Source organism: Homarus americanus, unplaced genomic scaffold (assembly GCF_018991925.1).
Source record: "Homarus americanus isolate GMGI-L3 unplaced genomic scaffold, GMGI_Hamer_2.0 scaffold37032, whole genome shotgun sequence".
Lineage (NCBI taxonomy): Eukaryota > Metazoa > Arthropoda > Malacostraca > Decapoda > Nephropidae > Homarus > Homarus americanus.
The window spans coordinates 3,998,517-4,059,464 of NW_024731852.1; the positions used below are offsets into that span (position 1 = coordinate 3,998,517).

Genomic DNA, 60,948 nt, shown 5'->3' on the forward strand with positions numbered 1-60,948 from the left:
ACATTCATACTGAGCTTGAGCTGTTTAGGCCTACCTAAATACACATACATTCATCCTGACCTACTCTAAATACACACATACATTCATCCTGAGCTTGAGTGTTAGGCCTACTCTAAATACACATACATTCATCCTGAGCTTGAGTGTTAGGCCTACTCTAAATACACATACATTCATCCTGAGCTTGAGTGTTAGGCCTACTCTAAATACACATACATTCATCCTGAGCTTGAGTGTTAGGCCTACTCTAAATACACATACATTCATCCTGAGCTTGAGTGTTAGGCCTACTCTAAATACACATACATTCATCCTGAGCTTGAGTGTTAGGCCTACTCTAAATACACATACATTCATACTGAGCTTGAGTGTTAGGCCTACTCTAAATACACATACATTCATCCTGAGCTTGAGTGTTAGGCCTACTCTAAATACACATACATTCATACTGAGCTTGAGTGTTAGGCCTACTCTAAATATACATACATTCATACTGAGCTTGACAGTTAGGCCTACTCTTGTAGACCGGATGATCAGCAACCAAAATATACTGTGTTGATCAAATGGTCTCAGTGAGGAAACTGAATCTAACCTAACCCAACCTTATCTAATCTGACCTTACTTTAACCACCTAAGCTGCCCTGACCTAACCTAACCCATCCTAACCTGAACCTAACTAACTTAACCTAACCTAAACTGACCTGAAATTGCCTATTCTAACCTATCCTAACCTATAAACCTAATCTAACCATCTCAAATCTAAACCTGAACTTAACTAATCTAATCTTACATGATATAACAAAAACAACCCAAATATAACAACATAACCCAACCCACAACCAAGGTTTCAATTTTACAGGTCGGATTCAGTCTCAATTCCGACTCCGACTCCGACTCCGACACCGGCTCCGACTCCGGCTCCGACTACGGCTCCCAAAAATCATCTCCGACCCCTAAAATAAGGCGAGTTACGAATACCTAAAAACCTACATCACCGCCGTGTAATGTGTCACCAGTCTGGGACAGTAAATGTAACCCAGCCAGACACCCATTAAGAGAGAGAGAGAGAGAGAGAGAGAGAGAGAGAGAGAGAGAGTAGAGAGAGAGAGAGAGAGAGAGAGAGAGAGAGAGAGAGAGAGAGAGAGAGAGAGAGAGAGTAAATGCACACGACAAATCGACTTTTATTTTTTATTTTCTATCTTTTTTGGCATAGTAATTATAAGAGCAGTATGTGTGTGTGTGTGTGTGTGTGTGTGTGTGTGTGTGTGTGTGTGTGTGTGTGTGTACTGACTGCTTCATCAATAGTAATACACATGTGACGTATTATACTGTATATATTTAGAAGCATATGTATATGATCCTCTGACACACACACACACACACACACACACACACACACACACATTATTCTCTTAATATCCATATTATCTCTCACATTCTCTCCACCTCTCTCTCTCTCTCCACCTCTCTCTCTCTCTCTCTTCCTCTCTCTCTCTCTCTCGCTCCCCTTCCGCTAGACGGCACACCCACACACACCTCTCGCACTGTTTAGGAGCACAATGGACCCGTCATACAGGTGTTAGTTAATCCGGAACTGAAGGTATAATCGCCTTACTGCACACTGTATTTAGCAAGGCCCTACCAGCCGCCACACACACACGTACCTGGGGCTACTGTACTGGTGTAGCCTCTCTCTCTCTCTCTCTCTCTCTCTCTCTCTCTACGAAGACAACAACTTAAGCTACAGTCTCCACGTTATAACTTAAGGGAGACTCTTAAATACGGTCTCACATCTCCAGAAGGGAAGAAGAAAAAATATAAGGTATGAATTTATAATAAGCCATCATCCTTGAGTTGTATATTAGGGGACATATATTGGTTGAGAGCATTTTGATAACTAAGCGGAGGGAATATTTGAGAATCTATCCTTAAGTACGAGCCTTTGAGAATCCATATTTATGTACGAGCCTTTGAGAATCCATGCTTATGTACGAGCCTTTGAGAATCCATGCTTATGTACGAGCCTTTAAGAATCCATGCTTATGTACGAGCCTTTAAGAATCCATGCTTATGTACGAGCCTTTAAGAATCCATGCTTATGTACGAGCCTTTGAGAATCCATGCTTATGTACGAGCCTTTAAGAATCCATGCTTATGTACGAGCCTTTGAGAATCCATATTTATGAACGAGCCTTTGAGAATCCATGCTTATGTACGAGCCTTTAAGAATCCATGCTTATGTACGAGCCTTTAAGAATCCATGCTTATGTACGAGCCTTTTGAGAATCCATGCTTATGTACGAGCCTTAAGAATCCATGCTTATGTACGAGCCTTTGAGAATCCATATTTATGAACGAGCCTTTGAGAATCCATGCTTATGTACGAGCCTTTAAGAATCCATGCTTATGTACGAAGAATCCTGCTATACGAGCCTTTGAGAATCCATGCTTATGTACGAGCCTTTATGAATCCATGCTTATGTACGAGCCTTTGAGAATCCATATTTATGAACGAGCCTTTGAGAATCCATGCTTATGTACGAGCCTTTAAGAATCCATGCTTATGTACGAGCCTTTAAGAATCCATGCTTATGTACGAGCCTTTGAGAATCCATATTTATGAACGAGCCTTTGAGAATCCATGCTTATGTACGAGCCTTTAAGAATCCATGCTTATGTACGAGCCTTTAAGAATCCATGCTTATGTACGAGCCTTTGAGAATCCATATTTATGAACGAGCCTTTGAGAATCCATGCTTATGTACGAGCCTTTAAGAATCCATACAAGTGTCGAAGCTTAAAGAACTCAGTTAATTGCACTCTCACATATTCAATAAGGAAGAAAAATACAACATAGGAACCATTTTAAGAATCCATCCCTATGTCATAGAATAGTGGGAGCTAATTAGTTACATTTCCATAAGTCAAATTCAATGAAAATTCGACACTATGAGAATCCATGTTTATATCATACATTAACTAAGTCAGTTCACTAACCTGTCACTATGAAAAAAAAAATCTCTGAAAACTTTGAGTCCAGGTCCTAAACATTAAATTTTTTCCCAAATTTATTTTAAAATTCACAAATCCCCCTAATTAATGTATTTTTTATGCCACGTCTCTAATTGAAGATCTTTTTTTTCTTTCTTTTTTTTTTTTTTTTTTGCCCAGGCTGAAAAAGTCAAGTCGTGGGTGGGTAATTAAGCGTTTAAGGACGATGGTTTATACTGAAACCCTTTTAATGCGATGGTTTAAAGGGCTATAGCGTTAGGGTGTTTAATGATCAGGTGAGATAAGCTGGATACCCGTTCCAAGGTGTCCATTCCAGGGTAACCATTCCGAGATTCCCATTCCAGGGCCCAGGTCGTGTATTAAACAAGCACACTGACCACTGATCCACGAGTCCATGAAGATCTATGAGGCGTAACTCAGATGAACTGTATACATGTATGTTTGCTCTGTAAACGCATAGCACCATCATGCACAGAAAAGTTTGCTCTGTAAAATCAAAGCACCATTAAATTCACGTAAGTTTGGTCTGAAAATTTCCCAGCACCATCATACACATACGCTTATTCTGTTAACACGTAGCACCATCATAGATATATAAGCATGCATAGCGCCACTAAATACATTAACCAATATCAAAATCAAAACCATATCCACAATTCTCGACGCAGTTAATCGTCTTCAAAGTCTCAGCAGCCAAGATAATTTAGTGCCAAGAGAACTTATACAATATTCAGAATAACCAGACGATATATTACTTGATGTAAGATTAATTATGATTTTTATGGCGATCATTTCTGGAGTGGGGACTTGAAACACCATCAAAGTTGTCATCGATGATTCAGATTCAGATTTTTTTTTTTGTATTACAGATTTCAGGTAAAGACACAGAGAAGAATAGTCAACAGACGTGAACTAAAAGGTCTTACCCTCCTGATATAAAATTCTTTCCCTTTCTGCAGCGATAGTTTGTCTGCACATCTTCACTCGACTCGTCTCACACGACTTCAGCGAGCAAAATCTCTACCAAAAGCTACACGATTAAACAACACACAATAGTAATCTAACACGGATAATCACAGTCACAGCTCCAGTTCTAACATGATTATCGTGATTACAACAAGCCGACAACATAAAATCCTGAGCTGTATACACGCGGCCAGATTCACACACACTCAGCTAACCTATAGAGGGGCGGCGGGTGGTAAAGAAACTAATGGACTAAACTTGTACCTGGAGTTTGGAAAGTAAAACGCTACATGTTGAAAAAGTCATACATGGCTGTGGTGGTGGTGGTGGGTGGGGGGGGCATATTGGAGGGCGTGCGTGGTGGGGATACAGGGTGGTGGTGGGTGGGGGGAATATTGAGGGCGGTGGTGGGGGGTAGAGGCTGCTGCGCGTGTATGGCTGGAGGTTGGTGGTGGGGAGGGATATTGAGTGCTGTGTGGATATGAGAGTGGATATTGAGGGTGGTGGTGGGGGGATATTGAGGGTGGTGGGATATTGAGGGTGGTGGTGGAGGGATATTGAGGGTGGTGGTGGAGGGGCTATTGAGGGTGGTGGTGGAGGGGGATATTGAGGGTGGTGGTGGGGGATATTGAGGGTAAAAGGCTGATGGAGGTGGTGGGGATATTGGAGGATGGTGGTGGGGGATATTGAGGGCGGTGTTGTGATAGCTGAGGTTGGTGGTGGGGGGGGATATTAAGGGTGGGGGATATGATGGTGGTGGTGGGGGATATTGATGGTGGTGGTGGGGATATTGAGGGTGGTGGTGGGGAGATATTGAGGGTGGTGGTGGGGGGATATTGAGGTTGGTGGTGTGGTGGATTATTGAGGGTGGGGGATATTGATGGTGGTGGTGGGGGGGGATATTGAGGGTGGTGGTGGGGGGATATTGAGGGTGGTGGGGGGATATTGAGGGTGGTGGTGGGGGGATATTGAGTGGTGGTGGTGGGGGGATATTGAGGTTGGTGGTGGGGGGGATATTGGAGGTGGGGGGGATATTGATGGTGGTGGTGGGGGAGATATTATGGCGGTGGTGGGGGATATTGGAGGCTGGTGGTGGGGGGGACAGTGAGGGGTGGTGGTGGGGGATATTTGAGGTTGGTGGTGGGGGCATTGAGGTGTGTGGGGGGATATTGGAGGTTGGTGGTGGGGGGATATTGATGGTGGTATACACAGGTGGTGGGGGGATATTGAGGTGGTGGAGGGGATATTGAGGGTGGTGGTGGGGGGGGATATTGAGGTTGTATCTAGAATGCCAATATTTGTGAACTGCAATCTAAACACTGATATTTACCTCATACTCGACCAATAAGGAATTAAACCATTTTTTCCCCCGGATTATTACTGTAAACGAAAAATTTAAAATCCATGAAAAAAAAGGTCTTCTAAATTTCTAAAAAAACGTAAGAATTTGTAAAGTTTAATTATATATTCTCAAACTTACTATGATTATATCTGATTAATTGCACAAGGTAAGTAGACACAATTGCTGGAAAGAGGATAGAATAACGAAGAATTGACCAAAGTTACTTTTAAAGACCAAGCAGCACCATCCTACTGTAAGTGTAAGAAGCAGAAGGAAAAAAAATCTCTCAGTGGGTCAATCAGTCGGTCACTCACTCAAGACCATCCGAAGACCTGATAGATTTTTTTCTTTCTTTTTTAACAAGACAACTAATTTTAAGTCAATATATCAGAAATATTAATAAACTCTTTTTTTTTTATCAATCATTCGTTCATTATCTTCACCAAAACAACCTCACTATCACCCAAATAATCAGGGATCCTTCATTATCTTCACCAACACTTCACCAAAACGACCTCACTATCACCAAATAATCAAAGTTCATTATCTTCACCAGCACAACCTCACACTCACCCAAATAATCAGGGTTCTTCATTATCTTCACCAACACCACCTCACACTCACCCAAATAATCAGGGTTCATCATTATCTTCACCAACACAACCTCACTATCACCCAAATAAACAGGGTTCCTTCATTATCTTCACCAACACTTTACCAACACAACCTCACTATCAGCCAAATAATCAGGGTTCTTCATTATCTTCACCAACACAACCTCACTATCACCCAAATAATCAGGGTTCTTCATTATCTTCACCAACACAACCTCACTATCACCCAAATAATCAGGGTTCTTCATTATCTTCACCAACACCACCTCACACTCACCTAATAATGTATCAAGTGAGAGATACGTAAAAACCTCGAGAGATAGAAGGAGAATTAAAATACCTTCATAAATGTGATTTGGAAACACTCAGCCACGTGTGTTTTTGGCAAGTTCTAATTTGGTCGTCTGATTTGAATCCCAGATGAGCTCCGGCATCTTTTAATATTCAGCTCTGAGTAAATTTGATTTTAACAGGTGCGAGGTGATATTGGTCATCTCTCTGTGACAGCCATAATATTATGATGAAATGTAGACAGAGGGTGATGAAGAGGGGAAGTGAGACAAAGAGAGAGAGAGAGAGAGAGAGAGAGAGAGAGAGAGAGAGAGAGAGAGAGAGAGAGAGAGAGAGAGAGAGAGAGAGAGAGAGAGAGAGAGAGAGAGAGAGAGAGAGAGAGAGAGAGAGAGAGAGAGACTACTTGTGTTGTACTGAAATAAATACATGACCCTTACCTTCACCTGGAAAAAATTATATAACTTTGGCTGTGTATCTATGAAAACTACACCCTACATAATATCCTACATCTCTGAAACTGTAACAATGTGTGTGTACTTTACCGTGTAGGCGTTTACTGTATTGATGTCTGCATGTCTCAACCTGTAAAAAAACATAAACCAGTGTTAGACATAAGGTTTTATTAACCATATTAAATCAACTCTTCTAAATATGTTCTTTTCTTCTACCATGATATAAAACACATTAAGGTTTAAAGTTAATTATTCCCTTGAACATATTTCAGGTAACCACTGACTTTAATACTGAGAAATTTAAGGTAATTCCCCAAATCCACTTATGATGAATGTTTTTTTTGATGACCAGTCTTCAGGTACCAAAGGCCTTCATACCTGAGAATTTAACTAGGTACGTACTCCACCTGCTGCCCTCCATCCTCTAGATCCACTATTATTCTACACAAACACACACACACACACACACACACACACACACACACACACACACACACACACACATCCTCATTTGAAGAGGATACATGTTGCCTCCTACCTCGGTGTGTGGGATTCTATTTACAGCCTGTGGTATTTTTTCAATTTAGGTGGTTAAAGGGAGATTCAGATTGATATCGGCGGTGAAAGTGTTAAGAGATAAAGGGAGATGCAGGAAGAGTGAGTTATTGTGTATGATGTGGGGTGTTATGACAGAGTGGACATAATAGTGTGGTAGTATGTAGTGTTGTGGTAAAGAGTGTAGTGTTGTGGTAAATAGTGTAGTGTGGTAGTATGTAGTGGCGTAGTAAAGAGTGTAGTGTTGTGGTAAATAGTGTAGTGTTGTGGTAAATAGTGTAGTGTTGTGGTAAATAGTGTAGTGTTATGGTAAATAGTGTAGTGTTATGGTAAATAGTGTAGTGTTGTGGTAAATAGTGTAGTGTTATGGTAAATAGTGTAGTGTTGTAGTAAATAGTGTAGTGTTGTGGTAAATAGTGTAGTGTTGTGGTAAATAGTGTAGTGTTGTGGTAAATAGTGTAGTGTTGTGGTAAATAGTGTAGTGTTGTGGTAAATAGTGTAGTGTTGTGGTAAATAGTGTAGTGTTGGTGGTAAATAGTAGTAGTGTTGTAAATAGTGTAGTGTGGTAAATAGTGTAGTGTTGTGGTAAATAGTGTAGTGTTGTGGTAAATAGTGTAGTGTTGTGGTAAATAGTGTAGTGTTGTGGTAAATAGTGTAGTGTTGTGGTAAATAGTGTAGTGTTGTGGTAAATAGTGTAGTGTTGTGGTAAATAGTGTAGTGTTGTGGTAAATAGTGTAGTGTTGTGGTAAATAGTGTAGTGTTGTGGTAAATAGTGTAGTGTTGTGGTAAATAGTGTAGTGTTGTGGTAAATAGTGTAGTGTTGTGGTAAATAGTGTAGTGTTGTGGTAAATAGTGTAGTGTTGTGGTAAATAGTGTAGTGTTGTGGCAAATAGTGTAGTGTTGTGGTAAATAGTGTAGTGTTGTGGTAAATAGTGTAGTGTTGTGGTAAATAGTGTAAAAGTGTAGTGTTGTGGTAATAGTAGGTTGTGGTAAATAGTGTAGTGTTGTGGTAATAGTGTAGTGTTGTGGTAAATAGTGTAGTGTTGTGGTAAATAGTATATGTTGTGGTAAATAGTGTTGTGGGTAAATAGTGTAGTGTTGTGGTAAATAGCAGAAAGTTGTGGGTAAATAGTGTTGTAGTAAATAGTGTAGTGTTGTATAAATAGTGTAGTGTTGTGGTAAATAGTGTTGTGGTGTTGTGGTAAATAGTGTGTAGTGTTGTGGTAAATAATAGTGTGTGTTGGGTAAATAGTGCAGCGTTGAAAGAATATGTAGTAAAATAGTGTAGTGTTAAATAGTGGTGTTGTGGTAAATAGCAGCGTTGTAGTGTAGTGTTGTGGTAAATAGTGTAGTGTTGTGGTAAATAGTGTAGTGTTGTGGTAAATAGTGTAGTGTTGTGGTAAATAGTGCAGCGTTGTAGTAAATAGTGTAGTGTTGTGGTAAATAGTGTAGTGTTGTGGTAAATAGTGTAGTGTTGTGGTAAATAGTGTAGTGTTGTGGTAAATAGTGTTATAGTCAATAGTGCAGCGTTGTAGTAAATAGTGTAGTGTTGTGGTAAATAGTGTAGTGTTGTGGTAAATAGTGTAGTGTTGTGGTAAATAGTGTTATAGTCAATAGTGCAGCGTTGTAGTAAATAGTGTAGTGTTGTGGTAAATGGTGTAGTGTTGATGGTAGATGGTGTAGTGTTGTAGTAAATAGTGTAGTGTTGTGGTAAATGGTGTGTACTGGGGAAAAATACACAGGTTAGTCTGTGGCAGAGAACTCGGTGCTGTAGAAGGTAATTGCTGTGTCATAGAGTTCAGTGCTGACATGTGGCTCTCAATGCTGTGGCTGAGGAAAGGGGGGGGGAGCTAGGGTAAACACTTCGGCGTTAATCACCAACCACCGTCATTTTCACCAGGACACTGCAATCAAAACATACCAAGAGCCAGCGTCATTTTCACCAACACTGTTGATGAGTAACCAAAACAAAACAGCATCGGGTCATTTTCACTGGGACTTACTATCTTCAGCTGGATAAGATCACCAAAACATATCAGTTGTTATATTCAACGGGACTGGGTAACAAGTATATAAAGACACAACGACGCTGATTGGCTGATTCAGTTAAACCTCGCCATATAAAGTGTTTTATCCTTACTAAACAAAATGATGTGTTTAAAGAATTTAAACGATTAGATAAAGTTAAAATATTTTATAATACACGCGAAGAGGGGTGCTGGTGGTAGAGTGGTACCGCTCTTGCCTTCGCAAGCCAGATGTCACGGGTTCGATTCCCGGGCCGTTGGAAGTTGTTTGGACATACTTCCTAGCCCCCATTAGTCCCTGTTCACCTAGCAGTAATGTAGGTACCTGCTGTAAATCGAAAGTTACGAATTCGTATCCAGGGACAAGTTGTTGGAGCTTCCAATAACTTGATGACATAAACCATTAACTCTTCAGGCTTCTACGCCCTTGACTCTTCAGGCTTCTACGCCCTTAACTCATGAGACATAAAGGCAAGCATGAACTTAGCATGCTTCCCTGTTGGGCACTGTAAACGCTTCTGCGCTTCACCTTACACAAAGATGTAGGGGAGTGCCCAATAAAAAAATAAAAAAATACACGCGAAGAAAGTGTAGACTATATTCCATGAAATATTTCTATAATGGCGCAACTTGCTGCCGTCTATTGGTCGATGGTTCGTGTTGGCTGACATACAAGCAATTCATTATCCCGCTGTAAATGAATAATTACGTAATCAACTTCAGCATTAGGTGCAATTAATTAACTACAGAACCTCTATTAATTAGAATATAATCTTGATTTAATTTCCTAGTGACAGAAATAAAAAAGAAATGACCTTCCTGCATGATATTTGTCCCGCCTCTCTCTCTCTCTCTCTGGTTAAACGACTCAGCCAACCACATGCCGTTATTTCACAGTATTATACCTGTTGCCGTTAGTGTAGCAAAGTTTTAACATGGGAGCCGTTCGTGTTATCTTCAGAGGGACTGGCTTACCAAAACATAGTGGCAGCCCTTGTTATCTTTACCGCCACCAAGCTACCAAAACCTGCCGGCCAGAAAAGGAAACAGTTTTAAAGGTCACATCACGACCAGAGGAACTTTGTGTGTGTGAGTGAGAAAAAAGAAAGAAAGAAAGAAAGAAAGAAAGAAAGAAAGAAAATAATAAAATGGAAAGAAGTCAAAACATAAAAAAGGCGGCAGAAAGGGGGAGGAAAATAGAGGAAAAAAATAAGACGAAAGAGAAAATACCGAGAGAGACATACTGAAGAGATAATAGAGAGATAAAGGAGAAGAATATGAGACAACTTTTCCTGTTACTACACTCGTCTTACATCCCTCCCATCCTCCCTCCCCCTATTATTCTCTTCCTTCTTTTGAGGTCCCTGCGCCCCGAGAGAGAGAGAGAGAGAGAGAGAGAGAGAGAGAGAGAGAGAGAGAGAGAGAGAGAGAGAGAGAGAGAGAGAGAGAGAGAGAGAGATCAATTTAAATTATACTCTAAGTGGTATTATTGGTATAAGATTCTCAATAAATATTCAATCAACCTCGATGAGATTTTCCATTAAGTTATATTTAGACACTACTCACCAGGGTGCGGCGGTCGAGTGGTTACAGCCCTTATTTCCTGCTCTGAGGGTCGCTGGTTCGCACCCCAAGTCGTCCCAGCTGTAGATGATACCAATGTTAAGTGAAGAAGGTCGAGTAGAGTTATGACTACCCTGACTCTTTATGCCCCAAGTCCTAGTATTCACAGCCCTGCCCCTAATACGTCGCCAGGCCTTTGGAAATAATAATACTGTAATAATAATAATAATAATAATAATAATAATAATCATAGTAATATATAGGTGAGGTTAGGTTAGGTTATCACTATATCAACAGCACCACAAGGCGACTTTACATTCGTGGGCTTGACATGAGAGTGAGTCATGTTATGCTATGGTTTTCGTACACAGGTTAACGCTCTGCAATGTAATAATGGTGAAATACTTATGGGGTTTTCGTCCATATTAATCGTCCAAACACCGTGCCGGGAGGACATACAGGAATCCATAGTTATCGTCCGAGCAAGTGTCAGCTGTAAACACAGATTCTACTGAAATTAATTATATGTATGAGTATTAAAATAAATTATCAGACGAATTTAATTATCAGTTTTTTTTTTGTATCAAGAGTTATACAAGAATATCAATAATTAGAGTTTTATAGTATTACGGTTTAGAAGTCATGGACCTTTTGTACTTAGGTATGGCGAGGGAGGATACATACCTGATTGAATCTATATATTGATATTGGCCATGTGTCGTCTTATTCCGCCTCCTCTCTCCCCCCCTCTCTCTAATTTTCTCTTCTTTGTCACCATCTGTTTTTACTTTTCTCTTCCACCAGTCATTGGTCGCAGTCTACCCTTACTTCCCCCTTTCCCTGTACCTTATCCTTCTCCTTTCTCTTTTTTTTTCTCATTCACTCGTTTCTTTTTCCTCCTCGTTCACTCGTCTTCTCTTCTTCCACCTTCCTAGACTCCTTCCCTCCCTCCCTTCCTTCCTCCCTCTCAAATGATTCTCTTGTTCTTCCTCCTCAACTATCTATTCCCCTCTCTCTATCTCCCTCTATTTCCTCCCTCCTTCTCCCACCCTTCCTTAATTTCCTTCATCCCTTCTCTTTCCTCTCCTCCGTTTCTTCCCCCCTAACATCTATCCTTCCTCTTCCCTACCCTTCGGCCTCCTTCCCTTCTTCACCTTTCTTTCATCACCTTATCTCCATCTCCCTTCCCTTCTTCCTAGTACCCTCCTCCTACCCTTTTCCCCTCCTTTCCTCACTTAGTTACCCTCACCTACTGCCTCCTCCTTCCTCCCTACCTTTCTTCCTCTTCTCCTTCCTTGTTTGTCTTTCTCTACTCCTATACCTCTCTCTGTCTACCCCTCTCTTCTTAGGTCCCCAATCTCCTCATCTCACTCCCCCTCACCTCTTTCTTCCTCCTTCCCCTCATTCCCCCACTTCACCCCCTCACTCCCCATCCATCCTGCCTCCTGACATCCCCCTCACTCCCACAAACACCAATCCTCCTTCCAACCCTCACCGTTCCGGTGTACAGTAAAGGCCAGAGAGTTTTGGAGAAAATATGAACCAAATAGCTTACAATTTTGACCAACCTGATATACGCTGCCGGGGGTAAGATTCTGGGGCCTCTGAAGCGTGACTGGGGAAGGTTTATTGAATCCGCGGCCACCCCCTGGGGGAGGTGGGGGTTCATGGGAGTGAGGATGGAAGGGTGAGGAAGGAGGATGTTCTGTCGACGAGCGGCAAAATGGCTTTATGGTGTGCAGGGAAGATCTGTGGTGCCTGCTGTGTGTGGAGGAGTCATAGTGTGTGTGTTAGTGGATCAAAGTGTGTGTGTGTGTGTGTGTGTGTGTGTGTGTGTGTGTGTGTGTGTGTGTGTGTGTGTGTTGGAACATTATATACCAATATTGTATTTTTTTTTTCATTTCACAATCAATAACAAAACCTTGCATACTTAGGGTAGGGTAGGGTAGGGTAGGGTATCGTTGACCTACTGAGCTGCCGCCACGTATGACGTCCTCTGACTTCCTATTACGTCGACTGACCTAGTATGACCTTCCCTGAACTAGTATGACCTCCTGTGACCAAGCACGACCTCGGGAGCCCTTTCTAAAGTCAGGTTTGAAATAAATTCTTTACTTCCGCCCCATAAAACAAGGTCTCAATACCTCCACCAACTATCACCAATTCATCACTCACAGTTGTCGATAAAAAGCGATCGACGATTTAAATGGTAGGTTGAAAGTTGATGGCTTCTGAAATACAGCGAACTTTACTCCCCTCCCGCTGCTACGCTTGTGCGGGGTAGATCAAGGGGCACAGAAACCTCAAATAAAAGGGGGAACTAACAGGGGAAAAGAGAGGTGGAGGAACAAGGCGAAAGAGCAAGGGGAGAACAACAGGTAGAAATACTCTGTAAATACTTGCCCATGTCCTCGTCTTGTAGGTGCTGAATACAACGTGAGTATTTAACATCCACAATGATTCAATCTTTTGACTGGAAGATAATATCCACAATACTTGGTTTACAATTACTCGTATCAACTAATAAAAAGTCTAAGTTTAAAAATGTCTAAAGCAAGGAAGGGGGAAGGTGGGAGGTCTCTTCGTCCCAGAAAGAACAAAACATACAATTCAAGTAACAAGTCATGAAAAGGTTTTGCTACACTGATCCATAAATATGTCACACATGGGTTAATAAACTAGTTCTTTACTTGTTACAAAGCTCTGTCCACTGATGAAGGTCATTGCTCTGGGTCAACACAATAACTCTCTCAATCACAACTTGTTAAAAAAAATGTTGGTACGATGATGGTAAAATAATGCCTTTATGATTAAATTGTTGTCAGTGATGTCAGTGTTCAGGGCTGTCAGTGTTCAGGGCTGTCAGTGTTCAGGGTTGTCAGTGTTCAGGGTTGTTAGTGATGTCAGTGTTCAGGGTTGTCAGTGTTCAGGGTTGTCAGTGTTCAGGGTTGTTAGTGATGTCAGTGCTCAGGGTTGTCAGTGTTCAGGCTTGTTAGTGTTCAGGGTTGTTAGTGATGTCAGTGTTCAGGGTTGTCAGTGTTCAGGGTTGTTAGTGATGTCAGTGCTCAGGGTTGTCAGTGTTCAGGGTTGTCAGTGTTCAGGGTTGTTAGTGATGTCAGTGCTCAGGGTTGTCAGTGTTCAGGGTTGTTAGTGATGTCAGTGCTCAGGGTTGTCAGTGTTCAGGGTTGTCAGTGTTCAGGGTTGTCAGTGTTGTTAGTGATGTCAGTGCTCAGGGTTGTCAGTGTTCAGGGTTGTTAGTGTTCAGGGTTGTTAGTGATGTCAGTGTTCAGGGTTGTCAGTGTTCAGGGTTGTCAGTGTTCAGGGCTGTCAGTGTTCAGGGTTGTCAGTGTTCAGGGTTGTCAGTGTTCAAGGTGGACATGACTCCAAGTTAGGTCCTGGAGTCTCAAACATTTCCCATGACTTTGTTTTCCCTTAAAAGGAGACGTGAGACCTTATCCCTGGCTCACATACCCTGGTACACTGTGACTACTAAGGGCGAATCTTTGAGAATCCGGATCCAGATTAAATTCTAAATCAAGTAGAAAACTGATACTCGTATATTCATAAATAAATAAGTAAATAATAAACAAACTTCGAACAAAAAAGTCCGTAATTAACCTGATACGTTCTTATATATAGGCCATGAAATTAGTCTATGAAGTTTGTCTTTGACGTAAGTGAAAGAAATAGCGTCTAATATTAACTCACGTAACATCTACTACGAGAGAAATAAAAGACTTGAGTATGACCACCAGGCAGAGAGAGAGAGAGAGAGATGACTGTCTCTCCGTCCCTCAAGGCTTGGACGATTCTCAAGACCAACCCTTCATTTTCCCCCCGAGTAGCGAGAAGACACCCGGAAATACTATCCGTCCGTGTGTCAGGATTGTGAACGCGACAACTCGAAGCCATAAAAACAGATTCAATGAAGCTTGGTACGAGGGTGTAACACAATAATATCAGGGAGGAGTTCCATCATCAGTGTTGTCCCTGGTCATACTCGGGTCTCTAGTGGTACTTGTTGCACGGAGTCTGGGATGGACCTCCTCCTTCGTCCTGCTTTATTGCTTATGGTTATTTCTTTCTGTTTTATTGTTTATTGTTTTGTGGGTATTATCTGATTATAAGGTTGAAAGTATATCGTATTATGTTTCAGTATATTAGTATGGAAATTTATTGGTGTCTATATTAGATTAAGGTTATTTCCTGTGGCTCTCCTTGTCTACAGATGATTACGCACGCTGGGTTTAGTATATCAATAGTCCCAAACATTCCCAAGTTGCCACAATTTATGCAAAGTCAAATGATGCCTTGAGAAATGTAAATAATAGTGCAGATTTAAGTGTGCAGTGCAGGGGAGTGATCCTGTGGCAGCGAAAATTAGAATTGGTGTTTCGTCCTAAATATCAAGAGGAATGCTTAAGAAAAACTACTAACCTTGACGCTCTCAAACACGAGCCAGGAAACAAATGATTATACCCATGCACTAAAATTTCTAAAATGACAAATTACTAAAAAAGTATTTCTGTATTATTTTTTACGTAACTCATAAGCTTTTTCCCCATCGATGCAGGGTGACCGAGATGAAGGTCAAACACACACACACTACCATCATTCATCGTCAATCGCTATCTCTACCTACTTTAACAGACGTGTTCTACCACAACACGACCATGAGATATCCATTCCGTTCACCTCTCGCTTCACGCCATCCAGTATCATCCAACAGCCTCACGCCCATCCTAATAAACCACAACTTAACTCAAACACCGCTTTGAGTATTTTGATAAAATTGTGTAGGTTCTAATTTCATCTAGAGAAAAAGTACACTTCTTTCAGGAGTTAATCTAGGTCAACAGTTCCAAATTCTAAATGCTTGTATTTACCCTAAAACAAGGACGTTTTCTGTAATATAAGAGACAGATTGGGGCGGTAACTAGGATAAAAAGTACAAAACCTGTCCTCTGATGCTCTTCAGAATTTCAAACTTGTAATAAATAATAATTATCGATAAATTATAGTCATCGTACACATTATTCATCCATAAAGACGGAACAGAAGACGCTCAGGCGTACGAATACAATGATAATCAAATCCCATGATTTGTCAATACATGAGCAGTTAATATTGAAGTCATTTCCTGTCAAAAGTGTTGAACCAATATAGTCCGGTTCTCAACGGTTACTGAACTATTGGTGTTTGAAGATAAAGAGTGATTTGCACAGCGACATAATTAAAATAGTTTACCAAATAAGTGCTACAAATGTATAGTTTAGTCTACAACAATGGACAAGAGCTGGTGTATGAGTAAAACACGAGTAGGAGAGATGAACCGCGTCGTCGGTAGGGAACACATAGAGAACGACCCTGACGTTCTTGGTAGGGTAACTCATTCACTGTTACAACGAGCTGGAATGCCTAGGACAAGACTATCAAGAACAATGGAGGGATCCTACACAGGCCACTGACCCCTCCCCTCGGTATGGCCTCCTCCAGTGGGTGGCCATTCCTATCCCATTAGGTAAATAAGGTAGGTGAAGGTGTATCCAAGCTGATGGCGGTGTATCTCGAACACCGCGTGGCCATCTCGTGAGTGTGGCCCACGTGAGGACTGACGTAATAGACAGACAGATAGATAGTCGGGGCGCTTAACTCATTTCCTGGTAGTGATTCACCACTACCAGCTGATCCCCCTCCCCCACTCATATTACTCACTGTACACGACGACCAACAAGTGCACGGAAAGATCTTTTTATTTCACCACCTGTTTAACTATTAACACTTCACCTACATAGACATGCCCACAAAGTAAAGTTGTCTGTAGAAATAGATAGATTAACAAATAGATATAAATTCATCAGTAAAATCGTCATAAGTACAGAACATTGACAATACTGGTGCATAAACATTGTAGTGTACATAATGCAGATATACATACAATGACAAACAGTAAGACGACTCGGTTATCGGTAGACCAACAAATTGAACATACAGATGGCATGTGTACCCCAGCTGATGGATCTTCACGATAAAACAAGAGTGCGGGTAGTGTGGAAGAGGCGAGGAAGGGGGGCGTAAAGGGGGCTCGTCGGGCAGGGTCACTGTCCTCAGACTTACTTTACTTTACTTTATTCTTTTCGCCACTGATCTAGCACTTAGGCGGTTGGTCACGTCTCTGTTACGCACTGTTGGTAAGTACTGGGCTTGTACTGGCTCCAGAATGTATCTGTACCTTGCGCCAGTGTTGGTCAAATCTAGTGTTGAATGAGCTCACACTCAGTGCCGTCACAACGCTTTCTGGCAGATTGTTCCAAGAGTTTATAAACCTCACTCCAAAAAAGTTTGCCCTGGCAGTTTTCTGAACTTATGGCTTCTTTAATCTTAAGCTGTGACCCCTAGTGAAATAATTAAAAAAATGAAACGACAAGTTCGATCGATTAAAAAAAACGGAAAGGTGCATGATGGATCAATCAGGTCAGAAACAAATTTGGAACAACCTACACGATGACAAAATCCAATTCAAATACTTCTTTCTTTCACACATATTACAGGTATATGAACTCCCACAATGTAGTAGTTAAGTTTTGTGTTTTAAGACTTAATTTAGTTCTGAACAAAAAATACTGCTACCTTACACAGACAGTGTATGTTAAAGCAAATTATTTCTCCTCCCTACACTACTCTTTGCCTTTGAGTTATTTCCTGCTATGAGGAAAACTATAGTCCTGTCATGACAATACGTGGGTCCCCATTAATCAAATGAGGTATAGTTCCGCTATGAAAGTTTTCCGAGGGAGCTAATCTGTTCCCCATGGCAGGACAATAGCTTTCCTTGTTCGAGTCAATTTATTTTAACATGTATTAGCTTTAGGCTGAGTTGTGACTTCCTAAACTTCCTCATACAAATATTCTATTTCAGAAATAAGTGACAGCTCATACGAGCATTCTTAATAGGCACCAGTACTAATTACGGTCTAGTCCTAATCCACGACTAATCACGATTATTATTTTTTTTTTACAATTTCTTCCTTTATTTTTCTTTATGCTTCTGGTTCTAATCCTTGTTTTACCATCTTTTTTTTAGTGTCAATAAATTCTTAATATCATGTAATTCGAAAAGTTCACGACAAACGCTTCTTTTCGTTCCTTCCTTCCTTCCTTTCAAGTTCCTCTTTCTTCTTTTTCTCCCTTCTTCATCTGCAGGTTTAATCTTCTTGTCGTAGCCTCTGAACCAGTTTACCAGCCTGTGCCCTAAATGACAAAATACCGGACAATTTCTGACATTTTCAGGCCCTGGGAGTAATGACCAATTTAAAAACAGAACCGTTCAAGAGTTCCGAGCTCCGCCGTCCTCGTTTGGTGTGTCTCAATATGTTGAGTTGGATCACCGAAATGTTTGGTTATAATTCTGGGCTTGTGGTACACTTAGTCACTGAATGTTGAAAAATAATCCCAAATTTATATATATATATATATATATATATATATATATATATATATATATATATATATATATATATATATATATATATATATATATATATATATATATATATACAGGTATATATATTGAGAGATTAAAGACAACAAAGCCATGAATTGGAAATTTGATATCACGAAAGAATTGACATTACAAAGAGATGGTCTGGCAGCCAACGGATCTCCTTTCGCAGATGTGAACTTGGCTTTGTTTATTGTGTGTGTGTGTGTGAGGTGAATTCACTGCACAATGATTGTATTTTGAATTTACATAAGACATGTTTATTTCTGTATATAGTCATATAAAGGTAATGACCCAACCATTATTTTTATTAATGAATTAATGAAAATAAATCTGCTAGTACTATTGTTTCATATTTTTCTCACTTACGTCAGATTTGACTTAAGGCATTATCAAAGAACAAAACAGAGTTATTGTTGAGTAATAAAGTGAACCGCAATGTTAATGGCTCCCGTCCTAAAGGTCCTCACTGCCATCAGTTCCAGTCCATATTGGCACCAATTCTAATGGGCCCTAATCTTAATGAACCTCAACCCTAATGGCTGAGATAAGATAGGGTGGAACCTCTTGAGACTGGGGCCCACTTGACCCTCAAACTGAGTCAACGATTACTTCTGAAAGCATTAAATCAAACGTTTCCTGTGAGGCGCTGACCATGGCACGGGTGGTGGCGCGGGGTGAAGGGAGGGTCGTGGGAGAGTGGTGTGGTCTGGCGGGAAGCTAGGGTGCATCTCGTTGCTAGCTAGTTGTGCCGCCCGCATTATGACATCCTCTACAGTCTACATCGTCCACCACCCATACACGCCCTCCCCCCATCCCCTCCCTGGGTAATTTTACTATTGAACCTTGTTCCTTTGTGGGCCACCACGAGGGTCACCCATCTACCAACACGCTCGTTTTTTCCTTCTTGGATAACTGTTGTTGTTGTCATCATTTGTTTTGTCTTTTTCGTCACAGATGTTTCTACTGTCCGGGTTATTAAGTAACAAGTTAACTACCAGGTTTCAAGTTCCTAACAGTAGCCGTTCACTCGGTCTTCGTTTCTCCCAACAGACAATCTAAATGTAGTAGTAAGTGATTCTCCCTGTAGTGGGTCTCTGACAGCTGGACAATCGAGGCAATTAGGCTGAAAGGCAAGTGTAAAGCGATTGTCACAGGTCTTGCAGGAAGAAAGGCACGGGACGTCCTCCACCTCAGATCCTTGCCAGATAAGGTTTTTCTGTATCCTAACCTAATGCGAGTATAGATATTATGTCTGTGAACCAAAAGTCTGCGTCGACGATCATTGTCCGAGAAAGGAAAAAAAAACTGATCATAGTGTTGGACGGAAATACTACTGTATTAGTCCTCCCTTTACCCCCACGATGGACTGCAGGAAGATGAGCAGCTAAATGTATTCTCTTTCTGGAGCTGACGAGGGATGATGTTGTCCCACTATTAGGAAGACCCAGGCCAAAGGCTATTTCAGCGAGAATGTTATCAGTATTATTGTGTATTAAACCAACGATGGAATCCACATTAAATGTAAAACAATAGAATTCTAAAGAGCTAAAGTTAAGAGGCTCGCCATATGTTGGAGGAAAGAACCTGAAGGACACAATGAGAACCGTATGTAATGTAATCACAGGATTACGGTTCTATAGAACTGAGCTACTAGAACTTGATCCCATTATAAGTGGTCGACAAAACGAGGGTTCTATTAAATCTGGGATCGATTAGCATTAGGACCCATTAGGACAAGAGCCCTTTAAGAATGTAACTTACTTCACCAGTAACAAGACGGAACACTTAGTTTATAATTGTCTCTGGGAGGAACATCACCCCCCCCCCCTTCTGGTGTCACTTAGTAACACTATGGCAGGATGTCCCCTTGTGCCCCCCCACTACTGCTCTTCCTCTACTTGTCTCCTCCACTTCCCTCTTCACGTGTCACATATCACCCACCTGTCATACACACCTTTCCTTTTCCCTGCTCAATACTCGTCCTACCTTACCCCTGTGTGTATATTGTCTCTCTCCCCTCTCAGTCATACATTCATACATACCTCCTCTCCGCCCCCACAGAGTCATGTCAATATGCAACATTTTGTGACCAGCTTTGGACTGTGCTTATATTTATTTCCTGTTAAATATTTATACACGAAGTTGGTCGCGTAAACCTGAAGATTAAATGGGCCTCTTTTATTCTGCCACACCTCTCTCACCTCTCTCACCCTTCTGTCACACCTCTCACCCTTCATCACACCTCTCTCACCCTTCTATCACACCTCTCTCGCCCTCTCTATCACACCTCTCTCACCCTTCTGTCACACCTCTCTCACCCTTCTGTCACACCTCTCTCGCCCTTCTATCACACCTCTCTCACCCTTCTATCACACCTCTCTCGCCCTTCTATCATCACACCTCTCTCACCCTTCTGTCACACCTCTCTCACCCTTCTGTCACACCTCTCTCGCCCTTCTATCACACCTCTCTCACCCTTCTATCACACCTGACAGGTACATCATACATCACCTAACACACAAGGGGGTCTTCTGTTTACCTGTTCACCGTATGTTCATCAATCATTGTGTTATTCTCCCCCTTTGTCTAAGAATCCATAATTTTCCTTCCTGGACCCTGAAACACAACATAACTTAACCTAATCTAACCTAATTTTACTTAACCTAACCTAACCTACCCTAACCTAACCTAACTTAACGTAACCTAATATAACTTACTCTATGTGTCATGGGAAATACAGTACGTTGCTGTTAAGGGATGCTTCCAGACACACACACACACACACAAGAACAAACTCATATATAATCATATTTACCCAGTTAGCGGCACAAGTGATCCAATTCTCACTGACGGGTCAAGCAACAGGTGACGGCGGTAACAGTACAAGTGACATATCTAAATAAGAGTCACTTTAAAATAGTTGTTATTTATAGAGCAAGTATTCCGGATGTAAACAGATGCATCTTCCTTCCCATCCCTTGAGTGAAACAGAATCAACCAATCAGAACACTTGTAACCACCACACACCCGTTCATTGGTTCAATCTCCCTGCAAACTTCAATATAGAACAGGAAAATGATTGCCTGTCAAGATAATTCAAAAAGACATTTTCTGTAAGATTTTGTTTATTGGTGTAGCTAAAAGGCAAACTCCAGGGTGCGTGTTGTGAATTTCTAACCACTTATCCTGTTGGCCAAGTTGTCGAGGGTGTTTGTGCTGGTCGACTGATAGTGATGAATATGTGTCCGGGGTAAGTGAACGTGCCTGTGTGTGTGTGTGTGTGTGTGTGTGTGTGTGTGTGTGTGTGTGTGTGTGATGGTAGTAGTGATAGTGGTTCTGATAGTAATAGTGGTGGTGATAGTGATAGTGGTGGTGGTGATAGTGGTGGTGGTGGTGATAATAGTAGTAATAGTGGTAGTGATAGTGGTGGTGATAATAATAATTAGTGAGTGATACTGTCAATAGTGGTAGTAATGATAAATTGATGGTGGTGGTGATGAGTAAATAATTAATAACCGCAGATGTTACAACAATCACCAGTCGGGCTTAATGGTGAAATCATCCTTCATGGCACCGCCACAACCTCTTCCTCCTCCTTACATCCTGCCCCCTCCCCCGCCCCGCCATCCTTCCCTCCTCCCTCCCTCCCCCCCCATCCTTTCCTCACTCCCCACCCATCCTTCCCTCCTCCTCCCCCCATCCTTCCCTCACTCTCCCTCCCCCATCCTTCCCCTCACTCCCTCACCCCCCCATCTTCCCTCCTCCCTCCTCCCTATCCTTCCCTCACTCCCTCCTCCCCCCATCCTTCCCTCCCTCCCCCCACCCTTCCCTCCTCCCTCCCTCCCCCCATCATTCCTCACTCCCCTCACTCCCCATCCTTCCTCACTCCCTCCCCCCCATCCTTCCTCCTCCCCTCCCATCCCCTCCTCCCCTCCCTCCCCCCATCTTCCCTCCTCCCCTCCTCCCCCCATCCTTCCCTCCTCCCCTCCTCCCCCATCCTTCCCTCTCCCTCCTCCCTCCCATGTCTTCCTCCCTCCCCTCCCTACCCCATCCTTCCCTCCTCCCTCCCTCCCCCATCCTTCCCTCACCCCTCCTCCCCCATCGCCCCTCACTCCCCTCCTCCCTCCATCCTTCCCTCACTCCCCTTCCTCCCCCATCCTTCCCTCCTCCCTCCCTCCCCCCCATCCTTCCCTCACTCCTCCCTCCCCCATCCTTCCCTCCTCCCTCCACTCTCAAAGACTCTTACGCTAAATTATTCCTCTAACCCACCAAATAATATATATATATTTTTTTACTCAGACGTGGGTTAGCAATTACGGGTCCACATTCTCAAAAGTTACCATGTTAATTTTTTTCCATAACTGAATATATTAACTATTTAACTTACGCTGGCTGTTAAAACTTGGAATCCTAAAAATCCATATATCACATGTCCAATTTTCTACTAACTATATAATATGCGAGCTTTATGAACCTAACCTAACCTAACCTAACCTGACCTGACCTAAGACACTTCTAGCGTAGTCAAGTGTGTGTGTGTGTGTGTGTGTGTGTGTGTGTGTGTGTGTGTGTGTGTGTGTGTGATTCTGAAAAGCGCATTGAGTTGGTATCCGATAGAGCGTCGTCAAATTTGCACTTAACCGTAAAGGAAAATGAGATGAGACCACCACCAGTTTGGGAAGAAAATCATTATGTAGTACTGTGGGGGGAATGCGGACCCAGAGCAGGATGTCTCGCCATTACGCCTTGGGTGGTTAATATACAAGTGCTCAATAAAGGAAGATGAATATAAAAAAAAGCTGAACTGAACCATTCCAAAACAGAATAACACGAAAGCATTTTTACGCTTCCGTCACCGAATAATGGGGGGGGAGGTGGTGGGGGGAAGAGGTGGTGGGGGTGGATGGTCGGGGGAACGGGAAGGAGGGGGGCAGAGGAAGGGGAGGGGCGGGGTAAAGGGGAGAAGGGACGGGTGAAGAGGGAAGGGGAGGTGGAGGTGCAGATAGTGTTCTGTCAAGTATCTCAGTATTGTTAATATTGGACAGACTATACTGACGGGACTCACTAAATTACTAGACGGTAATTCTGTGCTCCGGAAACTGAGTCAAAAACCCTGCCAAGAGTGTTCACTAACGAGAGCTTCATATCTGATTATTTAAAAAAAACGCTCACATAAATATAAATGAAATTGCGTATAATTTATCACAATTAGGTTTTTTTATGTAATATAATGGGCGAATTTCAGAGCAGATGAAATATCAAGGACACACGTACACAATCACACACACACACACACACACACACACACACACACACACACACACACACACACACACACACACACCTTTACACATAAATACACATTAAAAACGTCTGTGCTCTATTTTCACTACAAATAAAACAATTAACTAAAGGGGGACAAGTTGGTGGTAACATCAACATGAAGAACAAATTATCCACCAACAAACAGTTAAGTAAACAAGAAGATGATTTGGTATATTTGTTGAGGATATCGACTCCTGTTCGATCGGAGAAATTGACCTGTAATTTAATTTTCTATTGTCATTAAAAGAAAATTATTTGAATATTTGGCCATTTTTTTTCTTTATTAAAACTTAAGAAATAATACATAAAGTGATTGATCCATTGCTCTAAGTTTCACCAATATAAAAAATACTTAAACAAAAAAAACACTAGACAATACGATACATGAACCGGATAAGAAAAATATATCCAGTTTATAATCAAGTAAGGTAAATATTATCTCCTGACGCTAACTGTATGTTCTAAATTATCCATCAAGTCTCAGTAAAATTATGATTTCATATTGAGTGTTATTTTACCGTGTGTGTGTGTGTGTGTGTGTGTGTGTGTGTGTGTGTGTGTGTGTGTGTGTGTGTGTGTGTGTGTGTGTGTGTGTGTGTTTTAAGCTGTTGTTAGACCGTTAAATACTTATATATTACGAGGAAAATTTCTGTAGTTACGATCCTTTAAAACCCCATCATTGTGCCCTAAACATCACCAATTTAGAGGAAAATTCAATGTACGATTTTTTTACACGTCCATCTAAGTGACGGAGCCTAACCGAGCAAGACAGATACGAAAATAGTCACCTGAGTTTTTATATATAAATTGTTAATGAATAGTGTATTTACTAACCAAGAATCCATGCATAATTAAGATCGTTAAGGAATGTAGTTATTGAAGCGCATGAATACATTATAACGAGAGAAGTGTTCTGAAATCTTGGCGGTTAAGGACGAAAATTCAACCTTAGGAACAATAGAGAATCAGCAGCCCGGGGGGGAAGAGGTTTGTACGAAGCGTTATGACACACTGGTGGTGGTGTGGAGTGTCTGACCCCACTTCCTATGGTTGTTTAAGTGTGTCTCCGCCAGCAGCCTCCAGCTCAGTCCTGCCCCGACCACCATGGCTGCTCCACCTGTTATCCTGTCTGCTGTGTGGCTCCTGTTCCTCCTGCTGTGTGGCTCCTTTGCTGGTGAGTACCTGCTTACTGAACTGCTTCTGCTGTTTAGATGTGTACCCGGTTCTGTGTGCTTCTGCTGCCGTGATGAGTACCGTGTAGTGTGTAGTAATGCTGCCGTGTTCATGTGTACATGATCCTACGTACTACTGCTGCTGCGTTGATGTGCACCTGCCGTGTGTACTAATACTGTCGTGTTCATGTGTACCTTGCTGTGCTGGCGCTAAGAATATTCGGTCCTGAAAATGTGGTCCCGAAGATTGGTCCCCTTGAAAATTGTGACCCTAGGGAAGTGTTAAGGAGAGCGCTATCACCTGGAGATTTGTTTTGTTTGTCTAGAATGTTTTCAATTATGGTGGGGGAAATGTGATAAAGGAGTAACTAAACTAACCTAACCTAACCTAACTTAACCTAACCTAACCTAACTTAACCTAACCTAACCTAACTTAACCTCACCTAATTTCCTGCGACCCCCCATATCTATATATATTTACTTATCGTATGTGTATTATAGCATGTGTATATATATTTTTTTTATTAATAGGTCATCTCAAACACTCTACCTTTCACACACACACACACACACACACACACACACACACACACACACACACACACACACACACACACACCTCTCTCTCTGCACTTCAACATATTGTCCCTCCCCAAACGCACTTCTCTCGGCCAGACACCTCACTCTTTCCTCATCCACCTCCCACCACATCACTCTCACCATCACCTCTCACCATCACTCTCCTCAATTCATCACTCTCCTCACCATCACTCTCTCACCACCACCCTCTCACCATCACCCTCCTCACCATCACTCTCTCTCACCACTACCTCACCATCACCTCTCACCATCACTCTCTTGACATCACCCTCCCCCATCACCTCCCCACCACTCACCTCCCACCCCACCACCCCCCCACCCACCCTCACCCACCTCCCCACCATCACCCCCCCACCACCTCCACCCATCACCTCTCAACCATCACCCCCATCACCTCCTCTCACCATCACCTCCCCCACCCACCTCCTCACCACCACCTCCACCACCACCTCCCCACCATCACCTCTCCTCACCATCACCCTCCTCCGCACCACCTCCCCACCACTGCACCTCCTCACCCCACCTCTCCTCACCACTCCTCACCTCATCACCTCCTCACCACTACCTCCCACCTCACTACCTCCCACCACCACCACTCTCACCTCACCTCCTCACACCATCACCTCCTCACCACCTCCTCCTCAACCCATCACCCCCACCATCACCCTCTCACCAATACTCTCACCATCACTCTGTCACCATCACTCTGTCACCATCACTCTCTCGTTCATCACTCGTCACCATCACCTGTCACCCATCACTCTCACCATTACTCTCACCATCACTCTCTCACCATCACTCTCCTCACCATCACTCCTCCTCACCATCACTCTCTCACCATCACTCTCTCACCATCACTCTCTCTCACCATCACCCTCTCACCATCATTCTCTCTCACCATCACCCTCTCACCATCACTCTCTCACCATTACTCTCTCTCTCACCATCACTCTCTCTCACCATCACCCTCTCACCATCATTCTCTCTCACCATCACCCTCTCACCATCACTCTCTCACCATTACTCTCTAACCATCACTCTCTCTCACCATCACTCTCTCTCACCATCACTCTCTCTCACCATCACTCTCTCTCACCATCACTCTGTCACCCCAACAGCTGGTCTGGACTGCACGGTGCGAGAGGACGAGATCGCGTGTTCGTCTGAGGCCAAGTGCGTCAAGATGCGTTACGTGTGCGACGGCGACAACGATTGTGCTGACGGCGAGGATGAGGACCCGGAACTATGCTACGTGGGTCTTCTTTTTACGTGTTGTTAGGTTAGGGTTAGGTTAAGGTTAGGTTTAGGTTAAGGTTAGGTTAGGTTAGGTTTAGGTTAGGTTAGGTTAGGGTTAGGTTAGGGTTAGGTTAAGGTTAGGTTAAGGTTAGGTTTAGGTTAGGTTAGTTTAGGTTAAGGTTAGGTTTAGGTTAAGGTTAGGTTATGTTAGGTTAGGTTAGGTTAGGGTTAGGGTTAGGTTAAGGTTAGGTTAGGTTAAGGTCTGACTGGGCTGAGGTGAGAGGAGGGGAGACAGTAGTACCCCACAATGATACACTTCCTCTCTGCCCTCTCTGGTATTGTTCACCCCCACCCCCCCCTCTCCAAACCACTCTCACACACTCATTCCTGATCCCCATACACACTCACCCCCACTCACACACACTCTCTCTCCTCCCAGCCCCCTCTCACACACACTCTTACATCATCATTCACAGAAATTTGAACGTTCATTGTTTCCTTGAACTATGACTGAGGGAATGTATCTTGTTAAGTGTCGTATTGTAATATTTTAGACGCCAATTTGAGTTTGGTTTGTGTTTGGTAATGTTAGGTTGTTGGTAGTGCATTTATAGTCGATGCTGGGTTGAAGAAAACAATAGTGAAATTAATCCTTTGAAATTTTGAATATATTTTACTCTCTCTCTCTCTCTCTCTCTCTCTCTCTCTCTCTCTCTCTCTCTCTCTCTCTCTCTCTCTCTCTCTCTCTCTCTCTCTCTCTCTCTCTCTCATTTAGTTAATATCAGATGTACTACAAAGACTTTTAATTTACTTACAAAGCAACAAGTTAACAGGTCGTTACTTCTGCATTTCTGGGGATTTTGACGAATGGAAAATAACATGACACACTGAATTACTGATCTACGAGCATTGTGTTGTGGTAGAGACCCAAACACTGTCAGTTACATATTATTATTATTATTATTATTATTATTATTATTATTATTATTATTATTATTATTATTATTATTATTATTATTATTATTATTAAATCCTCTGTTAAACTAAGTCTCAGTTCCAGCTACTTACATTATCAAGAATATTAGAAGCTATTAATTAACTCTTCAAATACAAATAGTCACATATAGTCAAACAACAATAACTGACAAAGCGTGTTATGAGTTGAGGTACAAATTATTGGAAAAGCTTAGGCTAATGACTATATCTGTGATGTTAAGATGGAGTTGTGTTTCAGGTCTTCAAGTCGCACTTCGGGTGTGATAAAGGGGAGGTGAACTGTAAGAGAGACGGCGTGATGGAGTGCATGAAGGTGTTGAACTACTGCCAGCAGATTGACCCAGTCTGTGAGGGCGACGTAGACCCTAAGATGTGTAAGGTGAGTCGCCTACCCTCACACACACACACACACACACACACACACACGTTAACATTCTAAAGTTAACTCCTCATCAGTATACTGTAGATGAGAGAACACATTTACTGTCAGTCTCTCTCACTACCTCTCTCACTCTCTCACTGTCTCAATCTCTCTCACTCATTTTTTCCTCCCTCACACAGGTCCTCCTCGACAACACTGTGCAGACCTTCAACTCCATTTCCCTCCCCGCTGAAGGTCCCTCGGGTAAGTCCTCCCTCGGGTAAGTCCCCCCTCGGGTAAGTCCTCCCTCGGGTAAGTCCCCCCTCGGGTAAATACGCGCTGAGGTCTTCGGGTGATTCAAGCCTATATACATCAAATGGGGGTAATATATTCTGGTATATAAAAGGGTGTATTCGCCTAACAGCGTCTTTATTCTGGTATATATATTCGTCTGTTTACAAGCTTAATGTTCGGTATGCATCTACAGAAAGAAAAAGGAGCTAAATTTGGTATATTCATATGTTTAAAGAATTCAATTTTAGGGATATTCGTCTAGATAACTTTAATTAGGTATAGTCTGGTATATCCACCAATGAGTATAGTCTGGTATATCCACCAATGAGTATAGTCTGGTATATCCACCAATGAGTATAGTCTGGTATATCCACCAATGAGTATAGTCTGGTATATCCACCAATGAGTATAGTCTGGTATATCCACCAATGAGTATAATCTGGTATATGCACCAATGAGTATAGTGCGATATATCCGCAATGGAGTATAGTCTGGTATATCCACCAATGAGTATAATCTGGTATATACCAATGAGTATAGTCCTAATTTATATTATCCGCACCAATAGGTATAGTCTGGTATATCCACCAATGAGTATAGTCTGGTATATCCACCAATGAGTATAGTCTGGTATATCCACCAATGAGTATAGTCTGGTATATCCACCAATGAGTATAGTCTGGTATATCCACCAATGAGTATAGTCTGGTATATCCACCAATGAGTATAATCTGGTCTACTCATGTGCCCACTGCCCCTACAGAGCCCAGCTGGCGGAAGAGCGAGGTACTGGGTGACGACCTGGTGGCCATCCTCAACAACACCATCAGCCATCCCGACTGTCCCGACATGTTCACCGTCGTCGGCGACCAGTGTCTCTCCATCTTCTCCGTCGGCAAGGTCCTCCTCCACCACCCCTATACCACCCTCACCCTCCAGCTCCACTCACACACACCCTCCACCTACCGCCTCCACTCACACACCCTCCACCTACCGCCTCCACCCACATACACCCTCCACTTACCGCCTCCACTCACACACCCTCCACCTACCGCCTCCCACTCCACACCCACCTCCACCTACCGCCTCCACTCACACCCTCCACCTACCGCCTCCTCCTTACACCCTCCACCTACCGCCTCCACTCATACACCCTCCACCTACCGCCTCCACTCAGCCACCCTCCACCTACCGCCTCCACTCCACCCTCCACCTACCGCCTCCACTCCACACCCTCCACCTACTGCCTCCACTCCACACACCCTCCACCTACCGCCTCCCACTCCCATACCTCCACCTACCGCCTCCACTCTTCACCCTCCACCTACCGCCTCCTCCTTACACCCTCCACCTACCGCCTCCACTCCCACACACCTCCACCTACCGCCTCACTCCACACACCCTCCACCTACCGCCTCCACTCCTTACACCCTCCACCTACCGCCTCCACTCACACTTCACACCTCCCACTTACCGCCTCCACTCATACACCCCCTCCACCTACCGCCTCCACTCCCGCATACACCCTCCGCCTACCGTCTCCCTCCCTTCACCCTCCACCTACCACTTCCTCCACTCACACACCCTCCACCTACACCAGCAAAGATACACACATTCCATACATACACTCACAAGCATATGCATATTTATACAAAAATACGAGTACACACACACACACACATAAATATTTAGGATCGGCTCGAGATAAACGTAATTCTGAATGTCTATAGTTGTCGGCGTCCTGCTGTAATGACCCTAGAATTGTGTGTGTGTGTGTGTGTGTGTGTGTGTGTGTGTGTGTGTGTGTGTGTGTGTGTGTGTGTGTGAACAGTATCAAGACAGTGTTTGTTTTGATCAGGTAAGCTGGGGAGAAGCACGGGCGTTCTGCAAGGTGATCAACGGGGACCTCCTCACCTTCAAGAGCGTCAGTCACTTCTCTACCGTCATTCAGCACCTCCAGCAACACCGTCAGTAGCCCCCTCAAAAGTTCTAAAAAGTTTTAATATTGTTCTTTGTCGAAAGTTTAAAAAGTTATTAGTTTTCGTTATCAGAAGTTGAAAAAGTTTTATTACTTCTCTTTTTCAAAAGTTTTAAAAGTTTTAATAGTTTTTTCTCAGACGTTCTAAGTCTAACTTCAACGGTTACTTCCTGATATGTTTAAAAATTACTACCTCCCCTAACCAAAAGTTCCATATTTTCACACTTTTTCATCTTTAAAAGTTCTGCAAGTTTTAAAGTGTTTACAGCAGGACAAATACATAACCTAAACATTTCACTTTATAACTTCGATTCTAATTTGAGATTATTAATAGTTTGTGTTTTATTTTGTGCCACAGAGTTGACGACAGACTTCTGGCTGGGCGGCCGTCAGATGGAGAAGGGACAAGGGTGGACGTGGATAGATGATTCCGCCATGGTGCTGGGCTCCCCTTACTGGGCTGTCAGGTATGTGTTATAAGGCTCCTATGGGCTAGGCTCCTCTTACTGGGCTGTCACTCTTAAAGGTTCATAACTTCAAACGTTGTTATCGCCAACAAGTAACGTAAAAGACATTGTCCCAAAAGTTTTCAAAAATATAGAAACCGCTGGATTAACACCACATGACCTTAACTACAGTCCGTCCCAAATTGTAACCACCACTCGCCCCTTCCCAGTGTGCCTTCGACAAACTTCTCCATAAACACCCAAATACAGTACAGTACAGTACAGTACAGTACTCAGCACTATTGCCTCGACTGTCCCGCAGTGAGGGTCGTCCTGCTACAGAGAGAGTCGATCATCACAGTATCATGTCACCACTTCCTGGTACTCCATAACGTGAATGATCTGAACGCCACTAACACTTTGGTGGTGCTGATTGAAAGTGACTTGTGCTCCCCTTGAGTGTGTACCTTTACTCAGTTCACCCCCTCCTCACCACCTCCCCTTTATGTTATAAGCTACACAAAATGTAAGAGCTAATGACACGCGGTCCCCTTTGTTCCCTCCGTCAATATAATACAATTGGAATATACTTAAAACTTAAATTCATTCACATTTCAGAACAATAAATATCTATCAATATTATAATGTAACACTTACCAAGGGACGGCCACATCTAGGTGTTGGTGACGAGCTTTCCTCACTCCCTCCTCTCTCTTGTTACTGAGGAAGGAAAATTGGGCTGTTAATTACATCACTTTTAAACAGAAAGAGAATCATTGGAATGAGTGGGAGTTTGTGTGTGTGTGTGTGATGTTAACGTTGAAATGCATATATATATATATATATATATATATATATATATATATATATATATATATATATATATATATATATATATATATATATATATATATATATATATATATATATATATATATATATATATATATATATGTGTGTGTGTGTGTGTGTGTGTGTGTGTGTGCGTGATGTCCTTAAGCGCAGAAAACCTCTCACAAACAGATGTATAAGTCAGATATAAATATAAAGGAAGATAATGTCCAACTATCGACACTCACTGACCACCAACAATAACTTCCTCCCCCAGACAATACGACGAGTGTCAGTCGAGGAACGTGACCACTGCCAAACACTCGACCCGCAAAGCCAACAGCGCCACCTGTTACAACTACCGCCAGGCACCTGAGCCCATCCTGCGAGGATACTGCGCCTCTCTCTCCTACCAACACTACTTCTATATGACCGACGAGGACTGTCTGGACCTGAAGAGTCCTCTCTGTGTCACCACCTAGCTGTTTTGTACACCACTACCAGAGCTACTCCCTCGTGCCCTTGTTGCTCTCTACATCTTCATCTCTACTAGGACTATATACTTTAATTCTCCCGTGTGGTATTGTAGCAGTGACTCTCTACATCTAAGGATAATATTGTCTACAGGTCACCCGTGTGTTCATGTAGCTTTCTTCGTCTTTACCAGGACGTGTGCTTCACAACAGTCCTTTCAGAGTCTTCACCTTATCCTCTGTAGCTCACGTCCTTTATATGGTTACAGGTCTGGCCGGCTAGCTCTCTCTGTACTGACAAAGGATCACAGTTGACATTTTTAGTTGGCGGTGGTAGCTTTAGTACAATAGTTTACACGTTAAACGAAGAGTATCTTTTTTTTTTTAAGTTTGGAAATAAACATCTGCATATTTTAGGATTTTGCGGAAAACACATTTCGCTTTATGACTCGAAATTAACAAAATGTTAACTTTACCTTTATTGCATTTTTTACAAACAAGTATCACACTTGTCTTCTAGAACAATCCTTTACGCCTCGCTTATCATTATCATGACTAGGAGAACTACTTGCCCTGTCCACCACCACCACCACCACTGCCCAAATACTGTACTCAAGGCTAAATCTTAGATCTTTACAACGGTTGAAGAATATTTGTTTCGTGCACTTTATCTCTTAATGGTTGGTGTTCCCTTTTCTTTCCCTTACGTATAATATCGAGAGAAATCTGGTAACGTCAAATCACCTTTGTCATTATTGTGTCATAAGCGACCCAGTCAGGTACGAAACGGAGTAAACATCACACTGTTGTAAAGTTTCAACACAAACCGGGCATCGGTGTTTTGTACTTCGTAGCAGCATCAACCAATAATAAGATAACTACACTGCCACTTCCACCAATTATAAGAGAACAATGCTGCCACCTCAGTCTCTCAGGTACAGGACAGCTGTATTGATCGTAATACTACTCTATAAATTCAGTCCGTTACAAAACTGTCCTCATCTGCCGCATCCATGTAAAGTTGTTGATGGCCTGTTGATGGCCCGGCCCACCATTACCTAATAGATCAGCGTATCTGTCGCGCGAGAATTTTGTTTACCTGGCAGCCTGACTCAGACAAATCAACACCTGGCGACGTCTCTTCACGCTATCGATAAACATGCTTTGTGAGTAATTAACAACGACAACAAAATCACAGCTTGTAACGAGAATTCCACAAATAAGTATAAGAAATGTGTAATTTCATTTCATAGACAAGTTTGATAATGGCCATCATCATTATACGGTGATGTTATGGTGCATTATTACCCTAGCAACCAATCCATGTGTCTGAGCTGTCGGGGTTGCTAGGGTCAAGACGAAAGTGAACGGAGCATATTCTACAGGTCAATTCTTATTCGTTGTAAACACTTATTTACTTTTTACCGTCAGGTGACAAAAGTGACTATCTCCGTTGAAGGTAACTCGCTGAAACCTATTTCGTAAAGAATTATTATGAGTTTCCTGTAAACAACTTTGTTAACGCCTGTAGTAATACTGATCAATAAATACCAACTTAACACTGCATCCTTTTAATATCCTTCCCTCATAGGATTAAACTGGCATCTCATTTTGAGGCTGCAAATGTTTTGGCTCTTGAGAAAAGACGTGGACAAGCATTAGGCAGACCAAGATGAGATGTTCAATGACAGAATTTTGATTATACTGTAATATTGTAGAGCCAACAGCCCGCGCTCTGCCTTAAGTTTCGTAGGTGGTACTGCTTCTAACTTGCAGCAGTATTACGTATTTTAAGATAAAAATACCAAGTACGGTGCCCCGCAAAACCGTTTATTTTGTAAGTCAGGCGACACTATCAACTGAACCCGTATATCCTAACGTAACAAAAACTTAGGCGGGTTAAGTTTAGCTGGGTTAGGTTAAGCAAGGTTATGTTAGAGTCGTATAGGTTAGATTACTAAAAAAGAAAAACAATGGCTTTATTATCGGTTCTGTTCGCAGTATCCTTCTAACATTGGCACTCTCGAATGACGTACAGCTTTCACACGGTTGCATTATCACCACCTCCTGCCGAACGAGTCATTACACATTTCCTGTAAGATGTCGTACACGAGGGAGTTGTGACTACTGCATTTCAAGTTCTTATCTTATCGAAGATAGTGCAATACTTCCGTCTCTTTCTAGATATCCATATTTAGGCTATTTTATAAAAGTTTTCTCTTAAATCAAACTTTACGCTGTGAATCAATATTATCATTGTCATGATTATCATTCTTACATACGGTGATCTATGACGTCATAGACATTCCAAACAATTATAGGTGAATGTAGCTATTCAATAATATTATTAATTTAGTGTATTTAGAAGAATCTCCGAATACGCGGATTCTTGTATCAGTCGTGGGTGTATCCTGACGTCACAAACCGTGCCAGGGTCAGGAGATAACAATCACGTGTACGAATGATAAATGGCGATAATTACTATAAGCAGCACCGGGATGATAGGGTGAATCGAACATCTGAACAAGACGGGAGTCCAGTGCCCTAACCAACATCTTGTCTTTAAACAAAATTATTACCAAGTTATATAATAAAACCTGACGATGACAGCGTGACACGGAGTACTGACTCACACTGGTAATAAAAGAACTACAGTATATTGTAGGTCCACCCCCTGCCACGGCCTCACCATATCCGCTGGAATCTATAATTTGCCTTAAACTTCACCAAATTATTAATGCTACTCTTATAACGTTCATATAATAATCTATGTCATATTAGATTTATAAAATTATAGTTTTTTTAGTTGAGAAATCACTTGCCTCTTGCCACTGTGACCCTGATTCGTCTCCCACTTGGGTGTGACGTAACTACTCGTAACTATTGAGCACTGCAAATATTCCTCGGGTACAAGTTGACAATTGGTTTGGTATGTATACAGACAATGCAGAGGTATACATTTCAGTACGTGTATAAAGCCAACTGCCCCACCAGATTCGATAGTGAGTAATGTCTCGCAAGTGGATGGTGATCTGGACACAGCCTTGACTCCTTCATCCGGATGTGAGAAGTGCTAGCCAGATGCCAAAGTGTCTTATCACTATAAAATATGGCAGATTTTATCTGATAATCCTGTTTCCTATTGCACTGAACAAGACATTAAGGGATAAACTCACCGGGAACAATGGGAGCATTAAACAACAAACCACTGGATTCTTCTCCCTATCATAAAGGTAAATCATAAAAAATAACGGTACTGCCCCACATGATACTACTTTGCTTCCTAATCCGTAAATATTAAAGAAATATGTTATCGAATGTTTTGATAAATCATCATAAATACTTATCAAAACATCCTAATACTGAATTAGGATGATACATCCTTAGTACTATGAGGTGGGCCATGTTGCACCACGGTAATCCCACCACTGTTTGTAACCTTTGTGGCCAACCCGACTCTCACACCCTCTCTCACTACAGTACATCCTCACTTGCCCTATAACCTCCTCCTATAGGTCCCCAGCCGTTACCAACACCTCTTCCCTCCCAGACCACATATCCCTCCTCCTAGTCACAGGCCTGGCATTTGGCATTATTAGGGACCTGCCACTCTTTGCCATAAACAGATGAAATGTACCGGGAACTTTCCCCTAACACACTCATCATTCTCTCACTTTATGTAACTTGACAAAACCTATGACCCTTCAGGCTTTTACGCCCTTAATGTACGAGTCATAAAGGCAAGTATGAACTTTTCATACTTCCCTGTTGGGCGCTGTAAACGCTTCTGCGCTTCACCTTGCACAGGATGTAAGGGGGTGCCCAATAAACTAGCCCCCTGGGGGCAAATCTGAAATCTGAATCTGGCAATCCCACCACCAGTCACCGAATCGTCAGTAGTTGCCACATGTCGCCAACTGTTGAGATGATGGCGTCATCGGAATGCACTATCTGGGCGATCAATAATGTCAGAAATGTACCACGGATGTAGCCTCAAAGCCATTTATTTATGTATTTATTAATCGGAAGCGAACGACAAGACCGTAATTTAATAATCCTAAGGTGTTCTGTTTGATTAGATTTGCTTGGTCCGAGTCTTCTGAAAAATAAAGCATGACTGTTCTCTTCGTGGTACATCTTTAACATTGACCATGAAGCTGCTGCTGCTGTTGATGTCGGGGCAACGGTGAAAAACATGCCAGCTTTCACTTCACTTCCTGCACTCTCAGTGTCAACACGTAACGCTACCCACCCAAACAAAACTCAGTGCAGTGTAACCAACAATAGTGAATAACTGTTGTTAGAAGAACCATTGCTTGCATGTGAAGTGTCATTCAAGCTAATTCCTTCAGAAATTTGTAAGTTAAAATTTAATGTATTAGTGATTTATACGCAAGAAAGAACATTAGGCGTGTGTAGGAGTTCGTGGTATAATGTTGTCTAGCACTCAGGATGGATGGAAACTCTAATGTGGTTTTCTTGTATAATATAAGTTATATGATAGACAGTCTGGTGCTGGAGGTGCCGTGTGGTGAGGAGCTGCTCAGTAGAGACGTTCGGTGAGTAGCGTGTTGAAGGAGGTAGATGTGCAGGAGCTTCGTTAGAGAAGATGTTGCCTGTTGCTGGCCTCCTGGTTGAATGAAAGCTGGACAGCGTGGAGCTTGCTGGAGGAGGTGTTGCGTGTTCAAGTAGAATGGCCAGAATGAGAGTTGGTTGGTGAGGAAGCTCAGAGAAGGACAGCTGGTGGGTCGCCATGCTCGCTGGCTGGAGCGAGGACCGCCAGGCAGGCGGAGAGAAGCGAGGGCCGCCAGGCAGCGGCGGAGGAGGAGGTGTTGCTTGTTCAAGAAGAGAGACCAGAATGAATCTCAATGGAGAGACAGAGCTTATATACCCAGCAGCCGTGAGTCCTCTATGAGTCATGTTGGGAAAACCCGAGAAAGTCGCCGGTCTTTTGGTTCCGTTGCTAGGTTACAGTAACATCTGGTGTCGCCGCTCGTTTGGTTGCTAAGGAAGGCGTCGCAGGTGGGATGCAGCTACGCAGTTTGTAGGGGAGACGTCCACTACACGTGCATTATACTGTCCTATGTGGAAAGGAGAAAAAACGATTGATCTCGCCCTGTGTTCGTGTTCGCCATTAGGAAATATAAACACAAGGGCTCTCCTCCTGGTATTTTTTTATCGATGTGGTAAAATTCATGTACCAAGACTGCAGATGTTACTAGAATTCAACAGATCGATGATATTTAATATATTCAATGCAATTTATTGGTAATCTCTATATTATATTACGACAAATGGGGATTAAAATACCGTGTGTGTGTGTGTGTGTTTGTGTGTGATATGTCAGTACAGTGTATGTATATATGTATGCCTGTGTAATGTGAGTGTGTAGTTTAGTGCTACAAATGGTTAAACTTCCCTGTAAAATTCCTCATTATTTCCAAGCTGTGTATTTGTAAACTTTCAACTGATCTTAATTTTCACATATCTCTCCAGTTCTTCTCGTGACCTGTATTGACTCTGGAGCCAGTGGTGCCCCCAGCTCTACGGGCATCACTCGTCACTGTCCCTCCATCGACACTCATCATGGCAAAAGGTAAATAAAGACCTGCCCGCAGCGATCCTCTCGAGGTGTTGCTGAAGCTTCGAGGTTCACCACGCTTGATTTTCTTTCGCAAAGCTTGAATTTTTTTCCCACCACGCTTGATTTTCTTCCGCCACGTTTGAAATGTCTCTCCGCGACGCTTGATTTTCTTCCGCCACGCTTAATTTTCTCCCCACCACGTTTAATTTTCTTCCACCACGCTTAAATTCTATCTCGCCATACTTAACTTTTATCCCAAGTACTTAATTTCCCTCCATTATTCTTGATTTTATAAGCAATTGTAAAATACTTGTCTGCTCTAAAATTCACAAAAATCAGATAAACTTCATGTGTTTAATACATTTTAAGATAAATTTTAAGACAAAGTTTTTCTCCAAATAGATACATTGAGCCCCAGGAACACCAATTTCCTGTCTAAGTTGTGTTGGTGGACACAACACGAAGACGAAGACTGGAGCTCCAATCCCAATGATGCTTGGGCAAAAATCAGCAGTGACCAGATAGTAGACACAGTTGTCCCCATCTCACCACACACTCCTCCTGCACCTAATATGGTCAGTACACCAGACTACTCCCAAGACAAAATATTGTATTTGAGCGTAAACTGGAACTGCCTACTGTAATTTATTTTATTCTTATGTTGGAACACGTGAAAAATAGCCTCACCGAAGCTTATATCACCGGAGTTTTAAACACCCTAACGCTACATGGAGGGGTTAGGTCTGACTAGCTTAGGTTATGTTAGTTGGGGCGTATTAGTACTGGGGTCCACTTAAGTTCTTAACCTCTGTGTTTGATTTGATCTACAAGTTAAATTGTATCACCTTTAGATTTATCACTCCGTCCTATTTCACCTGAAGATTAACCACCCTAACGTTATCTGAGGGTTTAGGTCAGGTTAGGTTAACAATAGGGTGGTTAACCTTAAGATGATTCGTTAAGTTAATGAGTTTATTGGCTTCATTTGGCCAGTAACCAAGCTTAATTACTGTTTTGCTTATTGTGGGATGCAGGTAAGATTCGTGTGTATGAGTGACACACACAACACAACGGATTCCCTGTATCATCCAGTGCCTGACGGGGACGTGTTGCTACATGCTGGGGATTTCACCTTCCATGGCTCCCTGAACGAGGCCAACAAGTTCAACAAATGGCTAGGTAGGTGTTAATAATAATAATAATAATAATAATAATAATAAGAAGAAGAAGAAGAAGAAGAAGAAGAAGAAGAAGAAGAAGAAGAAGAAGAAGAAGAAGAAGAAGAAGAAGAAGAAGAAGAAGAAGAAGAAGAAGAAGAAGAAGAAGAAGAAGAAGAAGAAGAAGAAGAAGAAGAAGAAGAAGAAGAAGAAGAAGAAGAAGAAGAAGAAGAAGAAGAAGAAGAAGAAGAAGAAGAAGAAGAAGAAGAAGAAGAAGAAGAAGAAGAAGAAGAAGAAGAAGAAGAAGAAGAAGAAGAAGAAGAAGAAGAAGAAGAAGAAAGAAGAAGAAGAAGAAGAAGAAGAAGAAGAAGAAGAAGAAGAAGAAGAAGAAGAAGAAGAAGAAGAAGAAGAAGAAGAAGAAGAAGAAGAAGAAGAAGAAGAAGAAGAAGAAGAAGAAGAAGAAGAAGAAGAAGAAGAAGAAGAAGAAGAAGAAGAAGAAGAAGAAGAAGAAGAAGAAGAAGAAGAAGAAGAAGAAGAAGAAGAAGAAGAAGAAGAAGAAGAAGAAGAAGAAGAAGAAGAAGAAGAAGGCTGAAGAAGAAGAAGAAGAAGAAGAAGAAGAAGAAGAAGAAGAAGAAGAAGAAGAAGAAGAAGAAGAAGAAGAAGAAGAAGAAGAAGAAGAAGAAGAAGAAGAAGAAGAAGAAGAAGAAGAAGAAGAAGAAGAAGAAGAAGAAGAAGAAGAAGAAGAAGAAGAAGAAGAAGAAGAAGAAGAAGAAGAAGAAGAAGAAGAAGAAGAAGAAGAAGAAGAAGAAGAAGAAGAAGAAGAAGAAGAAGAAGAAGAAGAAGAAGAAGAAGAAGAAGAAGAAGAAGAAGAAGAAGAAGAAGAATTTCCTATAACAAAGACTTCCATAATGGTAGACCCTGCTGCCATATGGCACCACAAAAATTGTGACCAAGTCCCAGGTTGCTGATCTGACTTTCTGCCTCATTTACACACAATTGCAGGGTCTCAATTGTTTCTCTTACTATTGATAACACAACATACATATATCGTTTCTCACTATTGATTTTTTCATTTTTATATTTCTTTATTATTATTATTATTATTATTATTATTATTATTATTGCTATCATTATTATTTCATTGTTTTATTTTTAATTTTGTATTTTATTATAAATTTTATTTACTATGAATTATTATTATTAATTATTATTATTATTATTATTATTATTGTTATTATTATTATTTTTTTTTTTTTTTTATTGGGCACTCCCCTACATCCTGTGTAAGGTGAAGCGCAGAAGCGTTTACAGCGCCCAACAGGGAAGCATGCTAAGTTCATGCTTGCCTTTATGTCTCATGAGTTAAGGGGGTAGAAGCCTGAAGAGTCAATGGTTTTTGTCATCAAGTTATTGGAAGCTCCAACAACTTTCCCTGAATACGAATTCGCAACTTTCGATTTACAACAGGTACCTACATTACTGCTAGGTGAACAGGGACCAAGAGGGGCTAGGAAGTATGTCCCAACGACTTTTCCACTGGCCCGGGGAATCGAACCCAAGACATCTCGCTTGCGAGGCAAGAGCGGTACCGTTCTACCACCAGCGCCCCATTTTATTATTATTATTATCGCCCCCCGGGACCCGATGTGGATCAGTGACCTGTGCCCGGGTGGTCTAAAAAAAATCCACATTAAGGCAGGTAAACAAAAACAAACAAGCAACAAAACAACAAATGCCCTTTGAGCACAACCCGCTTCACACAAGGTTATGACAGCCATCTACACTAGACTGTCCGTCCGTGTTATGGTAGAGGGACCTGGAAGGGAGAGAGAAAGAGAGAGAAAGAGATAAATAGAGAGAAAGTGGAGGGAAACACAGAGAAAAGGAGATGAGGTTATAGACAGACAGTTTCATGGACAAATAAACAGACAGAAAGGCAGGAACTCTTAGACACAAATATAAAGGCAGACAGACTGACGCACATAAAAAGGAAGAGATAAAGGAATTGGAGAAAGACAGACAGATAAATAGGACAAGCACGTACAATTGTTAACGAGGAACAAACAGACACAAAGAGTTCAGCAGAAAAAAGGATGTAGGGAGAGGTGGTAGGAGGGGGTTAAGATCAGTCGTTCACACAACAGAGCCGAAGCTGACTCATTTATAATAGACTCTCTCTCTCTCTCATCCAGGTGTGTGACACAAATTGGTAGGTATAAGGTTGAGGCACCATCACCGCCACGGTGATGGTGGTGATATCAGGTGTCATACCAGATATTGTTATGTCTATAATGATGTGTTGATTGGTGTGTGTGTGTGTGTGTGTTCGGGCGAATCGCAGCCTGTTAATTCCTGTTTACAGAGCAAATAGGCATAAGTCCTCATTGGCCTCAGCCTAACCTAACTAATAAGAGAATGGACCCTTAAGACTGGGCCTCAATCCTATCGGTTAGGTTACGTTAGGATAAGATAAATTAAAACCTATTAGGAGTAGGACCAATGAGACCTGGGGTCTTAGGATTGGGACCTATTGGGATTTGGGTCTATTAGAATTGGAGTCCATTAAAACTTTGACCGAGTAGAGCTGGGGTTGTTTAGGACTAGAACCCCTATAATCACCCACCTTAACACACATACCTATCCTCCAGGAACGCTACCGCACCCCCACAAGGTAGTGATCGCGGGGAACCACGAGGTGTTGTTGGATCAGGAAGCCTGCCTCTTTGTCAAGGCTGCCGACCCTCTCCAAGTCCTCACCAATGCCACCTACCTGAACGAGGACTCAGTTACCCTCTACGGCATCAAGATCTATGGCGCCCCCTGGTGAGCACTACTTTATTTACTTTGACCCTGTGATCTTAACCCCTCGTCAGTCTTGGCTAAAACAGTAACTTGGAGGCTTAACAAGCAAAAAGCTTTTAAAGGTCAAAGCAGTAACTCAAATCTTTTTGAGGTAGATGGGAGATTGTGGATAAATGAGACTAACCATCTAAATGGCTACTGTCCGTGTGAAGGTGATGTGATGGCGAGAGGAAACGGGCGAGGGTTAGTAAAACGTTTATCAGAATATTATTCAGGGAGAACAGTTAGAGCACTGGCTATGCATCTGTTACAGCCTTGGTGATGGTGAGTGGCTCAGATCCATCAATTTTATTAATACAGAAACATCAGTGAGTCATTACTGTTATCTCAGTAGTTATAAGAACATAAGAAAATAAGGAGTCTGCAATAGGCCGGTTGGCCTGTGCATGGCAGCTCCTGTCGAGAGTTACTACAACTCTCTATCATCCATGAATCTATCTAGCCTCCCTTTGAAACTTTCCAGAGTTCCAGCACTTACTACAAAGTTGCTAAGCTTGTTCCACTCGTCTACCACACTTATTTGTGAACCAGTTCCTTCCTATCTCCCTCCTAAACCTAAACTTATCCAACTTATATCCGTTGCTCCGAGTCTTATCCTGCTCGGATATTATAAGAACTTTATCTATATCCCCTTTATTGATTCCTTGATTATCATCCTAATATATACCATTCTCGATCATCCTCAGTGTTTGTATGTGTACGTGGTTGAATTTATGAAATGACGTTATTATTATTATTACCTAGGACGCCTGAGTATCACAAAATGGCCTTCAACATACAGCGCGGGAAGGAACTTCGGAAAAAGTGGTCGAAGATTCCCAAAGACACAGATATCCTGATGACCCACGGTCCTCCCCTGGGTCACGGTGACCTGACCTGGCGAAAGGAACGGGTAGGCTGTGTTGATCTCCTCTCTGCCACAAAAAACAAAGTCAAGCCCGCCTACCATGTCTTCGGCCACATACATGAAGGTTAGCTGGGTTGTGTGTAGCAAGTGCACGGGCGTTTGGATGCAATAAATAAATTTATATACATATAAATGAAATTAATATAGAGTGCGCATCATTTATTCGTTAACTTCTCTTCAAGCTCTCAAATGCCCTACGCATTAACATACTGGAGTTTGGTTCAGCCATGTCAATAATGTTGTTATTGTCCACTCTGTATTCTGCATTTTTCTGGCTAAAAAAATAAACTGTTTCAATATTTATGTCTCAGGGTACGGGATGACGACGGACGGCCAGACAGTGTTCGTGAATGCTGCCACTTGCAACCTCGACTATAATCCCGTCAACCCCGCCATCGTGTTCGACATGCCTCTACCTGATGGTTTCACCAAACCCACACCATAACACAGCTACTCGCACCACAGACGTAAACACAACAACTCTCATAAGAAACAAAGAGGGACAAGAAGACAAGTCGGGGAGAAGTTGTGGAGTCTTCTAGCGACACACAACCTCGCGACCTGACTAGCGTCTGTAGTATCTACAAACCTGTCTGTCCTTTATGGATCCCTATAGAAAGTCAGGTGTTTAGGTGTGCCAGCACACTGCACAAATGATAGCACTATGCGGATTTTAGTTAACAGAACTGGTTGCAATTTTTTACCCTAAAATAACGGCGATAAGATCGGTAAGGTGTGTTTCACGTCTCTACTCTCACGTCAACAATTCATCTAACATTACTTAGTCTTAACCTTATGTGTAAATAATATGTGCTTAATAATTACTTTTTAAAGTGTTTTTTCTGCAAACCTTATTGGCGAACTATGTTATATGAAAACTGCTAAATACATACGCACTGAATAGAACGCTATATATATATATATATATACATATATATATATATATATATATATATATATATATATATATATATATATATATATATATATATATATATATATATATATACATGTAACCACAATGAAAACGTGGATAAGATAAATCTTGATAAAATCACACGGGAAAAAAAAAATATATATATATATATATATATATATATATATATATATATATATATATATATATATATATATATATATATAAATATATATATATATATATATATATATATATATATATATATATATATATATATATATATATATATATATATATATATATATATATATATATATATATATATATATATATATATATATATATATATATATATATATATATATATATATATACTTGATCGATGTCTTGTCCTTGCAGAATCAGTGGTGTCTGACGCCGGAAGCGTGAGATGAACTTGGTTTTAGTGTGTGAGATGACTAGCCCGAGTGTTTGACAGGTCCGGGCGAACGTGGAGAGTATAGGTTGTTCATGTTGCACTGTAGTAATTTGGAGGAGGATATCATCAGCGTAGCTTATGATGTGACCGTCGAGGGCGCGCTCAGCAAAGATGACGTTGAGACGGCAGATGGAGTTCATGAGAACATTGAAGAGTGTAGGGCTGAGTACACCTTCCTGAGGCGTACCAAGATCAAGGCCCCTGATCTTAGAGTAGTGGCCCTGAAAACGGACACGGGCCTGTCGATGGGAGAGGTAGTCAGCAATCCACGTGAGGAGTTTGCCCTTCACATCCATGTGAGTGAGGCCCTCAAGGATCACTTCACTGTTGGCTTTATCAAAAGCACCCTTGAAGTCGACGAAGAGGGAGGTTTTGGCAGAGGTGTTTGCCATGTAGTGAGCGATGCAGTGAGCAGTACTCTTTCCGGGGCGAAAACCATAGAGGTCAGGATGCAGGTGGGCTTCAATTTTCCAGTGGAGGCGGTGGCGTATCATGCGCTCCATCATCTTTGAGAAGCAGGAGATGAGGGATATTGGACGATATTCATCTTGTCTGCCTGGTTTAGGGACTGGGATGGTGGTGGCAGTCTTCCATGAGTGAGGCAGCTGACCAGTATCAAAAGAGAGGTTAAATAGACAGAGGAGGGGGTTACCAGGGGTAGCAATAAGGGCATTTAACACATCATATGTGACGCCGTCATCGCCTGGGGCGGTGGGCCGACCACGCTTAACAGCATTTAGTAGTTCATACTGTGTGAAAGGCACGTCAGTGTCTGCAAATAGGTCTTGGTACTCAAAGATGCGCTGTCGGCGTTGTGGTTGCAGTGCGAGGGTGAGGTCTCGTACAGCGGGTGGTAGCGCATCAATGGAGGCGGCCTCCTGCCACGTCTGGGAGAGCGCCTCAGCTTGGACAGCTGGTCTGGGGTGGAGCGCGGGTCTAGCGTTGGTGCCCCGGGCATGGTTAATGGTGCGCCATATATCACCTATAGATGTTGACTGGTCAATAGAAGAAGCAAAATCAAACCACTGCTTTTCTCGTGCGAGAGTGATGGCAGATTGGAGCTCTTTATTTGTGCGCATCAGGAAGCGTAGAGAGTCAGGGAGCTGGGAGATTTCTTCCACTGGTCGACTGCTATTCGGTGCCATACTCGGATAGACTTAACATGAGGGTCACGGTTAACGTTCCACTGACTCCTGGGCTGGCGGTTAGGGCGGCGGTGTTTTGGGACAGGGCGGAGGAGGTCAGTGCATTGTTTGGAAAGATCAAGGTAGAGTTGGTCTGCGGTGGTGACAGTGTAACCCTGAAACCATTCAGCAATGGTAGTGATGAAGGCAGGTATGTTGGCAGGGGGTAGGCTGAGCCTAGGGCCCTTGGGTGGAACGGGTATTCTTACATACTGGAGGGTAGTGTGGATAGGGAAATGGTCACTGTGGGGGGAGTGGAGGATGCGGGTGGAGTGTGGGCGGTGAGGGTCAGAGTAGAGAGCTATGTAGTCAAGTTTCCCTCCCCCGATGTGGGTGGGTGATGGAGGGCAGAGAAGACGTACAGGGTCATCAGTGGTTTGTAGGTAGGAGAGCCAGGAGTTACCCCGGGAGTTTGAGTGGGGCCCCTGGGAGCCGAGACTAGGGTGACGGGCATTGAGGTCCCCCACAAGGAGGGTGGGGGTGGAGGTGATATGGTGTGGTAGAACAGGTACAGTAGGGGTGGAGGGAGGCACATAGACATTGACAAGATTGAGGGACATACCTTTTAGTGTGATTGTGATGGCATGTGCGTCGGTGGTGTCGTCATCAAGGGGGACGTCGAGAGGTTGGTAGGGGACATCCTTCTTGACGTAGATCCGTAGTCCACGTGCATGGCTTCGTGGTAGTCCGTCGATGCGGAGAACAGGAGTGGATGGGCTCTCAACACATGTGTAGCCACTGAACACATAGGTACCAGCAGCACACCGCGTTTCTTGGAGGCACAGCACGTCGACGTCTTCAGTGTAGACGTAGGTTTTGAGGGCACCAAACTTGCTTTGCAAGCCGTTTATGTTCCAGGTGAGTACCTGCAGTCCTGTAGCGTTGCTATCCATTGTGGTGTATTAGACTGATTACCCCTGACGTGGACGGATGGGCCTTAGGTGCCGGCATGTCGGTGGAGTATGGGTAGCCGGGGGTGGAGTCCTCAGGTCCAATAGGTAGCCCTGGTGGAGACAGCACAGACACAGGAGCAGGCGAGGCTTGAGGTGGGTAGACAGGTTGAGGCACCACGTGACGTAAAGATGAGGCAGGGCTTGGCTCGGGGGCCCCAGTACACACAACCTGTGAGCAGGGGGGATCACAGGGGGACTACCAGCTTGTGTCAAACCAAAAGAGGGGAGTGACTGGGTGGCAGCAAAGGGCAGGAGTTGGCGGTGTAGGTCGGAGATGGCGGTACAGAGTGTAACCAAGAGTTTCTCAACATGACTGGTAAATTCTTGGAAGAGGGACATGATCTGTGTCATGTCACTGGAGACGGGTTGTGGGGGGCACTGGTGGCGGCACAAGGCTTGACAGCGTCAGGGTAGAGACGGGGTTGTGGGGGGGCACTGGTGGCGGCACAAGGCTTGACAGCGTCAGGGTAGAGACGGGGTTGTGGGGGGGCACTGGTGGCGGCACAAGGCTTGACAGCGTCAGGGTAGAGATGGGGTTGTGGGGGGGGCACTGGTGGCGGCACAAGGCTTGACTGCGTCAGAGTAGCGACGGGGTTGTGGGGGGTAACTGGTGGGAACACGAGGCTTGATAGCGTCAGAGTAGAGACGGGGAGGAGGCTCAGTAGTGGTTGAGTTAGGGAATGGTAGGTGCTGTTGTGGTGCAGCCTGGTGAAGCCAGGCAGGGGCAGGTGACCCAGTAGACTGAGGGGGGCGTTGTGGTAGACGCAGCCCTTGGGGAGGCCTCTCCCCTGGGACAGAAGGGCGACTGGGGCACTGCCGTGAGTCAGCATTGTGCCGGCCGCCACAGTTACAGCACCTGGGCTCAACTACATAGCCCACACCACCCCTATTAAGGTGGTCTTTGATTTTCTGGGCACAGGCGGCGGAGTTGTGGTTACGTGAGCAGAAGCGACATCTAGGACGATCACGTCGGCAGCAGGCAGTGAAGGTGTGACCCCAATGAGAGCAGATAACACAAAATGCAGGCCCAGGATGATAGGGCTCTGCATAAAGTGGTGGAAGGATTGGATGGGCTTCCACAGTGGTTGGACATACCCTTCCCTTCCACTTGACAATAACAGCAGCTTGTGGAGTGTGTCCCCGGTAATGTCGACGTATACTGAGTATATTAGAATTAAAGTCACGTGCATCTTCGATGTCAGCGTATAGGGGGAATCGTTTCACTAGGATGTGGCAACATTCATCAGCGTCTGCTGGAGGGGCCACTAGGACAACCCCGTCAAAGCCAACAGTACTAAGGGTTTTATAGACTTCAGGAGTCTGACACTTGATAAAGTTCCGGTTCTTACCTTGTCGGAATTGAATGTTGGGACCATGCTGTCTGCAGTACTTCATCATCCAATTAAACCGATCCTCGACAGATTTTAATGAGTCCTTGGGAAAGTGGAGATTCAGCTTACTTGTTTGTTTGGCAGAGGTCAGGGTGATAGGGTCCATGGCATTGCTGTTTCCACTGTGGCTAGTGTTTCCCATACAAACATTACCGTCACTGTCATAATCACTGGGGTCTGACTCTTGAAGGGTGTTGGATTCAGTCAAGACCTGCTGTGTTTTATTCCCAGTTGAATTCTTTCTGCTTCCTTCTGTGTGTGTCGCCCTTTTCTTCCTATCATTCATGATCTCATCACTGTCGCTTCCTTCACTTTTCTTCTCCTCCTCTCGCCTCCTCTTCTTTTCTTTCTTACTAATCTGTAGCCGCAATGAAGTCAAATAATGGTCCTACATGAATAAATCGGACTGTCAATCACTTCTCGACTAGTATTTGAGGTCACAAAGTCACAAAAAATTGGAAAACTTAATTTAATTTGAGTTAATAGATCAAGTGCATGTACCTAACCTAACCTAACCTAACACAACTCAGATTAAATTAAGTTTACCAATTTTTTGTGACTTTATGACACCAAATAATATTCGAGAAGTGATTCACAGCCCGATTTACGCTTGTAGGACCATCATTTGACTTCATTGCGACTACATTTGGGTTCATTTGGGTAATTACTCGCTCCCTCGGTACAAGCACGCGATCTATTAACTCAGTTTAAATTAAGTTTTCCAATTTTTTGTGACTTTGTGACACCAAATACTAGTCGAGAAGTGATTAGCAGTCCGATTTATTCATGTAGGACCATTATTTGACTTCATTGCGGCTACATTTGGGTACATTTGGGTAATTAGTCGGACCGCCGAGAGGGGACATCGTATAACTTAAAACTTGCCAATATATTATGCAAGCAGCAATCTACCAGCCCAAGCTTGTGGAATAAAAAATAGTCTGAGTTCAAAATAGTCTCAAACAAGACTAACCACAGTAGAATAAAAAGTTGTTCTCAAACTTTCTCGAGTGCGACCCAATTTTGAATATCTCGGAACTTTCTCGACTCAACGATTCGAATACAAAAAAATACCCGGTAACTAAAATCAAATATATTGTCATATAACTAGCAGTTTAATAGCAAGGTATACAACTAACAATAAATAGAATGGTTGAAGGCTCCCATTTTTTAACGGTAACCTAGAGACTTTGGGTGGGTATTAGTTGGTAAATAAGGTCAAATATAGTTGGGTAATTTTTAGATTTAGTATTTTATGGATTGATCTACTCATGCATATAGAATAAAAATAACACATGACTCATGATAACTTCATTGGAAATTTAAAATATATAATGATCTTTCATATTATGAGTTTACAACTAGATTTAAGTTCCCGCAGTATTAACCAATCACAGGGGAATGTAGAAGAAACGTCAAGACAAACAGCCAATCAGAAATCAGAGCGTGTGAGAAGGGATTTTTTTTTTACTTGCATACCGTAATATTCATCCCATTATTCTATCTTGCAGGCAACCTTTTATGAGTAATTAACATCTGTGAAAGTTTCAATTATTTCATATCCACTGTTGTTACTGAATAATATAACAATGAACGTAGAAATAATACAAACGTCACCCTCACAATACCAAGACGAGAGACCCACTCAGCAAGCGCTGTCACATGCATTATAGAAAACGGTTCTATTTAAAGCGATAACCGCTTGAATTAGTATTTTATAAAACCAAGGGTTCGAAAATATGCATAGTAATTGTGCTGCGTTACTTATGGTGGTTATAGGTGAATACTAGATAAAGGTGACTCATTCATATTTTCAAAAGAAAATTATAGACACTCTATGCCAAGAGGAACACTAATAATGATGACACCTTTATTCTGGACAAAGGCTTCACTCCTGTATTATATATCCAGCTTTTCATCTGTATCTCTGCCGTTATTCGGTACCATACTTAGAAAACTAATAGCTTTACAATATATTTCAGTTGTAAACTGATATCAGAACTTGATATCAAAAGCTGGTAGTTTAGAAATGTGGATTTGAAAATTGATGCCTGACGCATGGTCACTCAAACTCTCTGCGTTTTAACTATGGAATTTATTATAAAATACGGTAAAATTTTTAGTTCGGTCCTCCTTGTATATAGATATCCAAATTATATGATTTCCGACAGATATGAAGGTCCAAATCGTTCAAAATACATAAGAAAAACATCGGAAATCATATTTTGAGTATCTAACCTAACCTAAGCTAAAATTCCTAAGATTCCCCGGGCAGGGGAACCTAGTGACAGCACTAGGATCCCGCTTCCTCTATCAAGGAATAAACTATTGAAATTGAAATTGATTCCCATGATGACCGAAATTAAAAAAAATAACTAAATTGCTGCCACCTATCGACTAAAATCCCAAGTAAACTATGCCACATGTCGCCGATCAGCACGCCACAGTCAGTCAGCTTCCAGTGTGAGTACTGTCAACACGTCGACCAAGATGATGGTCGACACAGGAGGCCTGAGCCTCTTTATATTAGGGACCCTGGTAATTATTATCCCGTTGTTTAATTGAAATTGACATGATCTTACCGAGAACCTAAGTGGTGTTGTTTTACAATTACGGTGTCAAATTGGGAAGGTGTTTAAATGTGAACTGTATGTAGGCGTTGGCTAAATAAGAGTGGCATTTTCAATCCTTAACTCCTTATCCACTCCATATTTTTAATACACTTTATATATTCGCATTATATGATAGTTCAGTCATTGTTCTTTGCCAGTTTCTAGGGATTTATTTGACAAGAAAAAGTTAGATCAGTCGACAGAGCCCTGACTCAGGTTCTTGGTTCTAGTGCTCCCTTGGTGGATATTTTAACGTGTACAACTCGATATCAAATATAGATTTGTGGATTTTCGTTTAAGATTTGGTAATGGTGGAGCAGATGGTTAGCACCCGAAGGACGTTATGGAATTGCACCAAATTTTCAGGCGTTGTTTGGATGATACTGAGGAAATCAAAACAACAATGCACAGAACCTATTAGAACCTTGCCTAACCTATCCTCACCTACCTACCTAACCTCGTCTAACTTCCTAACGTGTGTATTGCCGTTTCTATTGTATTACTATCAACCAAACATTTCTTGAAAAAATGAACGAAATTAATATCATAAATCGTAATAAGCACACACGATGAGATCATTGGTCGTTTCTTGACATGTAAACAAAGACCGCTCCCATATAGCAGGGAGATCCATAATTATGGTAAATAATTTTTCCTTGCCTACAAAGCTCGTAGATATGTAATTACTGCCATATGATCAGTGTTTGCAGTGTTTTTACCCTGTTGTTTCCCTTTTCTCTCATGCCCTACCCACTAACAATTAATTTATGATCGAAGGATAGCCTTAAAAGAAAAAACTAAAATGTTGTCTTATAAGATTTTATTACTCGGTACCATCCCAAGAATAACTGTGAAAAATATGAATGAAATATATAAACGACAATTTTTTTTGCACAAAGTGGGCAGGGCTTTGAAGTAGAGGGAAATTGTGGGGTAAAAACAAACAAAAAGACTAACCAACCAAAACATAATCTAACCAAACCTAACCTGACCTTACATTAATTATCAGATGCTGGAGGGTTAAGCATTGCTACTTGTAGGTACTTTGTCCAACCAAGTGCCCTTAAATGCAGAAATTCAAAAGCCACAGTGAAGATGGCAGAATACCACGAGTCTTAAAACTGTCAATAGCAGCGGTTTCATTTTCAAAGACACAACTAATGGTTTACCGAGCTGATGAAAAACACCCATTCCACAGAGAAACCATCTTGCAACTAGCCAAGCATGCGCAAGAGTATCACGTAACACTGATTGACGGGACATAGTTACGTGAGTGAGATGTAAGCAATGTCTCCTGCCAAATGTACTTTAAGTCGAATCAAAAACTAAAAAAAAAAAATTATCCATATATAAATTTACAATGGAAACATAATAATTTTTTTTTGGGGGGGTTCTATCTCCCTATATAAATATCACTATAAAATTCCATGGTAGAATTTTTTTAATCTTAACCATAATTTCTTCTTTGGGGATTTTCTTTAGGTAGCAGATTAACCCAGACCAACGTCAGTGTTACCCTTTGTAGTACAAGAGTGTTTGTTCTGTATGTCTGCCAAAGTTGCAGTAATATACTTTGGATTAAGGGTGTTGGTTAATCAGCAAATTAAAAAAAAAATCCTTGGAAGATAACTTCCTTCTTTCTTAAATAATATCCCATAAACCTAGCCTAACCTACTTAACCTAATCAAAGTATATTATATATTTTTTCTTACTAGACTAGGAGTACTGTAAATTTCTAGAAAGATTCTGCATCTTTAATGTTTTCATTGGATGGGAAAATTCAATACTGTATATTGTTTAATGCATAGAATGTAAATGTGACAGAGAAACAAGGAAGACTACAGTATTTTGAATTTACTCTTGAAGCTGCCAGTAGGCAACTTTCTCCACAGGCTGAGGCAATGAAAAACAAATCACTGAACTAGCTCTCTTATTTTACAGTACTACTGTATTAGGTCACTGATTGCCAAACTTTGGTCTGATCCAGCCAGAATCAGACATAGTTCATTGCTAATTTTTCATCCACCAGAGGCCAGTGGCTTGCTTGCCAATGCATAACTGAAGTAAATTTTAAGATGTTAAAATTACCATAATGCTTGATAATTTTTTATTTTGCAGACTTGTATTGTGGAGGCAATACAAGAGTTATCTACTGAGGACTGTTTTGCTGTGGGTTTAAATAGAGCAAATCTACTGTGTTCTTCCTGTGACACCCTCAAGGAATTCAATCTTGATGTTTTAGAGTGAGTAAAAAAAAAAGTTATTTGTCATTTTGTGTCCAAAATGATTACTGTACACAGTATACAATTGTTCATTGAACATTATCTGTATGATACCCCAATACTTTAAAATTTTCTTCCACTTAAATTTTCAACAGATCAGATTGTAGAAAATGTTGCAATGTGGATGATGTTAATGCCACTCCAACCAAGTATCCACGAGCCCAGCTAGAGGTGTGTGGGTGACGACTGGGAGCCTTCCCACAGGTCCAGGGTCAGTTATCCCTCTTGTTTATTTTTTATATGAATTAACATACAAAGTTTTGCATATGAATAGTGAAATATTGTCTCCTTAATACAGTATAAAAATTCATGTTTCCAAAACCCTTGGAAAAAAAAGACTGGACTGAACAAACAGTCTTGTAAGTTTAATAATGAACAGGCAAAAACTTAAAATAGGAAACTGGAATGTTAAGACATTGTATGAAGGTGTAAACTGTGGGGCATTTGCTCGGAGATGTTGAAGTTGCATCATGACATTTTGGCATCAAGTGAAATAAGATGGACAAGCTTTCATGGAGAAGAATGTCTATTTGTATATTGAGGTGGTGGAAGGTGAGGTGTAGGTTTCCTTTGGAAGCAGAAATTAAGAAGTTATGTTAAGAGATCTTGGGCATTGTCAGATATTTCTGTTAGTCATGTTTAACATTAAACTCATGGGCTTGGCAATAATTCAGTTTTAAGCAATAAAATTTGATAAGGTTAGTAGAAGCAGCTGTGAAATTAAATGAATATAGTATATGATTATTGAGTTTCATTTTGATGCAATGATAGGCAGAAAGAAAGCACCAGAAGTAGGACAACATGGACTTGGTAAAAGAATGAGAGAAAAAAGTTATTTAACTTTTTATCTTGGATTGGATTTCATCAGCTCACTGTCTATGGAAATAACTGTAGATAAGGGAAAGTGGAGAGACCATTTGTCTAACATGTATGGGAGATAAGGAGGAAGTGAGGGGACTGGCTGTTGGCATGGCAAAGAGCTTGAGATTGATCATGACAAAATAAGATCATGGTTGAAGACTTACTTTTATTACCAATGTACCCAAATTCATACCTTTCATAGCTATTAGGTTTTTGCTTAATTTTAAGGTACAGTGTGTTTAAATTTTCATGTATGTCAAGTTATTCACTATTTTCTTCCCTTACACAGCATTCGTGAAGAGTGACCGACCTGTGGCTTTCCCTAATCTTACTATAAAGTGAGTATTGATATAGGATGACAGTAGGTGTCTTGCCTTCAACCCTCCATGTATTGTTATTCTTGCTTCTTCTATATAATGTTCAGACACTACTTCCTCTTACATTTCAGTCCCACTTGTGCTTAGTCAAACCCTTCCTTCTCTACACCTCCCTATAATCTGCTTGATATCTTTCTTTTTAAATATAATGCATTCTCTCTAAAGTTAAGTTTAAACATAAAAGGTGGCATAGGGATGAGCTCTGTGATTAATGCAAATAAAGCTGAATTGATGAGAGGTTAGTAACATATTGTATATGTATGTAAAATTGTGACACATGGTAGCACAGTACAGTAGACTGTACTTCCAAACATTAAGAGAAATTCAGTCCTTTACCAGACAAGTGTGTACCGAGTTGGTCACCACTATGGGAAAGCTAACCCCTTATTGCTTGGGGTTGCCACCAAGGTTTCCTCTTTATTCTTTATATCAGTGTGAAATATTCTCAGTGTAAAATTATTTTGTTACTGTAAATACACCAACATGAAGGTACTACAGTATAATGTGCAGACACGTGCCACCATTGGTAAAGAAAAAAAATGGTGATCTGTGTGTGAGAAAAAAAAAATCTTAAGAAATAATAGACAAGCATGCAGAACAGAATATGGAGAGAAAAATCTTTACTTACCATATAAATTGTCTGGTGGATTTTTCTTCATGCACAATTCCAATTTAATAATATGCAGTAATGGTCTAGGGACCACTTCCTTCCCTCTTATCACCCCTGAACTGTGATACGTAGAAGTTCCACTCTCCATACCTGATAAAGGCCTACTGAAGCTGCTGCTCACATGTCCACCCTTTTACACCTACAAAGCATAGGAACACCTTATGCATTTAAATGTCTCAGTGGGAAATGGGCTACTGTCAACATTAATGGGTGTTAGCTCCATTTTATGGGTTACCATACATTACTGAAGAAATTATGAAATACATTATCACACATACTGTAAATCATAGCACGGAAAACCCACAGAAGATAAAATGCAGAAAAACGAGCACTGTATATTCCATCTGTAACCTACTGCCCTCTTCAGCAGTGTGACAAAAACATTTACATAGGGAAGTTTTATAGGGGCACCAAGGGACATGACCAGGTGGCTGTGTCAAATTCCAGGTCTTGAGCTCTCAAGTAAGCTTTTTGAACAGTTACTGAGGTTATTAAATCAGGGGATCAGTGTCCTCTCGAAATTTTGAATTTTTTTTAATCAAAGCAGACTGATTTTTCTTCTAAAACTATAATTATATTTGTACAAATCTAATGTACAGTGATCTCATTTTTTTCTCCGACAGTGGATTTTCTGTTACCATAGATATGCAAGAAGTAGAAAGAATATAAAAAGGGATAAATAACTTCGTGCATAGCTTATGATGATTATGTAATATGATTGAGATATGTTGCACTAGACTGACTTAGTGTGGCCATGCACGTTCATTACATAGAAAGAACATATTGCCTCCCCATATAGTATGGGAAATGGAATAAAGGATAAGATTTTTAATTGGTTATGTTTTTCTCTTTCTAGGTATGTAAGAGGAGCGGATCCAGTCATTAAGTTAATGGATGAGGATGGTGATGTAATGGAAACATTAGCAATCGACAAGTGGAACACAGACTCTGTAGAGGAGTTCCTTAACACGTACCTAATTCTCCCTGGGCAGGGGGATGATGACACTGATAAATCTGCTAATGAGGTTTAAATATAAATTACATTCTATTCATTAGGGGTCAAATTGAAATGTAAATTGTATTTTGTATTCATCAGACACTAATTAAAAAGTTCTCTAATGAGGTTTTGTTTATTCAGGTTAAATAGTTTTAAAATTTTGTTGCACTACTTCATTCATTACAAAGATATTTTTTTTTTTTTTTTAATAAAAAAATATTTAATGTATTACTTATTATGCCCAAGTTGGTACTGATACTTGGGCGTTTAAAATGGGAAAAATAAGGTTTTGCAAATTCTCAAATGTAAAAATTAATATGTATTGTACTTTTGATCCATCTTTAATACAGAATTCCCTAATGGGCTTTATTAGTGGTTGGCAAGGTTAAAGAAATTTATTAAATAACTGTTTTACCTTCCAGTATTTGAACTTCCAGTATGCAAAGAATTTTCAAATTGTGTCGTTCAATTGTAACTATGAACACTTAGACATGGTGCCTCGGAGGTCAAGTAGAACAGTATGAAGCAGGAACCACAAACCCTTGTTGGGTCGGCTCCAGTGGAAGTTTGTTTTATCTTACTCCCGTGAGCAAAATGTTTAGGTTTTCACTTATTTTATTAAACATATTTTGCAAAATGTGTGTTTATTATATCCTCTATTGAATGAAATTCATAAGAAAAAAATTTCTTAGAAGAATGTATAGTACAGTATAGGTATTTAAGTACAGGTATAGTGTATTACTAGCTAAATTATCCATGCTCAAGGGTTAAAGAAGCGGTGAAATTTACATAAGCGTGTCCCATACTGTACTGAACAGGGTGGTCACTACTGCATGAAAAAACTACAGGCAGGTGAGTTTGACATGCATATTGCACAAAGGACTAGAGAGCATTGCACATGTAGGCAGAAGCAACGTCTCGGCTCAGCTGCGCTGCTATGGTGATTGTGGAGGCTAGCAGTCAGTGTCTACCCAAATGGTGGTCGAGTTAAAAATTTAGCTTTTCCTTAATGGTTTTAGCTGCAATTTTTCATCTAGATTGTATACAGATTTTGTTTGAAGTAGCACAATTGTTAAATTACATTGAGGAAGGTGGTATGGTTTATGAATGCCAGGGAATTGGAAGTGCTTTTGGCTTACCCGTGTAGGCTGTTACTATATACTATAGTATTGACTTTTTTTTTTTTGGCATGGTTTTAGTATTTTATATTCGTTTTGTATTTGTAATAGTAATGCGAGACTCGTCACTATAGCCCCGCTCCCTACCACTCCAGGCCAAGCTGTGAGCAGTTATGGTTATTTTTCAACTCATAATTTCAGGCAGATATAGTACGGTACTTAATTTTCATTTTTTTTTTGTAACTATGTTACATGCGCGCACAATCTTCCGTAACTTTACTTAGCTAAATACTAAAGACAAAATTAATACAGAACACACAAGAAATGCATAAACAGACATTAAATTAACACAAATACATGATTACTCACCAAAATAAAATCAAGATTACATGTCTAAGACAGGAGATGTGCCTGCCTGCATGCCCCATCACATGAAGATATCTGGCCAGATTCATGCAGTTCTGGTAGAGAGACTACACTTGGTGTTGCCTTGGGTTCTGACGTCACAGCTAAGGGGATGTGTGTGACTTGTAAGTAAACAATTTCACCTGACAATTATAATTATTAATCACTTTGCAGTACTTTAGTTATATATCACTAAACTTGTGTGTTCAAGATTCAATCCTTGACATACAATGAATTTCTAAGTTTATTGAGAACCATGATACAGTCAAGTCCTGACAGAATTACAACAGGAAATCAAGATAGCTGAGGAAAAGAAACAGTTTAATAGTGAACAAACCTAAATTATGTATTTTTTCAATTTTACACAAGATTCATACAATTAGTAATAACTCATTCACACAGTAATTCCCAAACACATTACAAGCTAAGGACTGTTCATGAAAAATAGTGTAGCAAATAGGGACCTTACCAATTCTGTACACAGTTATAATATTATTTGCAAAGTTCACAGTGTAATTTTCAATATTCACATTATGGTCCTTGGTGTTTGTGCCCAACCCTGGGTGTGGAAGACAATTGCAATTGGAATACCTTAATGCACACTGTTCATGGTTGGCCCTGGATATGGAAATCTGATGACAGTTCCTTCCAGGCCGTCTCAACACAATTGCTGTCCATTATTCTCTCGGAACACTTACAGCCAGTTTTAGGCAAAGGGTTGTAGAACTCCCTACCAGACTGTTTAATGTGAGTAGTACCCACTGTTTACCTGAGCATGTAAGCCAGTCTTGGGTAAAGGGATGTAGAACTTCCTACCACAAGTGTAAAGTACTACTCACAGCATTGACAAATGCCAGGAACCCAACCTCCCACAGATGTGACACTTAAATGCTGACAGTAATATAACGAAACTGTAGGGTGGAGGTTGGGGACAGCTGGCAGCCTTCTTCTGTAGTGTATTCTTTTTGCTGGATACGATGACTTATGTGAGCAATGAGTGGCCAATGTCTGTTTGCAGCAGCAGACATCACCCCTGTTTTCATAATGCTGGATAACAACACTTAACTGACTTGATGTGTAAACGGTGGGATAACAAAAAGTGCTGGTCGCGTCGCAAAGACAACAGTCAGCCTTGTTCCCACAATACTGGACTACGGCATTGAATCAACATATTGTGTGAATGGGAGGGATAGGTGACACGAATACAAAGTGCTATTTCACCCTCCTCAATGTCTCGGACAAAATTGGGTCAAATTTTAACACTAAGAGGGGAGCAAGTAGCTGGTCTATGCTTGGCTTGGTAAACAGATGAAGTACCCGGATGGTCAATGGCATTATCCTCACGCCTTCACCTCCAGACCAACATATGCACATGAACAAGTAACGCCTCTCAACGGTGTGAGTCTAGACTCTAGAATGTTCCGCCAAATCGTAGGTGCCAGCCTATAAATGTTACACAAATTGTGCCCACCTTTCCATTAGTTGCACAATGTCATATGAAAGGAACATATTTAATAGTGATGAATTTCAAGTCATCACTTCAGGCAAAGTTTCACATGCTTCTGATGGGGTTGGTGCACTGGGCTTGTGGCAGGTGTCAATACTAGTCTTTAATAACATACAATCTAACATCCAGTCAGACAGCTTTATAGTTTATCTTGGTGAGTCTACTTGCAGGACAATTTAGGGTCTTCTGAAAGAATGGTGCAACTTGAGTGGATTCAGCAGCTGCGGGTATGGCACTGCCACTTTGAATGCTTGGCTGGTGTGGATTGATTTTTTTTTTACTCATCATGACATAAGAAACATTACAGTATATCAAACAGTAACAAATTGTACAAGTTAACCTCAATTTCCCAACTTTGCCAACCTCAATGTACTTCATCACCCCTTAACAACTAAAGTGATAAGGTGAAGAGTTATGATTCATTCAAGCCATATGGATGTCTTCAAACTGTTTCATTCATTATGGATTAGAATGATCAGAACTATTGCAGTTCCTTATAAAGCTTGATATACCTTTCCCCTCTTATCTGGTACAGTAAGATTGACATAGATTTTTCTTGATGACAAAATTATTATGATTTTGTAGGAATCAGCTTTCCTTTTTCAGTAACCTTCCCAGGACAGTACAGCATGATTAATGTATCTTTACACTACTGTATCAGAAACAATTTATATAGTCTACAGTTTGCTTCACTTGTGATGTTTCATGCAAATATATTCACAAAATGTAGCAATCATTTTGTATAAATAATTTAATGTAAATCAAATTAGTTTCAATATGATAATTTTGTTATTTTATTAGTTACACCCAGAAATAAGGGTTCTTTCCAGTAGATCATGAACCCAATCTAAATTGTTTGTGCCTGTGAGGATATAATATCTAAATTACATAAAACAGAAAAAAATATAGTACATCTAGTAATATACAAATTATAAACCAATGTTTGTTTACAGACAAAGTTTTGAAGATAAAACTTTAAGATTTTCTTAATATTTGATGCACAGATGTTTTTCTGACAAGACTCGGTATGTTTGGTATTACAGTCAACCCTCACTTTACGCGGTTAATTCAACCCACAGGGTACCGCGGAAAGTGAGAAACGCGTAAAGTGAACAACATAACATATGGGATTAATTGAAATAGAGACCGGGCCGACCCCCAAACTCCACTTTTTGACGACACACAACTATGTTGTAGTAAAGATATTATCTTAACTTTATGATGGTATGCACACACAATTAATAATTAAGAGAAATATCAATAATATTAGTTTTTTTAACACTTACATTAGTAGAAAAGATGGCTGGGCACAAGGGGATGGGCGGTTGGTTCCGAGGCAGAGGGCAGATTATTGGCCCTCACCTGTGTCACTTGTATCAATTGTATCACTATCCACCACAGTGGCTTGCAGGGCCTCTTTGTCAAACCCCCCAAAGTCCATATAAGTCCATATCCTCACCATAATTATCACTATCACTGACTTGGGCCGGCTGTGGTGGGTGGCGGGTGAAGAACTCAGTAATGTTTTGATGACTGGGCGACCGTGGGGCACCCTGCTCGCACCACTTACACAACATGGCGGATGGCGGGAGAGATGGCGGGAGGTTTGGATCCAAAAATGGCGCGGCTCGCCAGCCGCTCTCCGCGTAAAGGGGTACACGCACCGTGGAATGTGAGCATTCCTGTTTCGGCAGGGTACCGCGTAAACGTGGAAACGCGGAATGTGGGACCGCGTAAAGCGAGGGTTGACTGTATTCTGAAATTCAGTAAGTAAAGATTCTGGGGCAAAAAATGTTGACCAAAAAAGATGGACAGATAAATGGAATATAGATCACCCTACATGACATGTCAGGTCATTTAGACAGGATTATTGAAATAGAAACCCTTTCTCTCCGGAGTACATAACCAAAATATAGCCCAAACACCTAAATATTGACTTCAACTTTGTTATACAACTTACCAAGTTGAAAAGCTCAGCATCTGTATCTGTCAGGAACCCAAAGAAGCATCAAAATCCTATTTTTAAACCTGAAGATACTTGGAGAGACATAAGTTGTATAGCAAAGGTTTGAAGGACATTTTTCAATAATACCTCTTGTTTGTCATTTGACCCAAAGTGCCCATTCAATTTTTTTCCCTATATTTGATTTGATGCAAAATTTTCACATCTTTTGATGAAAATTATATAAAACCAGATTTTAGCACATCTTATAACACATTCAAGTTTTTTTGTGAAATTGAATTTCATGTTTTCATTGTCATGTTACGACTAAATTATCGGTAATAAGTAGAAGGTGAATGAATTATGTTCATTATATGTGGATGGTTGTAATAATTAAAGTGTTTCATAATAAACAAGAATAAATTTTATAAGAACTGCTCACAATACATGGTAAGATTTACCTATTGGTTTCAAAATATTTTCATAAGAAAAAAAATGATTTATTCTATAAGACACACACACACTTGTATCACAGCAGAAAATTGTGCAAAGTTCTTCATCATCAACATACACTCTCCCAGAAAAGTATCGGCCCCCCCTCGGCCTGATGTATTTAGAAATGAACACAAGAACATGTGTACAGCAGTCTCGGTTCGGTTGGTATTTCCGATTGTGAGCTGTACCTTTTATTCTTTGTTCTTGCA

General features: G+C 41.4%; 3 protein-coding genes across 3 annotated transcripts; all 3 read left to right on the forward strand.

The window, feature by feature from the left end:
• Window positions 1-24,691: 24,691 nt before the first annotated feature.
• On the forward strand, window positions 24,692-33,599 carry LOC121867945. The gene is made up of 8 exons (XM_042368094.1): window positions 24,692-24,825; window positions 26,542-26,675; window positions 27,894-28,034; window positions 28,217-28,280; window positions 29,074-29,210; window positions 30,169-30,277; window positions 30,647-30,755; window positions 31,843-33,599. The coding sequence occupies exons 1-8, from the start codon at window positions 24,756-24,758 to the stop codon at window positions 32,045-32,047; spliced, it is 969 nt and encodes a 322-aa protein (XP_042224028.1). The 5' UTR covers window positions 24,692-24,755; the 3' UTR covers window positions 32,048-33,599.
• Window positions 33,600-36,203: 2,604 nt separating this feature from the next.
• LOC121867946 (metallophosphoesterase MPPED2-like) lies at window positions 36,204-43,374 on the forward strand. The gene is made up of 7 exons (XM_042368095.1): window positions 36,204-36,396; window positions 37,535-37,634; window positions 38,025-38,197; window positions 38,657-38,801; window positions 41,428-41,602; window positions 42,386-42,612; window positions 42,860-43,374. Exons 2-7 carry the CDS (start codon window positions 37,625-37,627, stop codon window positions 42,991-42,993), a joined length of 864 nt encoding a protein of 287 aa, XP_042224029.1. The 5' UTR covers window positions 36,204-36,396; window positions 37,535-37,624; the 3' UTR covers window positions 42,994-43,374.
• Window positions 43,375-49,852: 6,478 nt separating this feature from the next.
• Window positions 49,853-55,909, forward strand: LOC121867947 (selenoprotein F-like). The gene is given in 5 exon segments (XM_042368096.1): window positions 49,853-50,011; window positions 52,204-52,328; window positions 52,463-52,578; window positions 53,518-53,566; window positions 55,132-55,909. Coding segments are annotated over 5 exon segments (513 nt in total). The 5' UTR covers window positions 49,853-49,963; the 3' UTR covers window positions 55,307-55,909.
• Window positions 55,910-60,948: the final 5,039 nt, after the last annotated feature.

What these genes read in the sequence shown, in the direction of transcription:
- LOC121867946 (XM_042368095.1), top strand. An exon ending in AAGATCTATGGCGCCCCCTG is followed by an intron (nt 41,603 to 42,385) that starts GTGAGCACTACT and finishes ATTATTACCTAG; the next exon opens with GACGCCTGAGTATCACAAAA. An exon ending in CTTCGGCCACATACATGAAG is followed by an intron (nt 42,613 to 42,859) that starts GTTAGCTGGGTT and finishes TTTATGTCTCAG; the next exon opens with GGTACGGGATGACGACGGAC.
- LOC121867945 (XM_042368094.1), top strand. Translation starts at nt 24,756, where the DNA reads ATGGCTGCTCCACCTGTTATCCTGTCTGCTGTGTGGCTCCTGTTCCTC. An exon ending in AGGACCCGGAACTATGCTAC is followed by an intron (nt 26,676 to 27,893) that starts GTGGGTCTTCTT and finishes GTTGTGTTTCAG; the next exon opens with GTCTTCAAGTCGCACTTCGG. An exon ending in CCCCGCTGAAGGTCCCTCGG is followed by an intron (nt 28,281 to 29,073) that starts GTAAGTCCTCCC and finishes CTGCCCCTACAG; the next exon opens with AGCCCAGCTGGCGGAAGAGC.